At 47.9% G+C, this 62,029-nt stretch overlaps 7 protein-coding genes across 8 annotated transcripts in view; 4 read left to right on the top strand and 3 right to left on the bottom strand.

Moving 5' to 3' along the window:
• Positions 1-2,520: 2,520 nt before the first annotated feature.
• Positions 2,521-6,090, top strand: LOC129601700 (uncharacterized). Its single transcript, XM_055500565.1, has 4 exons — positions 2,521-2,946; positions 3,154-3,535; positions 4,582-5,370; positions 5,546-6,090. The coding sequence occupies exons 1-4, from the start codon at positions 2,636-2,638 to the stop codon at positions 5,750-5,752; spliced, it is 1,689 nt and encodes a 562-aa protein (XP_055356540.1). The 5' UTR covers positions 2,521-2,635; the 3' UTR covers positions 5,753-6,090.
• A 1,828-nt stretch (positions 6,091-7,918) lies between these two features.
• On the top strand, positions 7,919-10,732 carry LOC129601698 (uncharacterized). Its single transcript, XM_055500563.1, has 3 exons — positions 7,919-8,911; positions 9,172-9,987; positions 10,059-10,732. Exons 1-3 carry the CDS (start codon positions 8,585-8,587, stop codon positions 10,293-10,295), a joined length of 1,380 nt encoding a protein of 459 aa, XP_055356538.1. The 5' UTR covers positions 7,919-8,584; the 3' UTR covers positions 10,296-10,732.
• Positions 10,733-17,655: 6,923 nt separating this feature from the next.
• LOC129601696 (uncharacterized) lies at positions 17,656-19,250 on the bottom strand. Its single transcript, XM_055500560.1, has 3 exons — positions 19,239-19,250; positions 18,529-18,715; positions 17,656-18,440 (listed from the first exon to the last, which is right to left on the bottom strand). The coding sequence occupies exons 1-3, from the start codon at positions 19,248-19,250 to the stop codon at positions 17,785-17,787; spliced, it is 855 nt and encodes a 284-aa protein (XP_055356535.1). The 3' UTR covers positions 17,656-17,784.
• Positions 19,251-19,343: 93 nt separating this feature from the next.
• LOC129601695 (TATA box-binding protein-like 1) lies at positions 19,344-22,020 on the top strand. The gene is made up of 3 exons (XM_055500559.1): positions 19,344-19,615; positions 21,757-21,851; positions 21,917-22,020. The coding sequence occupies exons 1-3, from the start codon at positions 19,344-19,346 to the stop codon at positions 22,018-22,020; spliced, it is 471 nt and encodes a 156-aa protein (XP_055356534.1).
• On the bottom strand, positions 22,014-24,778 carry LOC129601699 (uncharacterized). The gene is made up of 9 exons (XM_055500564.1): positions 24,417-24,778; positions 23,665-23,787; positions 23,303-23,611; positions 23,124-23,246; positions 22,891-23,061; positions 22,716-22,820; positions 22,531-22,650; positions 22,376-22,468; positions 22,014-22,307 (listed from the first exon to the last, which is right to left on the bottom strand). The coding sequence occupies exons 1-9, from the start codon at positions 24,621-24,623 to the stop codon at positions 22,302-22,304; spliced, it is 1,257 nt and encodes a 418-aa protein (XP_055356539.1). The 5' UTR covers positions 24,624-24,778; the 3' UTR covers positions 22,014-22,301.
• A 31,814-nt stretch (positions 24,779-56,592) lies between these two features.
• Positions 56,593-61,552, top strand: LOC129601697 (uncharacterized). 2 transcript variants are annotated; one of them, XM_055500561.1, is made up of 9 exons: positions 56,593-57,001; positions 57,606-57,728; positions 59,573-59,881; positions 60,089-60,211; positions 60,275-60,439; positions 60,518-60,622; positions 60,799-60,918; positions 60,993-61,103; positions 61,173-61,552. In XM_055500561.1, the coding sequence occupies exons 1-9, from the start codon at positions 56,786-56,788 to the stop codon at positions 61,173-61,175; spliced, it is 1,275 nt and encodes a 424-aa protein (XP_055356536.1). In that variant the 5' UTR covers positions 56,593-56,785; the 3' UTR covers positions 61,176-61,552. The 2 variants fall into 2 exon arrangements, with proteins under 2 accessions (XP_055356536.1, XP_055356537.1); XM_055500562.1 differs by having other exon boundaries at positions 56,593-56,992; positions 61,173-61,549.
• LOC129601694 (uncharacterized) overlaps positions 61,416-62,029 on the bottom strand; it is a 2,202-nt gene continuing 1,588 nt past the window's right edge. Inside the window, exons 4-5 of the mRNA XM_055500557.1 lie at positions 61,916-62,029; positions 61,416-61,475 (exon numbers count right to left, since the gene is read on the bottom strand). The exon at positions 61,916-62,029 is cut by the window's right edge and continues 321 nt beyond it. Coding sequence (XP_055356532.1) covers positions 61,416-61,475; positions 61,916-62,029 — 174 coding nt within the window. The remainder of the gene's footprint in view (positions 61,476-61,915) is intronic.

The following is a 62,029-nucleotide window of genomic DNA, read 5'->3' as shown; positions in this document are numbered from 1 at the left end:
CGTGGGCCGTCTTTCTCCCGATATCCTATCGACAACACCATACCAATCGCGTTGCATATTTATCGTGTCTGATAGTAACGGTGCATATCCACGCGGTTATCTTACCGGCAATTATTCTGGATGCACTGTAATACCGTTTGCCTCACGGCTGCGTTGTGAATGTCGCACAGCAAATGGCGTGGAACGTGTCCACTTTAATTATAGTTTATCGTATCCCGAAGTACACCGTGCCGCTATCCTATCCGCAGCTGCTGTGGAGAATTATACGGACGCGACGCCAATTAGCCCGCGCAAGGCCGGCACGTAATACCGTACAGATAGAAGAACAGACGAGAGCGGTCAGCGGACGAACTCGGCTGTGCATCTACACTTTATTTACGCTGTCGACGCTGCTGTGCTGGATCCCCGCGTCGGTGTACTACGAGCTGTTGCCGTACGGCGTCGCTCAGACGAAGTTACTCAGGGAAATCAGCAGTGCGCTCTTTGACGCGCAGGTTTTCCTCGATCCGTTGTTCGTGCTGTTCAGCCTGACGAAAACCAGCAGCTATCTGCGACAGCGCTGCAACTGGCTGCGCAGCGCTGTTGGAAATAAGAAGACCGGTGACGCTGTTATAACTGAGGATACTGGCCAGAAGAACCAATCGCCGCCACAGCGGTGCGTGAAATCGGAGTAAAATGTATTAGGCTTTCCCGGATCCGCGTGTGTTAACACAAAAGAATCTTCTTTAAAGCGCGCCAATATCTTGTGGCTTTTGTCATGCTGCTGCTGCAAAGTTTATAATATGTGAGCAAATGATAAGCGTTATTTTACCAATAATTTGTCATCTTTGACAACGGCACTGTTTCATAGATTCAACGAGTTGTTCCACTTCTTTATTGGTTACGTATCGGACAATTTTAAATACGTAGATTATCATAGAGGACCGTACTATTTTTTTTTGTCAACCTGTCCATAATGTCCATGTTCGTGCGTATGATGCAGGACTTGTTCTTCGTGACCTTTGTATACTAACGGAAAATAGCAGCGTGTGGCAGCGCAGATCCAGAACAAGCATGTGCGTCGTGTTTCCTGTTTGGACTTATCCAGCGGCTGATCAGAAACAGGGAGCAGAGGCAACTGCGTGAGCGGGTGCATTCGACCCTTTTGGCTCTACTATTCTATATCTGTGCAGTAATCATTTTCAGCGTCGATAGGTTTCTTGTTCTTAATCGCAATAACGTCAGGATGGAAGAAATCAGGTGCATTCAGCGAAGAAAACTTGCGAAACAAGAGCAATACATTGCATAGCTGTTCTCGCAGCAGGAAGGTTGCTTAAATTAAAGCCTTAAGGATTGCAAGTTATTGCCGTCAGGTGGCAGCAGACACGTACGCCCGCTTGGTAGGCATAGCGCTCTTATATTAGAACAGCGAATGTGGAGCAGTTATCTCATCTCAGCATCGAAGACTTTTCGCCCTTTCTTGGTTTGCCAATTGCCATGCGATGAGTACAGCGGGGAAAAAGGTCACGCTCGCTTCTTCGACAATCTTGGCTGCAGACTGTGAAAACCAATAGGTCAAGTGCATGGTCAGACTACAAGTCTTTATGCGCAAGCTAACACACAGACTACAGACTGTAATCTGTAGTCTGTACAAAAGGATGCAGGCAACAGGAATAGCTGCGTCCAGCGATCAACTAGCTTGACGCTGGATCGGACGCAGCTAGTCCCCAGCGCTAGCCAGATCTCTCCGACAAGACCGTAACCGCATGCTTTGCTGAATATGTGTATCGCGCCGACTATGAAAGTAATTGTGTAGGTTTAATAAATGCTGATTTTGCCGATGTGTTGATATTTTCCAAACCAAAACATACTCTTTCATGGCTACCACACTCTCCACGACCCCAAGTCCCCAACGACCACTGAAAATGCTTAGAAGTATACCGGCTATGCTGTTAAAATAATAAACGTAAAATGAACCTATTTATTACTCAACTTGCGATGCGGAAAGAAGCTGCGCCGACATGGCATCATGCCGATCATCTATCTCTAGTCTCCACGCTAAACGAATACGTGGTCGAGCGATTTTCAGCGGCAAACTCATTTGATATCCTCAAAACTTGCAAAGTGCAGTACATGTAGGATGTAGATGTAGCAACCATAACTCATCCATAATTCATAAGGACTCGTAAATACAATACACTTATATAAAGCCGTTATAGTTCTGGATTTTATGTTGGCAGTTTTCTTCTCCTGTCTTTAGTGCTTGGTAGATTTACAAATGTTACATCTTACACGCCTCTGTCATGCTGACGCTGTCATATTAAATTCTTGTTTATCGAAAAAAGATTAGTTGTAGGGTGTCCTGAAAAAAAATAGAGCCGTTACATTATACGGCGCCAGAGTTTTGTATGATTTGCCGCAAATGCAATGATGCAATCACCAGGCACTGTAAATTTTGCAATCTGCCACCGCCGCCTGGGGGGCACTTACACAGGTACTCTGGCTGGTGCTCGGCGCTCGCACAGTTGACTGTGACTTTAACAAGTTTGTAATTCTGGAGCGCTTTCTTATGGTTTTGATTTAGTTTTATGGTTGATCGTTGATGATTGGAGATTTCTTCATGACTTTGAACACTATGGAAGGATAATCCGCCACCATGTCCCACATCTACAACCGTCCCGACGACATTTACGCGTGGAACGCAGTGGACGTGCAGGACGAGCGCACGGGTCTGCTGCAGCACGGCCGCGTCGTCAACGCCGTCAGCAACGGCCTCATCGTCGACCTGGACTGCGAAGGCCGTCGCGCCGAACTACTGCCGCACAGCGCCGTCTTCCACTGTCATCGTCGCGTCAACACAACATTCTACGAGGACAGCCCCTGGGGGTTTCATCGCGACATTAGCGAAATACGGCGGCAGCGTGTGGAGGTGTTGGCCCGCGAACAGGCCAACCGCCCCTGGACGTGGTACGTAACGGGGCTTTTCGTAGGCTTTATTATGAACGCATGTTAACGCGGATGTATCGTAGTTAGAACGATAGATATTAGATGATGTAGCGAATGCAACAGCGCAGTATACTTTGTGTATGTGAGAACGACATGTAAAGTAGCACAGTGATCAGACAGACAAGTCCACGAACGTAGAATATATTATGATGAACGGCTGCATTACAGGTACCCCGCGGAAATCATCTACCCACGCCTCTTCTGGCAGCGCTACGTCTTCCTGGCCATCCAGCTGGGCGAGAGCCGCGTCATCAGGCAGATGATGCGGGCGCATCCTGTGCGCTTGCGCGACAGGCACACTTCATCCTTCGAAAGGGAGATACGCGCCATCGTGCCTGCTTCCTTCGTCGCGCAGGGCCAACCGCTGCCTGCTGACTATTGGGGCGTAAGGGACGAACCCGTAGCCGCCCCCCTATGGGAGGCCTGGAAGGAGGCCGTCTCTGCGTCGCAGCACGGCATTTGGCCCGTGTGTGTTCTGGGGAAAATGGTGGTGTTTCTCCAGGGAACGAAAGAGAAAGACTCTTCGCTGCCGCTGCAGCCCGAGCAAATGGTTAGTACCGCACATGAGTACATGCATTAGCACTTCGGGTAACAAGTTTTAATTTCCGAGTGGAAATAAATATGGAAAATTTGCAGCTGGTGAAAGTAAGGATTATCATTTAATCAAAGCAGCAGTATTTAATACCGGCAGAATTCATATACACTACAATAATTAGGACTGTCAAATATCAGCAGCGGTGAGCAGCCCGCTTGTATCTGCGGCACGACTGCTGCGCACGTATCGGTTACTCATCTTTCCGCTATGACTAAGAAAATTTGAAACATGTTCCCACCACTGATGACGGATACACTCGTAGAAATAAGTCTAATACTGTAACCACCAAATCTGACAGCACCGTGAATTCTGCAATAAATCTGCCTTCAGTGCCATTCACTACCATGGATGACGCAACACAACAAGCGCAAACTTATTAAGAAACATAATTTCACATAGCTTAATGACATGTAATATTAATTTTTTCTTCATGTGTAATAAATTTACTAATCAGGTGCTAAAAAAACCAGGTGCGAAATTACTAATTAGGGGCAGATTCGCTAATTAATTAGCTGCTAAATGTGCTAATTAGGCGTGGATGACTCTAGTTAGATCATCAAATTTTCGGTCAATTACTAATTAATATTTAATTAAACCTTTTTATCTGAAAACTTAATGACGAACTACAGTAAGACTGAGTAAGTACAGCGTAATCACATATAGTTTACTGTAGCCTGGATCATTACGAACGTTTACTAGTATTAGCAGCGCAGAATAATTTTAACGAGTTGACAAGCGGTCATGAATGTGAGCGCGAATTATAAAACCGAGCTCAACAGCTCGGTTTTCTTATTCTGCAACTGATTCTTAATCTGACCAATGCGCGCGGCGTTATCAGTGAATCTGTCTGACTCACAAATCAGTGCGTGAGTTGTTGCGCACTCGAGAGTTTTGACCTAGATACAATTCGCATCAGAGTCCCAATACGTGCTAAATTTGACAGCAACGAATGCTAGTACGAGTAGTTGTATACAAGTAATTAAGCATTTGAATTCTGTCAGGAGGAACTAATGTCGGCAGCCAAACAGCGTCTGGCGCAGCGCTCTGTCGCCGCCCCGACACCATCCCCGTCAGTGCAGCGACCCTGCAGTCCGCCCGAACACGAAGCCCTGCCTGGACTGCCCGCGGAAATTTGGGAGGAGATCTTGCATCTGCTGGACAGCGCGCAGCGGGCCCAGTGCCGGCGCGTGTGTCCGCTGTGGAACGAGCTGCTGCAGCAGCCCGGCCAGGACGTCCTCGTGTCCTTTGCGCATCAGCGCGGCCTGGACAAGAGCGGCAGGGTCAACACTCCCCACGAAACGGAGTGGCGGCGCTCCGCGTACATGGTAGGGCTGAGTTTGTGGCAGTGCGTCGGCGCCGGCACGCAGCGGATCATCATCCGAAACGCGTCGCACCGGGCCTATTGCAACCAAGCCTTGCCGGACTGTCTGCGGCTAATCGAATGCATCCACGAGGGACTCCAGCCTCCTACCGGGAAGGCCCTGACGCTCATCCTGCACAAATGCCATTGGGACGTGGGCAATTTGCGGGAGAATCGTCTGGAGTGTTCGGTGCCGGGGGTGAAAGTCATCTGGAAGGACTGCAGCTTCTCCGGCCCCAGCCGGCACTTCTGCCGGCAACCCATCGCCTACGGCGTCAGTGCCGCGCACGCGCAGGGCACGGCAGCGTTCCGGGTGCTGGCGGCCTCTCTGCCGGATCCAGGAGAGGCGGAGCTGGCGCGGTTGTCGCGTTGGTTGGCCGATGCGGCCAGTGAAGGTGCCGATCCTGATCTGCGGCAGCGGATCGATCGGGTGGGTAGTGGGCATTGGGTACAGACCTGTTACTGCTCAATCTCGCGCGAATAAACGCCGTTTGTCCCTCTAAGAAGCTTTTGTAGCAACCATCGCTGTCGATCAGTTTTCAGCATTCTGTTGCATGCTTATGTGCGCTTGATACTTGATACATACCGGAATGTGCTGTTAACAGGTTCTATCCAGCTGTCAAACTTGGTACAATGATGCGGATTGCTATCTTGAGGATTCCATCGACGAATTTGACGTCGAGCACACGTTTGTGACGTTGGAGGAAGTGCAGCAACAGGGTTTGGCCGGCTTGAGCAAACTGACGCTGTGTGCCCTACAGCGCGAAATGGATATGGGCGACCAACCTCAACCGGATTCCACTGATGGATGAATTGGCTGCTGGCGCGCAACGATCCCCTGCGGGTGAATCCTCTTTTTAACGTTACTGGATTTTAGCCTATTTAACTTGCTCTCATGTATGAATACCTACAAGTTAGCATAAAAAACACTTGGGATCATTTCCTGCCTGAAACAGTCCCGTCAGATGTGTGTAATTAAAAAGTACAATTTTTTGCGATAAACCGGAAAAAAGGAAATACCGCGAAAAGGATAGCACTTGATCGAGTAGCCTTCCAGTTTTCCACGAGGCATGGTGCCCGTAAAGAGGCATGCGGCAGTTTTTGTGTGAGGCAACTGTGCATCACTGTTTTTGGAAATGTTTTATTAGCACAAGCCAGCTATGTTAAGCAAATTTTGTAACAAAATAGAGCGAATTATAACAGCAAAATCTCTTTGAAATTGTCCGTTGCGTTCACGGTCCCGAGGACGGAAACCGCGTTGCCTCGTATGGCAGTCCTTGCCCGGTAAAGTGTACAGCATCTGTACGTGCCTAAGTCGTAACGTTAACGGCATGTTACGCGTACGCGAAGCTGGAAAAAATTCCCAATGCCGTAGATAATTGTTGTTTGTCTGAAACATGAAGTTATATGAACTCAACTTATCCTGATAGTATCTGATCAAGTAACGCAACCAGAAGCCGGCATCTGGTTGAATGCCCTGCCTTCTGCACCCAGCGAGGCCAGCTACGAAAATATTTTAACATGTAGAAATGAGGACAGTTTTCAAGCTTTCCGGTCAAATTCGACCAGTGGTATAAAAACTGTGAAAGCCTCCGCAGTTTTTCTTTTTGTTTGCATTTTTCACGGTTCTTATTCACGTTTTTAATAGTTTTTAATATTGAAAATTCCATTGAAAAAATGGGCGTAAATCAAATTAATGGCGCATTTTGTATTTTGTCACGAGCGGCAGATTGTCATCGCACGCACTCTAATGTAACTTTGTATTGCCGATCTAACGAACTGAAAACTTGAATTTTTTTGCACGACCGATAATAATTATTTAAACGGTGATTAAATGAATGGAGTGGGATCATTTACACGATGCCCACAAAAACCATTCAACCGATATTTTAGCGCAGAATAACGGTTGCCCAAGGTGACCTGGGAGGCTGCATCTTCAGCTGCTAATTGTAAGATTTTCAGCCATTCAGTCAAGCTCTGGAGTATTTATAAAAATAAAATAAATACATATTTATTAAATTTTGAGGTTAGTGAATACCCAAGCTACCGCCAGTATTACAGAGCAACGTAGGACTTAGTGAATACCCAAGCTACAATACCAGTATCACAGAGCCGCTATGTGAGTGAATACGGTGAACGGGCCGCAGGCTGGCTTTTAGATATTTAGAAATTACATATAAATCAGACAATTTAGACCGTGAGATATTGAGGTACTTAGATTTCTAGATAATTTTAAATTTCGAAACTTTGGAGGCTCAAAATTCGAGGTAACGGCCCGCTGCGCGGCAGTCGAAATATTTAGAAATATTTAGAAATTCTTGAAATGTAAAAGCTTTGGAGCCGACTTTCAAAACATTTATAGTTATTTTGAGGTATTCAAACAGATTTAAAAACATCTTAAAGGTTTCAAGAATTTAAAAAAATTATAAGTTTGATAGGATTGTCAATTTCAAATAACTATAGTTTAGGTTGCTAAGTTGCGAAACTTGTATTTGCTCATTCGAGACGTTTGTAGAATTTACTGGAAATTTCTATGAACTTTAAACGCTAAGTACGGAAAGTTTGAAAGGGTTTTTGAAAACGTTCCGGAAACCAAAATTTTTTTCGAAGCAGCAGATAGGAAGCTTTAGAAGATGCTGGGTTTTATAAAATAATCAAAAGCTTCACCAATGGAATCTCGAATTAGTAGATAATTTCCAAAACTAACAACCTTTAAGTACTAACAACCTTTAAGTACTACAGCTTCTAAAAATTTTGTTAGACCTTCTCCAAAACTTGAGATTTTTTTAAATATAAAGGTAGGAACGTTTGCGCGATGCTCTATTTTACAAAATTATCACCTTATTAAAAAAATCAATCTTGATTTAGAAGATAATTTCCAAAAAACAAGGACGTAAGGATATATGAATCTATTGATAATAAAAAGTCGCTGCTGTTAGCCTGTTAGCCTGTTTGCACTTGCACTCAGTGTACGGCGACTGTACGCAGTTAAGTTTTACTTTTTAGCATCGACTATCAAGGATTCCAGTGTTCATTTTAGTTTTCGAACCGAATCTGGCGAATTGTCAACCGTGGTCGCTTCGGATTAGGGATTCGCTTGAGCAGATTGCCAGTTCGTAGATGAAACTGTATGGTTGTTTTGCAATCCTGTCTGTTTCTTGTAAACAGTAAATTAGTAAATAATCTGTGATTGGTATTTGACGCTGCTTTGACTGGCCTCTGAGTCCGGGCACTCCGGGGTCGACCGCCAAGGGCCAAGGGATTTCATTTGGATAGATAGCCGAGTATGTTCAGACAGTTCAGTATCTACAACCGTCCCGGCGATATCTACGCGTGGAACGCCGTGGACGTGCGGGCCAGCGACGGCTCTTGGGAGTACGGCCGCGTCATCAACGTCCTGCACAACGGCCTGGTCGTCGACTTTGACTGCCCCGGACGGCGCGCCGAGCTGGTCGACCCGGAGGCGGTCGTCGTGCGCCGCAGTCGTCGGCCCCGGGCACACCTTCTCGGGCAGCGCCGAGTCGGCGCAGGATCTGGATGAAAGCCTCTTCCCCCAGGGGGTGGGGCAGCGGGTGGAGGTGTTGGGGCGGAGCAGTGCCGACCGCCCCTGGACGTGGCAGCCGGGCACCCCCTTTCTTTGCCAGATGTACTGGCAGCGCTATGTCTTCGTGGCGATGGAGGGCCCCGAGGGGGCGGGACTGAAGCGGCTGATGCGGGCGCATCCTGTGCGATTATTCACCCCGGAAGCAGCGGAACCCGCGGGCGCTGCCGGAACGCTGGATTTTGTGACGCGCGCCCGCACCCTCCCGGCGGCCTACTGGGGCGGGGGTCCCGTGAGCGCGGCGCGGTGGGAAGCCTGGAAGGAGGCCGTGCAGGCCTCTGAACACGCTTTCTGGCCGGTGTGCCTCATGGGCGCGACGCTGGTCTACCTGCAAGAACTGCGGGGGACGCCGCTGCTCGACCAGCATCTGGTACATTCCTCGTCGATCACATTAATTTTCAATAGTTCAATAGTTTTATAAGTATTTATGTTTTAATATTTATTTTATCGCAGTTTTTATTGATATATGTATTGTTTCTCTTACCGTGTGCGGATTAACAAACGTTTTCGTTATTTTTAATTTTTTTTCTTATACTGATATTTTTTTGTCCGTTTTATATTTTTCACGGTTTAGGTTTTCCTACAGTCTTCTTGTTTTTTTTGTTCATTGCATGAATTTTCCGTTGGCAGGAAGAATTGCGGATGCAAGCCAACAGCAAACTGCAGGCGTCGCCTTGTCCGCTGTTGTTCGTGTCGGTGCCGGCGTCCGCTGCCCTCGCGGATGACGACGGCCAGGGAAGTGCGTTGCCCTGTCTCCCGGCGGAAGTGCAGCGGGCTGTGCTGGACATGCTGGACAGTGTGCAGCGCGCGCAGTGTCGGCGGGTGTGTCCGCTGTGGGACGCCCTGATCGGGACGGAATGGCGGGTCATCTGGGTGTCGTTCGCCCACCAGCGCCTCGTCGACGCCGACGGGAAGGCCACGACACCCGACGAAGCCGGCTGGCAGCGGTCCGCCTACCTCGTGGGCATGTGCTTATGGAAATGCCTGAGGGAAACCACCCAAACCATCGTCATCAGCAACGCCGTGCAGCAGTGGCAGAATAACGGGCTGGGCGACTGCCTGGACCTCCTCGACTGGCTGCTGCGGGAGCAGGAGTGGGACGACGATGTGAGGGTGGTGATGCAGCGCTTCCACTGGGAGCTGGACGGCCCGCTGACCGACGAGCTGCACGCGGCGGCGGCGGCGGTGGAGCGGGTGGTGTGGCTGAAGGGGACGTTCAGCGGGCCGGTGGAGCACTTCCGCCGGGTGCCGGTGCCGCTGTGCTACAGTCACGTGGATGACGAGGACGACGACGAGGAGGAGCTGCCCGTCCACGCGGACCTCAGTCATCTGTTGGAAGCGTATCTGGCGGAGCCGGAGGGCGAGGAGCGGGCGCGGCTGCTACAGTGGCTGCGAGATGCCGCCGAGCAGCCGGCGGACTCTGCGGACCGCCAACGCATCGACAAGGTCAGCGTTTGTAATGAATATTACGTTCAGGAAATCAAATCCTTTCCTAATATGTCAACTTTCCTGTGCAGATTCTGCATTACTGTCAGGAGCAAGACCCGCGTGTGCTGGCCAAGTACGGCGACGTGGCGTGGACTGTGGACGCGCTGCAGGCTGACCAGCTGGGCAGGTTGACCAAACTGACCCTCTGCGCTCTGCAACGCGAAATGCGCGCTCCGTCGGCTGATCGTCCAGCTGCCGGCAGCCCTGCCTATTCCTACGGGGATTCGCCCGCCTATTCGCCTTCCAGTCCGCCCCCTTCGCCCTGACCTGACCTGACCCCGGGCTCATTGGCTGGCTAACCGCTGCTTCACATGTCCGATCTCCTTCCAAAAGCATCCCCTTTTGCGTAACCAGCCAACGGGTTCCCAGCCTTGCAGTCGTGATGTTGTACGCGCAGTGATTACGATGATTGGCCCTATTCTCCACCGTTACTTTGTTCATTCTTGTGATCGGGTTCACTGGAAAAGAAGCGTAGTTGCTTATTGTGCTCAAAATCATTGTCATTTCCGATGCAGTATCTGACAATAAATTATTCTGTTATGGCTACGCCGGAATCCGCTGACAAAATATGACTGCCAGTATTATTCGCTGTTCACAGTCCACTGGCCGTGCACAACTGACAACGAGAGTAATCTTGTGTACATGTACGAGTTCGTTATATTCTGTACAAGTCCGTCCGGATGATGAGAACGAATAAATACAGCGAGAGAAATAACTGCAGGGGTTACGCCCACGGTTAAACTACCGAATACAGACGCAGCGGAGTAGTGCATGACCTTTGCACCATGCTGACCGCAAGCGATATTAAGCAGAAGATTTATGTGTACTGTGCCATAGCAGGAATGAAGGTCTGTGATATACAATACAGACCAGGAGAGGTACATCCACTTGAGTGAATTCCAGTGTCTCAGACAGAAACCATCTTCGCGACAAGATCTCGGATTTAACATGGCCTACTGGACTTTGACCGACCTACTCGTTGTTTACTTAGTCTGTGCAGTTCAGACTATTCACTATTACCATCGGCGCGTAGACGTATAGCGGTAGCAGACATTGTACCGGTAACAGTAGAAAGCGAAGATGGTTTCCCCATTCACACGGGGCTACTTAGATAATCTCGAGGCTTATAACGGTACCTTTGTTACGGTGGCAGACAGGTACATTATCGGTACCAAAAGAGAATGCGCCATGGTTTCCCCATTTCGCATTTGACCAATTGACTAGAGAGTCCCTATAATGTGAGACTCATAAGGAGTAATTGCAAGAAAAGCGGTGAAACCTGAATACCATGCACCAAGCCACATTATTCGCCAATAAGCGAAGCAGTAAGACAACAATGGTAACTAATGATGCACGAAATGTGCGTCAACGGGAGATGCGCATTTCGCTGTAATAGCGCGGTAACCGTGTAGGCTATAACTATAAGCCTATACACTCTGCGCTTGATGGACAACCGTTTCGCATATCGGCCGAAACGGTGGTCAGACGCGCTGTGTGATGCCTTATAAAAGGCGATACGGTCGCAGGTGGTCACCGGCTTAGGATTGGCCAGCTGATGTTTACACAAGCGCGCGCTTTCAACGCGTTCGACGCCGCCTGTCGCGAAGATAGATAATTGTTTTATGACCTGTGAGCGTACCTAAAGCGCAATCTTAATATGCGCCTTCATTCCTGCTATGACTGTGCCCGGTCTTCCGATACTCGTACTAAGAAGTAGTTTTCATATCTCGCAAACCAGAAAGCAGCGAGAGCGGGCTAGTAGAAACAATACAGAGCCTACTACGGAGAAAGGACACCGATCGACGAGCAGAAAACGTTATTTTTTTGCTCAGGCCGTTTTTAAAAACCGGATTTTGATAGATGGCCGTACAGTCAGTCCTGTAGCGGGGAAATGTTGCCTCCAGGCACCGAAATACCACCGTGCAGTGCACACGGTGCACTGCACAGAGCCACTGGGTGAGAGAGTGACCAAAATACTGCCTGCCTACCTACGAACGCACTCTCGCAGATTATCCAGTGTTCTAATTAAGCTGCACCTGACCTGCGCCCCGATTAATCCACAGCGCGTATTGACAACCACCGCATGTCCCTTAACTTGCCAGTGAACTGAGTGAAGGGAACTGGGAGAGTTACTACGTAAACAGAATTTGAAAACCCTGTAACTGTTGCTCTCTTATTAACGCTATCCAGTGAACAGATATTGTAAGAACGAGAAGTACGCCCACCCATTGAAAACTTGACCTCTCAGCGGCGTTCAGAGTTCTTGTACATCCTGACCCACACTCAGGTCGCTCAGGCTAGTGTCTACTGTTCAGGGCACAAAAACGCCTGCTGCTCATCGACACGCTGTACGCTCTGCTGTTTATCCGCAGAAACTGCTGGTCGTAGCCCGTGATTAATACATCTGGCCGTTCCGCTGCACATTTCCTCTGTACCTCATGTCCGTCTTCCCGCGCTTATCGTACACATGCACTTGTTAATCGTCATCAAATGGGCGTGGGCCGCGTGGGACGTTTGCCTCCCCGTACCCTTTAAGGCACCATACAAACTGCGCTGCCTATGCGTCGTACCTGATGATAACGGTATGGTGTATACCCACGCGGTCATTACCGGCGATTAAATATTGTGGACGGACTGCACAGAGTACTATCGTTTGTCCCACACACACTGTCACTGCATCCCCGGCAGTGTCGCACAACAAACGATATGGAGCGTGTCAGCCCTAATTATAGTCTTTCGTATCCCCAGATTCTGTACACCGTGCCGCTGTCCTATCCGTTGCTGCTGTGGAGAAACATCCGGACGAGACGCCGATCAATATTCGGAAGCAGCCGCAGACGACGGAGCGTGACCGTGCGCGGACCAACGCAGCCGATTTGCATCTATAGTAACTTTATTTACCCTGTCGGCGCTGCTCTGCTGGATGCCGCGTCGGCGTACAGATACAACGAGCTGCTGAAGTATGACGTCGGTATGGCGGGCCACACCAATTACTGCGCGAAATCACCAGTGCCTTGTTTGAAGCGCAGATCTTACTCTTGCTCGATGCGTTGTTTGTATTGGTCAGTCTGAGAAAAAGCACCGGCTATCTGCAACAGCGCTGCAACTGGTTGCGCTGCGCTGCCGGACATAGAAAAGTCCGGGGTGGCTGTGATAGCGGCCAAAAAGGCCAATCATTTGCGCAGGGCATGCGCAATCGGGGGGCGTACCGATAAAATTGTACTAGTTCAGTATAGATAACGCACAACCGCACGGAGACCGAAGGAATGCCGGCGGCGTGGCTGGCCGAACCGGTCTGCAGTCTGCACCGTGTCGCGCAGCAAAAGGCCGGTTAGCAGATATTAAAACACAGGGTTAGCCGGGGTGGTGGACACCTGGGAACCTGAATATGGAATCCGTTGTACGGGATGGTCAGTGCCGGCGTCGTCAGCTTCAGAAACCCTGAAGTCACAGAAACGGAGAAACCATAACAATAATGCTGTAAAAGCAAGCAGTCTAGCGCAACCCGGCTGCCATGTCCTATGCGAGCTCTCAACTCTACATTGAATACAGTACAAATATTTTAAGTCCAGTAGTCAGTTACTCAGTTGTACCTTTTGCACTGATCACGGCAAATGACAACACATCCACTGGCGTTAAAGTAAACGGGAATATTTTCTAAAACAGACTTTTCAACGTTGCATCTTGTTAAACTTAACTGGCTTCGGTTCGCGCTTGGTTTGGTGACAATTGGTGTGATCCATTGTTGATCTCGTGCAGCCACAATGTCATCGTAGCATCTAGAGTAGAAGCTGCTTGAATCTGTTTGGAAGTTTACCGCACTTTTAACGATCCACACAAGCATGCGGTAGTTCAGTCTAATCGACCGACAATCCATGAACTTACTTGTGTAAAGATCTGTTTGCTGAGGTAAGACAACTGAAAATGCACTGGTGTAAACGTTCAACGTATTTAATTCGAACTGATAGTATACTCGTACCGTTTCTGTACGCAGCTCTACTGGCATATCATCAACATAGGCACTGATTACTTGATACTTCTTTTATTTCAATAGCTCGATAACAATATCAAGGTCTAGTTACGATTAAACAACTGATTACTTGATTGATGCATGACCTTTATTGTGTTACGAACAAACATGCACCACTGCTTTCCGTAAAATAATAATAGGTGCTATGATTATAACAGTAGTGGTAATACTTGTAAAAGCTAGCAACCATTCAGTCACCTTAACTGTGTTTAGAGTTGTCGAAAGACTGATGTAGTCTATGCTTTTGCGTATCCCTTTTTACCTCATTCCTGGGTTTGTAATTATTTTGAGGTTCGTTTCTAAAAACGGGAAGGATTATTCTTGATAATCAAACTTCCGTAATTTGGAAACGGCACTAGGTTCACTCCGGTCTGTCGAGAACCGATCGGACCACTGCATTTTCATGGTTGTCACACATAGTGCTCGTAGCAGCACGGTCGCCGACAGACGCCTGTAAGCTGAATGCTGAAATCAGTTTTTGTGTCTTCCTAACGAAATTTGGCATTTCACGGACATTTTTGTACTGAACCTGATAAACATGCAACCGCCAGACGTTATCAGTCCGCGCCGGAAGAAATGTGCGTGAACACACAATCACTCGTGTGTATCATACGGTGTTTTCTGGGAACCACTCGGGCGAAACATGCAAATCTATCGTCCCACAAAAATGCTGTTAACCGGGAGCTTACTAGTACTATGAACTGCCGTCTGCAAGTGGCAAGTTGCTGGACTACAGTAGCGAACTCGTTTGAAAATAAGCATTAATAGGGAGTAATCAACCAGCCATCTAAAATACAGTGATAAACGAAGTTGGCACAACCGTCAGATCCAGCCGCTGCCGGGCATCGCACCGTTACGAAGAGCACTTGGCAGAGAGTGCGACTTTCCCTACCCCAGACCCTGTGGTGCAGTGTCTGTACCGTCGATCGAATATCTGCAGGGCTATGAAGAGCGAAATCTTGGTTCATCAAGCAATTCCCAAGAAAACTGTCAAAAACCGTTGCATAAGCTGTGAACGACAGGTCAACAAGTGAACAATAATAACAGTGACAGACATCACGCTTGTGCATTTGCAGTAATAGTATATGGAAAGCTGGAAAATTTATTTAGCGGTTATTGGTTACTCGTTACCACGGTAATATTTGTGGTAACAACGAGGTAACGCTGGTAACGAAGTAAATAGGGGATCATTTTGTTCGGTTAGCCCAGTTCGATAAAAGCCAATGTTTGTGATCAAGTACTAGCCAAGGTCAAGCTGCAGCATTCCAATTACCACCATGAATATGACGGCATATTACTTATAACTGTGTAGTTACAATACAGCTGGCCGTTACGCGCAGTTACCGGCAACGTTGAAACATCATGGATGACAGTTTCACATTTTCCTAGTTCTGGAAACTCCGCCATTAGAAAAATCGTTATGAGATGAAAAAACATTTCTTAGTTCGTGATTTAAAAAAAAACACTTAACGCTAGCGCTTATCCAAAGCTAGAACAACATGAAAATTAATAAGGGTCTGAGCACGGCTGCCGCCGTGTGCACACTGCACACCGTGTCATGGACCGACAAGCACAGCACCCACACATACTGGTACGTACTTACATAAAGATGAACACCGTTTGTAGTTCCTTTTATTTAGTCGACGAAGAATGTTTTTCCCAGGTGCCGACAAGATTGGCCAATTTCGCGGTTTATTTTTTGTCACTGCTATTGCGCTGGGCTTGTTGGAGAACATGTTTGTTTTCCATCTTCCGATGTCGTCGGTTCTAGTTAAAGCTGATCCAGATGAGCTTAAAGTTATTGTAACTAAGCGATTTCTGATATTTTTCGCAGTTCAGACTCAAAGCATCGTTCCCAGAATTTCTTCTTTCACTCTAAGTCATCCGTGCAGTTTATGTAAGTATAACCTAAAGCAAGCCGTGACCTTTGCGCAGTTATTAGAGTGCTGCGCCGCTGCCTTTGCTTCAAAACTACAAAGCGCTTCATTCTTTGTCGCTACCGGGTCACCAGCCTTTCTCGCAGCCGTTGCCGTCGAGTGCGATAGACATACACAGTTCAACTACTGTAGCGTTATGGCCCGTCGACTTCCCGTTGCACCGAGCTAGCGGCCTGTAGGTACACGGCAGCTATCGAAACTAGACCCTTTAATTTCTGTATTCCGTATTGCCGATATTTTATATTGGTGACCTTTTATAACGCTGCAGCGGTAATTCTCGACTGCATGCACTGTACAGTGTAATGTACAATACAACGAAATGTAACGCACGCAGTAAGACAGTTCTTAACATCGCGCATTTACCATTATTAGGCATTGCTGCTTGCTACACAGGACGCCGGTGTGCACACTCTGACTCGTAGCATTGCTGTGTTTGGTTTTGTAACTTTTGTTCAAATGCGAAAAAGATGGACGCCGCGCTTCTCGCTGACGCGGCGGTCGTGCCCAGCCTGGCCCTGTCTTATATGGTGTGGACGTCTTCGCGATCGCGGCCCGCAAGGAAGAAGCGCAGCATCCAATACGAAGTAGCACCTGCAAATAACGGTCACCTTGTTAAGCGTGCCAGGCCGACGAGTGTCGATACGGAATAATTGATGTGTGGCCCGTCGTGACCTTTGTAGATACGTACTGCGCGCGTTGAGGCTGACTGTGCCAGACAACTCTGCCGTTGCCTATACCGTACAGACTGCTGAGGAAGAGCGTCGGGCCCTAGTCGGGATTGATGAGCAGTGCGCCACCGGTGCCCTGGCAGGTGACGGCCGCGTTGGCCCCGCTGGTGGCCGTGAAGCGCACCGTCTGGAAGCGCTGGCGTTTGTAATCCGCACACTTCCGGACTCACCGGCATTTCTGCTCAGTTATAACAGCGAACGCGCGCGAGGGAGCCTCAGTGAGGTGTTTACGGACTTGCACTGGTACATTTATACTTTCTAGTACATAAATTCTCCGTAATTTCCTCGATTTGCTGGACGCGGACTCTTGCAGATTGACCATTCCTTCACCTGTTCGTTTCCACCGCAGTGACCAGCGTGGCGCAATTCGGGCTGGTCAAGCGTCGTCCTTGTTTAGATGGCAAGACTACAACGCCGCAAATGACGGTGGTGGTGGACGGCGGCCGCTCCGCCACCGAGGTCATCTACGCGCAGCCCAAGAAGCCCGGCGGCGCGGGCGTGCCGGAGAACCACTACGAGTACCTGGAGACGGCGCGGGTGCACGGCGGCTACGGGAACCCGCTGGACGCCGGGCTAACCGGGGAATACGCGCTGAAGGACTACCTCCCGGAGGAGCTCTACGACGACGTCTCCGCCGCCATCCACAAGTGACCCCGCCGCAACACCCCGCGCCCATTCCGCGCCGCTGCCTTGCTGACCCGGCCTTTCCCGCTCACGTAGTTTACTGCAGCATAGTCTTTTTTTGTAGTGTTTAAATTGATACTAACATCTGCAGCTTTTTTATCGGTGTACAGAATTTTATGCACGATGCCGCTAATGTGTTTTTTTCGTCAACTTTTACTTCAAATTGAAACGTACAATAGACCAAACCGGTGTTCAGCGGCGCAACGGTTTAACAAAATAAGGTACGAGCCTCAACGTACAAACGAAGCAAGAACAGAACCGTACAGGGGACTGCCCGGCTTCTCCCGAAAAAGTAAGCAAAAATAATAAAAATCCTGACTCATTCGAACACGGGAGCAGTGACTGGTTCCAGATGCAGACCGCTTGTTGAACGAGACTACATGTCCGATGAAGATGGTGAGGATGGGGTGTAAGTTGAATCACTTCCGGACTCGTCATCGGATTCATCCACCTCCATCACCTCGAATTCTTCATCGGCGACATTTTGCAGCGGAACGTTCAGGCGCAGCTTCAGTTCGTCAGTCAAGTCCCCCAGCTTGTTCGTAGCCGCGACGATTTCGCCCCGGCCGTATCCCACGATCCCCTCCAGCAGTTCCTGATCGACTTCCAGCTGCATGTTCCAAAATTCAGCAAGAAACTGGATCGGATCAGGATCATCCAGCTCCTGCAGTAGTTCCTTTTCGGGCTCAGCCGCGTTGAACGAAATCATGCGGTAGATCTCGCCTGTGGTTAGATCGCGCTGCCAAACTGTGCAGTGCGGGCCGACAGCGGAGGAGCCCCAGAGCTCCGTCCAGCTGTAATCATGCATCTGGGCCACCATATCCGGATTGCACAAACGGCCCAGCAGCTGCGCACCGATGCTCTGACGCTTGCTCTCGTAAAACAGCATATCCTGCATTCTGTAGCCAGTAAGGGCTGTACTGTCCTTCACTCGAACTTTTCCGGCCTTGGATTCATGAATCCAAGCCTGAATCATTGGTGCAACCTGCAGGGCGCGGTGGGGCGACACCACTACACAAGCGTCGCGTGTTTCTATGCGATTAAAAATCATATTCAAGCTATTTATGCAGTGTAACAGAAGGTGATGCAATCGGTTGCGTGTCGAGAGTTCTTCACTTACGGCGCTCCGGGCCAAAGTGGTGTTGGGTCGAAAGCGAAAGGAGCGGGTGGGGACCGGGATTATCACCCTTTTGGACGAAGGCCGTAAACCAGTTCAGAAAGTATCCGTTCGTGTATTGTTCGCGGGATTCCGTTTTCAGGTTGGGCAGATACGCCTCCGTGTTCTCAGGAGCTCGCAGAGGCTCAGACTACAGAGAAAAGTGCCTTAAAAACACCGTACTTAACCGCGCACTTTGTCTGCTTTACCATTTTTTTCGGGATGGATAGCTTGAATCTAGAATAGTCGATCTGTTAAGATCGGTTAAGAAGGTTTAGCACAAAATTAACAAGTATCAACAATTCTTTGCAAAGAAGCGTGTGATAGTAAGTTATTAGTTAATCACAGAAGAACGTTGCAACCTCAAATCTCAGTTGGCTTTGGCTATTACAAAAACAGTCATAAGAACGTCAGTCGCCCTGACGTGCGGTGAGGGCACCGAACGCTTCCTTCCTGCGCCCACCCAGGAGCATTGGTTACCAACTGTGCAACAGAGCAAGCAATACGGCGAGTCGGCGACGCTACCGTAAATTAGTGATCATAGTAATAATTGTTAGAAATTGCCATCAATTTCGTTACCTCTCCCTTTCCGGAACACCAATTTGGTTGTCCGAGACTCGCCAATGATCATGATATCAAGTCGGATTTCGATTCATGAGCAGAATTTTGTGTACTTGCGTTTCCATTTTTCCACTGTTGACTGTGATGAGTTTCAGTGCAACTCTGTAGTCTGTACGAGTACAACAGAAGCATTAATTTGTCGAAAGATTAACCGAAATATGTTTTCGATGCCAACTTCTTTGAGTCATCACCATTCATATAACGTACACATACTATTGCTGTTAGCAGCGGTACTTCTGCCCACGTTTTACAATCAGGGCCATTTCAGCGGATTTGGTGCGCCGCGGCGGCTTGTGGCCCGCAAGATTCAGAAGTGCGGCTTCGGCGCCAAGTTCGTGGAATTCAAGATCATCAACTGCCTGGCGGTGGCCCGTTTACCCTTCGGCGTCCGCATCGACCTCCTCAAGGACGTCTATCCGCACGAAGTCCAGTGATTATATTCTTTAATTTTCAGTAGCACGCTAACAGTATCAAGAGTTAGTTTCACTTAAACAAAACAACATCATGGAATTGCCCTCATAAACAGTGTAAAGAGCGGACTGCCGCTGCCCCAACGGGTTGGACTTTATCACGCATTCGTCCAGTCCCACCTGGACCATTGCTCCACTGTGTGGAGCGGTGCGCCTGTGTCCACGCTGGAGCCGCTGGCTGTCGCGCAAAGAAAAGCTATTCGAGCAATCGCCAACTATGCCGAAGTATCCGCCACCGACCTGATGAAGCAATTCGAGACTGTTTGAGCGATGGAAAAACCAGCAAGTAACGTGGCTTTACAAAATTCTGCACCCGGACAAGTTCCAGGTGCCCCGCTACCTCAGTGAAATGATCGTCGTGAGCAGGATGACAAACCGTACGGCCTCCGAAGCGGAAACCGGACCTTCATCGAAGGACAGGGAAGGACAAGGACGGGAAAGTCCACGTTGGCCTCGAGGCTGAACAGTATCATGAGCCAATTAAACCAAGCCGGAAATGATATCCTTAACAGCCCTTCTCTGTCTGTTTTTCGCAATGCGATGAAATATGTTAAAATTGCTGGTTAGCTTTCACTATTTTCACTTGTCAATGATGTAGGGCTACTGCCGTCTAAAATTTCTTATGTTAGCCAGTTTAAATTCCCACGCTTGATGACGATCCTAGCTTTTAATGGGTTACCTGCCTACTTTGCAATAAACAATAAACAATAAACAATGATCAACTGCTACAGTACCCATAACAGAAGCGGCATTGCCCCTTTGAATTGCTAAAGAAATATTCTGCCTCAAAAACTCGTGGCTGCGAATCTCGCCTGTTTGTAGCTCGATCCTCTTTCCGACCTCTTTAAGCAGCTTCTTGGCTGATGTACCAAAACTTCCGAAAGTTTCGAATCCGACGGCAGCAAACTCATACCGTGCTGACAGGAAGTTGTTTTTCTCACTTTTTCGGCTTCGGCCTGGTCGGCTGCCGCTCCGGCTTTTACGCTGGTGTGATCCAAGTAAGACCGGGCAACGGTGTCGACAACGGTTACATCCCACGCCAAACACAGCCCTCTGGCCCAGGGAAAAGTGGTGATACCATCTGGACGTGTGTCGTTAGCGTGGTGCATGCTTCTAGGTTCCTTTCGCGCCGGGATGCCTGCTGAAACCAGAGCCCGTCGCAGAATATCATTAATGCAATCGTGTCTGGGAAGTCTTCCAGCAGAAAATTTGCAACTCAATCCATGGTGGCTGTCAGCAGCGACTTCAGCACCACACCTGCACTGGTGCTCGGAAGATGCAGGTGCGCCTAGTCGGATAGCAACGGCAATGCGGAAAGATTCGTCGTCCAGTAAGTTTCCGATTGACGATGAGGGGAGAGCTTGCGTCCACACTCCTGACTCTGGTGTAGAAGTCCCCAATAGTCGTGCCTTGTTTGCGGTATCTGAAGCCTCGTACAGCAAGGTTGCCTGCTCTGCTAGGCAGTATGGCGTATCCCATGCGCGTTGCAGGTGTTTGCGTTCGGCGAGAGGCGGTGATGCGTCGTCGGAGAGATAGCTCCAAAGCGTAATGTGGTCTGTTGCATCGACTCCCGTTGAGTGCGGCATTAGTTTAGACGCAAGGCTCTGGATAGCGTGAATCGAGGCTAGATAAGCCGACAATGATAATTCTTCTACCCGTCGAATGCTTAATCCACCACAACGCACTGGCAAGGAAGCTTGACGCCACGCGGCAGGGTTCATGCGGACATTACAAATGGACTGTAGCGATTCCCTAAGTACTTCGTCGAACTCGCAAAGGCTGTCGCGTACTTCGAACGTTGGACAACACCGCAGCAGATGAATGACTTTAGTTGCACTGAGACTGCATTTGACCGCAGGAAGTAGGCCTGGTGTTGGGGTAAAAGCTCGAGACGGCTGGCTATAAGGCGCATCACATCCGTCTTCTGTTGCATCGCAGTCTTGATTAAAGTCCAGTGAGTCCACGTCCGCCCTGTCTTTTTATTGTATAATTTTATTTTTTTATTTTTACAACACCGGAAGTGAGTAATATTTAGGTATTAAATTGTGGTCGAATTTTAGGTAATTCGATTTTTATTTCATGGCGCTGTTGTCTGCTGCAGGTATGAGCCGGAACTGCATCCGGCGGCCTCGTGGAAGCTGCCGGAAGTGGGCGGCCCGGTCCAGGTCTTTCAGACGGGCAACACCACCATCACCGGTAAACTGCCTGACAGCCTGTCGCTGCATCGACGCTAAATAAGCGTCTGTTTATGTCTAATACAGCGCCGAACGCTTTGAGTGCGCGCAAGACCTTAGCCAGCATCTACGCCAAGCTGTACGAGTTCCGCAAGCCCAAGGACAGCGCGGAGCGGAGCGTTGACCATTAGTACAACAGCATTTATTGACCAGCGCGAGTATGTCACAGGAAACGAGCACTCCGACAATAAGCAACCGCAACGGCTGCACGGACGAAGAACAGTATGGGCAAATAAGAAAAAGAAACGCAAAAATTCAGCCAAATAATGAAATGAAGGGCAATCTAAGCCGTAGGAAAGTATTAGAGTACTGTCAGCATGTGAGCGACAAATTGAGAATCGATAAACTAAGAACTAGTCTGCCTCGGCAAGGAGCACTGCACTAATTACGATCCTGCTCCACGGACACGACGTTACTCCTGCAAACATGGGACCGTTAACTACACGCAATGCGCACGCTAGCAGCGGAAAAGAGTTGTGTGACTACCTGTTGATCACTGGGCTTTTCCCAGTCATCCCGGTGATGGACGCCAATGTGCCAGAGCACGTAGTCGCGGTTGGAATAGTGCACCGCACACTTCTGCAACAAGTGCAGCCATTAGGCTGGCTCGAACGAGAGCCAGTGTCTGATTACGCGCCTACCTGGACGGGGCAGGTGAAGTTGTAGAGGAAGCGACCGGGCCGGGCCGCGCTGTCCACGCTGCGGCTCAGCGCCTCCCCGATGCACTGCGCCTTCACGCCCGCTTCCAGGTGGGCCCGCGCCTGATGAAATCAAAGCTTCAGCCACACCGCACCACACAAATCCGCCAGTGCTTCTCACGACCAACCTGCAGGGCCGAATCCGTGTACACCACGCGGAACAGATGCGGATGCGCGGCCTTGATATGGAGATCCATCATGTGGTGCAGCGAGAACACCCGGACCGGGCACTCCTGCCGACAAACAAAGCAAAACAGACCGGCTCAACCAATCGCTGAGGCTCCAGCTCAAACTGACGCGTACCGGGTCGGCGCAGGCGTGGTACACTTGGGTGGGGATGGCGCAACGCTGTCGGTGCTGCAGTATCAAATGCGCGTGCATCCGCTGCGACGAGTCCAGCAGCCGGCCGCGGCCTTCTTCACTGCTTACCAGGGCACACGCGTCGATCTGGCACACGTACTTCACTTGCCCATTCTGCACAACAGTGGCTCAAAAACTCACTGCGTAAAACGCAACACGCTGCAACGGCCACTAACCACAACACGCGTGGGGATGACGATCTTGTCGGCCGTGATCTGGCTCGGCCACAGCCGGCTCACATCGCTTGTCCCCTCCGGCAACGTCTTCGTCCTGGCCGAGCGGAGCAACTCCCGATGTTTCTGCAACAACGCACAGTTAATGCATCTGTTCCTTCCTGTTCTCGGCCCGCCCTCACCTGGCCACTCTTCTTCTTCCGCTGCTTGTACAGCGCCTCCATCACGCGCTCCTTGTACTGCGCATGGTGTTCATCCATGTGATGACTCAGCAAGTAGCCCAACGGATCGAACTGCACGTACTGACAGTCGGCGCCATCGTTGAAGGCGGCCGGACACGGACAGGCGAAATTCAGCTGCACGTTGTGCAGGCCGTGGACGGCCTCCAAGTGCGCCTTCAGTCCCGCCGGCATGCCCGCGCGCAACTTGACGCAGGCCTCCAGGGCGCCCTTTCCCACACCGAACGGACAGCGCAGGGGCTCGATCATGGACTAGGGCGGAAGACAGTCAGATCGTGAGAACGGAGAAGGCAGTCAGTACTCACCTGAATTGTTCCCCGCATCAGCACATGGCTGGCATGTTTGGACACCCGCACCAGCAGCTCGTTTTTAACGCCACTGCCAACGACAACCTCGCTGTCCGGCCGTCCCACCGCCGCACAGAACGCCTGTATAATCAAGTCATTTAATCCAAACAGACTACTGGTAATACAGTCAACATGGGCACGCATTTTTCTTGCATTCGTTTAGGCTTCCTGTACGGTGTGAAACGGTCTGCCTGCATGCCTGATTACCCGCCTTGTGTACTGTGCAACCGCACCGGGCTACGCTGCTAGCTCTAGCCTAAACGACAAACCTCAACGCTACAGTCAACTTCCACGTCGTGTTCTATTAAATTCGATAAATTAAAATTCTTCGTAGTAATAGTTACAAATTACAAAACGTCTGTACCTATTAACATGTTAATTTTAATCCATGATTAATATTTAATAATACAGGATCACAGACATAACTGGAGATGATAAAACTATCAAAGCCATTTTAGTTAAAGAGCTAAGCAGCTGTATAAAAGAGTCGAGGAGCCAGACTGCCAGCGAACAAAGATCGTTGCGCTTGGTACTGGAAGTTCGAAACAGGTTGAATGCGGAAAAACAGCATTCACGACTAGAGATAGCTGCGCATATTGTTATTCATTAATAGTTAATTGATCAGTACGGGTCGAGAGAAAAGAGAGACACAGTGAGAAAAGACAGCAAAGCTCCAGAGAAGAACGAGTTCTTCACTGAAATGCGCTTACCAGTTCGTCAGGCTGGCTGGTCTTGGGGGGCTGCGGGCGGTCCCGTTTGGGGCTGGTGTCCTCGGAGGAGATGCTGGCTGTGGAGCTGTAGTCGCTGTGGTGCGATGAACGACGAATTCTGCCTGGCAGAGGCAGCGAGACGTCGGTAGCGTCTTCCTGCGGGTCCCACGCATCGCCGCCGTCTTCTTCGATGGCCCGCAGCGCCATTATTTCCACAGTGCTGTTGGGATTCGCGGATTCTGATGTTAAAACAATTATTTCTAACACTGCAGTATAAAGTATTGGAGTACTTGCTGTCACTACCGTGGATCCTCAGAAAACCTTCACGCTGAATTGCTATTACAGACTACAGTTGACTGTTCTGAGATCAGTAAAATGTCAAAATGAGCTTGTACTTAACTTCGAGCGAACTTTCCAGTACGGCGCGTACTCGTGAGTCTGGTGGCTGGCGACGGTGAGTGGTGAAGCGATAGCAGACATCAGCACTCAGCATTAACAGTTCGTATGTTGCAATTTTACCTTAGCAAAACACCGAGGCGGTAAGCATGGCGACGGAGTGCCTTGTTTATGTTTATGTTGTGACTGCTACCATTTTATAGATTTTTAACTGCTGTGCAGCCTGTGCTCATGTTAATATTCACAAATTACAGTAATGTCGAACTTCGTGTATTCTTAAGCAAAAATTCTATCCATACTCTTATCACCGTGGACTGTGAAAGAGTCCAGGACGGTAGCCCAGACTGACAGGACTCCGTGGAGTGTAATACGTGACGTTTAAGGAAGAAATGCACAACGCACGATATCCAGTCTACGTAGTACACTTTATTAACGTTCTCTATCGTGAAAACCAACACACTGACGTTCAGTCAACTCAGAGAGCCAAATTCCACCTGCTCTCGACAACTCTAAAGCACTGCGCAGCAGTGAACATAATGAACGGCAGTAGCCGACCAATCAGAGAAGCGCTGCGTCACAGACGGCAATTCCCCACGGAGTAGTGCAACGAAGCACTCCCGTAGCGCCAGTAGCGACACGCAGGTGGACGCAAGGGAGCCATCGCCTCACATGCCTCTGGGTGGGAGGCTGAGCTCCGTCGAAGCTTGATCCATTCCCTTCCGCTCCGAAGGTGGTCTGTGCACGCTTTCGTAAAAAAAAACATCAAATTCGCTTATTCCTTCTTATCACATGATTCCAAATGCACAATGTGAATTAAAGAGATCTGTAGAAAAATACTATTCCATATAAACAGATCAACAGTTATAACAGATCAACAGAAGCAGTTAAATGAAACATGTAGACTAGGATCCTCTATTGACTCGCGTAGGTCACTGGTCCTGTCCACCGTTTTCCACATCTCTTTGGCCCATTCCGCTCCATCTTGAGCATGTTGCGCAGCTTCGTGCGACTTTCATCACATCCGCTTGTAGGAATAAGGTGCGTATCGAATGTACGTCTTAGGAATACTGTTTCAGCTTTGGAATAGTTGCGTATCAATTGTACGACTTTATAATGAGATCCGGTTTAAGTCATGGAGGGACATCATATAGATAAGCGAAGTTAGTTCGCTTCCTCCCTGATAAGATCATCTTTCTGATCGTGGATGTGCGACGTTGTCTGGTACGGTTCATTCAGCATAGGTCATGGAGGAACTTAGCCATTTTTCATCGGCTTTCAAGCTCATCTCAGCTTGCCTCCCTGGTGAAAGTCATTTCGTCGCACAATCCATCTCTTCTGCCTTATTTAGAGAGCCGGCCAAATGTACCGTAGCTACTCTGAACTAAGATGAGTCGACATATAGGGATGCCGACATAAGCCGTAACAACTCCCATTAATCAGCTTTACTGATCCCTCATCTCATTCGACCCATCTCCATCGTCGTTGTCTCGCGGTGGACGTTTTCGCGTTGAACCCGGCTGGTTTCTGTCGGAAGTCCGATCAACTGGTGCAGTTGATCCAGCCGGTGCGTCCTCATCCGCTTGAACACGTAAGACGATGTGACGCGGACCACGACCTTTTCCTTGTCGTGAACGTTTGATCGCATCCAAAAGATGTCGTGCATCGTTCTCTTCACGTTGCAAGTTCCGATTCTGAGGATCTTCCGCCAATCGTTGTCTGGCATCCTCGTACTGATTCCGGATATTCTGGTTTCGAGCAGCTCGTCTACCCGGTGTATTCGGAACATGGGAAGTTGTCGATTGTTTCGGTCCCTTCCATACCAGGTGATCTTCAATGTATTCATGGACTCGATCTTTCGGCTCGATATACGGCGTGTCCATGGTATCTCGGATACGATTGAGTCGCTCCTGGTACTGTGCTTCATGTATCTCATGGAGATTACAATCATCAAATCGCTTTTTGCAGATCGCCAATTCGTCGTTTGCTTTACGTGCGATCGCCTGATGTCTCGCTGGCATCCCTAGTTTAGCAACCTTTTCCCGGTACACAGGCGGAACTTCCCCCTTCGTAAAGTTCGAAAACAACTGATTCTGTGTAGGAAAATGGCCCAATCTCGCAGCAAAGACCTTCTGACCGAAAACTCGCGATTTGTAGTCGGTAGGGTCAACCGTCAATCCAATGGCTGCTCGTGCCGCAAGTACTTTGAATGCCGGATTCACGTTGCGTAGCACAAATTGTGCCACATAGATACTTCTCTCTTTGATCTCTTGGTAATGGAACTGTGTAAATCCCGTATTGTCGATCGTATCCAATGGGACTTCCCATAAGCTCAGGTCGAGGAGACTCGGTAAACCACATTGTCGGATTGGTGTATAACACACCATCGCAGATTCGGTGGTGATCTCCAAGCGACCGAGGTTGCTCTCTCTGAGGTCCGTTTCATAATTAGAATCCCGTAAAAACTGACGAAGGTTATGGAGCTGGGCATGTATCATCACTGACTGCTCCGATTCAATTTCCAGTCCAAAGTAGCGACAGATTTCCGCTCTTTGGGTTTCAATATCATCCATATCATACATTTTACTGATCAACCTGCGTCGCGAATTATCAAAGCGAGAATGATCTCTCCGGTGACCATCTTCGCGTCGTCGTTCTGGTCGTTCCTGTTGACGTTCCGGTTGATATCGATTCTGCGGTTCCTGACGGCGGTTCTGCGATTCGTGAGGGCCTTCCTGCTCACGTCGCGCCGTACTGGCTGATGTCGATGGTTCGAGATCGCGATCTAATACTACGTTTCGTTTATGAATGGTGTTGTCAACCGACGATGTCTCCATCGGTTCATCTTCATCCATCGTCACGATCAATGGTTCTACCATGTGAACCACGGATTTCACTTTCGGCTGTTTCGGCGGAGTATCGTCGCGTTCTCCACTCGAGGTTCGTTTATGGTTGATTGGGAAACTGGCAAAGTAATTCATATCATCCTGTCATCCCTTATGATATGGGCTGCGGCTTCGGGCAGGTCCCGCTAAAGTTCCTTCTCGTCGTTCAGGTGTGAACCCTCTGACTTTCGGGTGACAGAAACCAACTCCCATCGGTATCTGTTGACGTGGTTCATCCCTGCGCGTTTCATCTTGACGAGGTTCATCTCGTCGTCGGTTATCTGGTACATGGCGACGATGGGCACTGGTATCAATCACTTGATCTCCGTGTCGGACCCATGATCTGCCGCCTCGGTAATCGTAATCGCGCGAGCGTGATCTATCATCTCTTTCGTTATGATAGTCACGGGTCCTTTCGCGGGAGCGTTCCCTTGACCTTTCCTTTCGAGAGTCGTAATTTCGTTCATGTGAATACTCTCGTGATCTCTGATGTTCCCTTCTCACTGGTTATCGAGGTCTTTGGAAACCTTCATCGCGCCGAAAACTTTGAAACGCTTTCATCACGTCCCGTTCCATCTCGTGTGTCTTTCGAGCTTCTTCGGTCATCTTTTCAATCAACATTTTGGCATCAGGTTTAGGTGCTTCACCTCTCTCCACCTGTTCATGCCTGAGACCACGTACGGGAGGTACTTGTTAAATTTCCGTTCGTTTCCCGCTTTCATATACTGTGCAAGACCATCTCCGATGATCTGCATCTGCCGTTCCACTTGGCCTTGACCTTCAGGGTGGTATGCCGTTCCGAACGTGTGTTTGATTTTGAACACGTTGGTGACTTTCGATAAGACTTCCGCTGTGAAGTGCCTTCCGCGATCCGTATGTAAAATATGCGGTGCTCCATGTACCAATATCACGTGTTTTACAAAGACTTTGGCAAATTCCTTCGCTGTTGCCGTTTTCATCGGTACTGCTATCACATATTTTGTCAGCTGATCAATGAACACCGCTATATACTTATATCCTCGTTTCTTTGTCGGTAATAAAGGTCCTTTCAGATCGGCATATACTCGGAAGAAAGGATGTCCCACTTTGATCTCTTGCAGCTTTCCAGGTGGGCATTTCCTTGGTGTCTTGGTGAACTGACATCCTTGACATGCGAGTATATAATTCTTAACGTCCGTACTCATTCTGTCCCAATAGTATCGCAGTCTTATTGCTGCTAGCGTCTTTTCATATCCAAGATGACCTGCTGCTTTCTCATCGTGCAGCGCATGGATGATCGCTCGTCTCATGGACAGTGGTACGACATATGACCTTTCTAATCTCCCTTTGTTATCTTTTATTCGGTACAAGATTCCATTCCACAACTGGTAATGAACTTCGAACTTCGATCTCGTTTGGGCGTCTGCTAAATGTTCGAGTTCATCGATGATCATTGCAAGGTGAGGATCTTTCAGCTGCTTATTTCGAAGCTGCAAGTTCGAGTCATCTTCTTCTTCCTCATCTCCTTGCAGGTTGACGATGCGAACAGTTGCGGTGCTGAGATCGTTCCAGTCCGTGATGACTTTGCATCGCGGTAACGGTTTATGTCGGTTATCCTTCTTTTTAGGAAATCTCAGCAGCTTAAAGAAGAAAGGATGTCCCACTTTGATCTCTTGCAGCTTTCCAGGTGGGCATTTCCTTGGTGTCTTGGTGAACTGACATCCTTGACATGCGAGTATATAATTCTTAACGTCCGTACTCATTCTGTCCCAATAGTATCGCAGTCTTATTGCTGCTAGCGTCTTTTCATATCCAAGATGACCTGCTGCTTTCTCATCGTGCAGCGCATGGATGATCGCTCGTCTCATGGACAGTGGTACGACATATGACCTTTCTAATCTCCCTTTGTTATCTTTTATTCGGTACAAGATTCCATTCCACAACTGGTAATGAACTTCGAACTTCGATCTCGTTTGGGCGTCTGCTAAATGTTCGAGTTCATCGATGATCATTGCAAGGTGAGGATCTTTCAGCTGCTTATTTCGAAGCTGCAAGTTCGAGTCATCTTCTTCTTCCTCATCTCCTTGCAGGTTGACGATGCGAACAGTTGCGGTGCTGAGATCGTTCCAGTCCGTGATGACTTTGCATCGCGGTAACGGTTTATGTCGGTTATCCTTCTTTTTAAGAAATCTCAGCAGCTTAATCGGGCATTCATTTAAAGCCCGTACACGGTTAACATTGATCATTGATTCCGCCGGCTCATTCGCCGTAGCCGGATCATCTTTTACTCGCTTCTCTCGCTCTTCGGCCATCTGTACGAACAGCTGCCACACTTCAACTGCCGGTTCTTTTATGTCATACTCTTTCTTTATATCTTCGAAGTTCGGAATCTCATCGAATTCTTCATCGTGGCATGTCGGACCTTCGATTGGTGCCCTCGACAGTGCATCCGCGTTGTCGCAGTACTTTCCCGGTTTGTACTCGATTTTGAACTGATGACCTTGTAACGCCATCGCCCATCTCGTGAGTCGCGGATTCATGCCAACTTTATTCGTTTCTGATCTCAGCAAATTCGTTAATGCCTGATGATCCGTTCGTACGGTGAACTCGGAGTAATCGATGTACGATTTGAACTTCCTGACGGCGAACACGACCGCTAGGCACTCCCATTCGGTTACACCGTAGTTCCGTTCAGCTCCATGTAGGACGCGGCTCGCATAGGCAATTGGATGACCTTCTTGTGATAATACTGCTCCAATCCCTTCTTTGCTCGCGTCACATTCAATTACCGTTGGCTTAGCTGGATCGAACTTCGCTAAGACTGGACCTTCGCATAGCAACTTTTTCAAATTTTCAAACTCCTTCGTATGAACTTCGGTCCAGTCTTTTCGTACATGCTTGTCGTTTCGCAGCAGCTCATACAAGTGACAGGTCTGCTGTGCATATCCAGCTATGAACTTCCGATAGTAGTTTGCTAATCCGAGGAATGATCTCAGCTGTCGTTCAGTCTGGGGTCGCTTAAATTCTGATACTGCGGTGATCTTTTCGGGATCCATGCGAACTCCATCTTCACTGAGTATGTGACCCAGGAATCCCATCTGCCGCATTCCAAATTCGCATTTCGTCGGTTTGATGGTAAAACCTGCTTCAACCAAGCTTTGAAGGAGGAAATGCAGGCTTTCGTTGTGTCATCCACTTAGGGATCAAAAAGCACGTTCTTTACTGTGCCACTATTGATCTGGACGTTCTCCATATGATCGTATGGCTCAACATAACCGAGGAACTGACCCTTCTTAACAACTTGCCGTTTAATGCTGTGGTTAGCGATGACCAGATCAAAGTGCCTTCCTCTATGATCGGTCACTCCCGCTAACGGTTGAACATCAGTTTCCACTTGGAAGACGGGTGTGAACATCAGCTTCTCTTTAGCTGGTACGAATTTCCCCATTCTAACTTTTACACGGGTACAAACAGATGGTTTTAAAAGGATCCGTTGGTCACTGTAGACTCTTATCGTCTCTCTGTTCAGTTTCATCCTTTGCACCTTCGTTCTTCTCACTTTAATATCCTGTTCCTTTGCTTCATCCACTTCATCATCTTCGTCGAGATCGAGGAGATCCTCTTGTTCTGAGAGATCGTTTACACCTGAGTCTTCTGAAGTTGTTGAGTTGTCACTCGAGCTTGTCCAATCTGAATCTGAGTCACTGCTCTCATCGTCAGTTGCTGCGCTCTTATCAAGTGGCCGCTCATCAACTCCATCTCCCTCAGATGAAAGGTCACCTTCGTCGCCCTGAAAATCGCTAAGTTTTTTCGTTTTCAGATTTTTAAGCAGGGGTTTGCTCGTTTCTTTTGCCTTGATTCCATGTTTCGCTGCGATTCTCGGATGACTGCGCGTTACTCGCACTTTCGGTGATGACCTTTGTTTATCGGAATTCGATCTCCGATCATCTGGGACTGTTCCTTCGAGCTGATCGATCTCTTCCAAGCTCATCAATCTGTTATTCTCGACCGGTGGACCTTCCTCACCAGTATCGAGTATATTTCCATCTTCTTTTGCTTCTGTTACTGGGTTTTGTTGCCCTGCTGAGATCCTTTCGAGCTCCTCTTGGAACTTTTTCCACATCGTTCCCTTTTCTGAGATCATCTGCGAGATCTCGAATGCTGTTGGTGATCTCTTTTCATCTGTTACGATCATCTCCTCATCTGTATCCTCCTCGTATCCGATGGGTCTCTTATTCCCGATGAAGACACAGTTCGCATTTAAGTTTTCGGCGAGGAGTTCATTTTTAGGGTTCATCTCATATATGCACCATTTATCATTTCCTCGTTGAGGGTATTCAGCTCCATCTGGAACTGGTGCGAAGGTCACCTTTTTCTTGACCGGGTAACCAGCTGGTTCAACTTCTCTTCGTTTTCGGTATACTTTTAGTTCAGGTATATCGGTATCCGGCAGTGGAGGGAATTCCGCTTCCAACTTTTTCCAATATTTTTCAAAGGATTTTTCATTTCCTCTCTCCAGCGCCTTATAGAACATTTCGAACAGCTCATATACTGGTTTACCGAGTCCGGTTGGGAAGATGATCGTTGTTCCTTCTCCCTTATAGAGGTGATTAACACGAAAGTCCCAGAAAAGATCGGTTCTTGCATTTTCCCACATGATTCCTTCATCAAATACTTCATTTATTTCTCGATCGAGTTTCGATCGGAGTTGCTTGACGTTCGGGTCCGATCTCCCTAAGTTCGCAATCAAGCTATCGACGCTGTTATCCAAATGAAGCAATGATCTCCCCCTTGTTATGATGAAGTTCCGAACGCAGGATAGCCATTCCTTATATCGCTGCCAATGGTAGCGTTCGATGTGCTGATTCCACATTGAGTTTGTCCTGCTAATACTTTTAACTTCCTTTTGGACATGGTTTTTCATCTCTTCGATTGCCGCATTGCAGCTTGGCCAATCCCTGAGATCATCCTGACAGGCATCTCGACGACATTCCTCACATCTCCCTTGAGGTTGCACTCGACATGGGTTCTCATTGTAACCGTGATGACAACTGCTAATACGTTCTTCCAGTGTCATTTTATCGAGGCAAGCGAACGGGTTACTGGTATCGTCGATTTCCGTATTCCAAAAACCGTGATCCGGTGTCCCCTTATCCTTGTCGGATGAGATTTCGATGATCTCCGGTTGTTTTTCGGTTCGATGATCTCTCAGCTGTTCAATCGCTCCATCTCGTATCTCGCTTAAGAGTATCTGCTCATCTTGTGTCATCTTTTTCGGAGCGTCTAGTTCCTTTTCGAACTTCTTATCGTCCCATACTTTGGCAACTTTTATTCCCAGTGCCTCTGGTACTGGGATAGACTTTGCCCACTCCATTCCCGGTACAAGAGATCGTTTCGATTCAGCAGCTGCTTCCTTTTGTATGGCTGCGATCTGCTCCATTGTTAACGGAGTTTCATCGTTCATTCCCAGTGCCTCTGGTACTGGGATAACATCTTTATCGGTTCCATTTTGATCATCTTTCGTCGTTCCCTGTGCCTCTGGTACTGGGAGAACGACGTTTGCCCGTTCTTTCGGTTTCACTGATGATCTCCCCAGTCGGGTGGAGATCTCCTTTTGGATGGCTGCCATCTTTTCGATCGTCGACAGCTGAGCAGGTGAACCTCCCCTTCGTTGGTTCATCATCTGCTTTCCCAGTGCCTCTGGTACTGGGATAACCTTTTGATCCGTTTTAGCTGCTTTTACAAGTCCGGTAACCTTTCCGGCTTGAACTTTGACAGCTGATTTCGGCTCATCTTCAACTTCCTCCTCCCCATGATTATCGATCAGGACGAACTTTGTCGCCAGAAAATCATATCCCAGTAGAACTTGTACATCATCCGTTTTAGGTCGTACATAGAAGGAGTGTTGACTGGTCCGTTTCCGCAATGTCACTGGTGCTACGCAATAATGCGTCACGTTGAAGCCTGATGTTCCGCTGATTCCATTAATTCGCACCAATCGATCTGGTGGCAGCGGTAAGACGTGAAGTCCGTTCTTTTCGCAAAACGGTCGGCTGATTAACGATGTTTCTGCACCAGTATCCAACATCGCTAAGACCTTTATGTCGCCGATTTTTACCTCATGTGTATATGCTTCGATCCGTTTCGGCAAGTTATGTTTCGATCCATTCTGCACTTTAAGCGTACGAACAGTACACTTGACTGGGATGAGCGATACAGATCCCGGATCCATATCAACTGCTGAAGAAGACACCTGCCCCTTCGCTAAGGTGTTGTTCTTCCTCAGTATCGAACTCAGATGATCGATCCTATGTGGGACATCAGTTCGAATGTCATAAAATTGTCTCTTCTTTCCATCTTTTGAGCTTTTTCCCACCTCACACCCCTTTTTCTTTGTAGCTTTTTCATCGTTGATGATCTTTTCGGTTTCGTTTAGTTGCCCCTTCGCAACTTCTGAATGATCTTTGATCACCTCAGAGATGGTCTGATGCAATGTGACATCATCTGATTTGTCACGCAGATGCTCAACGATCTCATCTGTGATCTGGTCAACTCGTTTTAGCTCATCTTCTTCGCTGTCCGGTTGATCTGGTGATCTTTCATATGTGACCATCTCATATCCGTTTTGGGTCATCCCGTCGATCACTTTCGTCGATACCTCATTGTTCGTTTTCGTCGGATCGGTTTGTGAAGACATCCCATCTGTTCGGATTGGTGATTTGTCATTCGGATCTTTTTGTAGCGCTTCGGTTAAGTCCCGTGACCTTTCAGCTCGTTTTATTGCAAATCCACCATTTGGCAGTTTCTGTAACGGAACTTTTTCTCCGTAATTTGACGGTTTATCAGCTAGGGGAGCATTTCGATTCTGATCAGCGAGTGTCGTTTTATATTCGATCTCGTTGAACACTGGGACAGGGTTCATTAATCCTTGAGCTGGTTTCCCGGTAACCAACTCATTAAGACGTTTTCTCTGAAATTCAGTTCGCAGCTGCTGCATGTCCCAGTATTCTGCACTCGACATCCTCGCTTTCTGAGATCCTTTCGGCGATACAGGTATCCACCTGCCGCGATCTTCATTAGGTTGATGTACCGCTTTTTGCCAAATCTGTTTCCGCTGCAGCGTAAGTGCATCATCCAGTGAGTCATCGGAGATCTGTTGTGCTCGTTCGCTCTCTTTAAGCTGCACCTTTCGCAGCGTCAGTTCCTTTTCCTGACCATTTGCGACGATCTTTTTATCATCGCTTTTAGCGTTAGCACTTGCTCCACGATCTCCCACTGGTGCTTTCCTTATAGGAAGTAGTTTTTCATCTTTGCTGCCCACTGTGGCGTTCTGTTCTAACCACTTTTGTTTTAGTGCCGTATCATCTTCGTCTTCCGGACAATTCCCAAACTTCGTTTTCATCTCCTTCTCTGCGTTTTGATTACGTAGAAACTCTCGGAATCTGGAGTGCTGATCATTCGTCTCTTTTTCTTCCAGTTTCTTCTTCAAGTTCGCCTTTCGAATGATCTCGTTACGTTGAGCGCGCCGTTCTTTTAGCTTTTCGGCACTACATTTTCCTTTATTTGTCAGCTGATCATCAGCAGTACTATTCTGTGCAGGTGGTCCTTTCTTCACCTGTGATGGCATCTTTTGAGCCATCTCACTCACAGTACCATTCTGTGGTGACTTCGCAGTACCATTCTGTGGAAGTGGCCTTTTGTCCACTTGTGATGGCATCTTATGAACCATCTCTTTCAGCCGATATGACGGCATCTTATTAGCCGTCTCGCCTACAGTCCGATTCTGTGGCTGTGGTACTTTGCCCACTGATGATGGCATCTTATTAGCCATCTCTTTCGCAGTCCGATTCTGCGTTCCTCCTTTATCCGGTGGTTTCGGTTGCGGAGGATCAGTAGGCTCACCGGCACCTACTGATCTTGGCCGTTTCCCTGATCCAGCACCTGCTGCCGCTGCTGGACTTGTTCATTTCTCTGGCCAGCGCCGTTCGCGCCGCCGCCGTCGTTATTATCGGCGCGTCCGTTGCCGCCGCCGTTCCGGTTGCCCTATCCACCGCGTCCATTGCCGCGACCTCGCCCGCGGAAACCACCTCTTCCGCCGCCGTTATATCCGCCGCCGCCACCATTTCCATTTCCCTGGCCGGCGCCGCCGCCGTTGCCCTGTTTGAACGCGGCCCATCTCGCGACCAGGTCGTAGCCGTTCGCTACTGCTTGTCTCCAGCCGCCTTGGGCTCGCAACCGTTCCCATTCTCTGGTGGCGAACAGGTTCGGGTTCCGGTTTGGTGGCATGCCAGCGAACATGCAGTTCTGTGCATCGTGGTTCCCGAATCCACAATTTTAACACAGCTGCACGCCCTGGGCGATCCATCCATCAATTTGACCGAATTTCCATTCTGTTCGAGATCCCTGCGGCTGCTGATAGTTACCGCGGTTCTGTTGATAATTTCCTTGTCGGTTCTTGGGCTGATAGTTGCCCTGCCCCTGATTTCGGTTAAAGTTGCCGTTTCGTTGGCCACCGTTCCAGTTTCCATTTCCATTTCCATTTCCGTTTCCATAATTGGACCTTCCTTGCATTTGGGGCACCCCTCCCTTCAGGGGACTCGGCATAACATTTGCCGGGGCCATTGGCCTAGCCTGCGCCTGCGCTTGTATCGCGGCGACCATGGCATACGAGATCGGTTGTCCTGTTTGGCTGTCGATGAAAGTCATCTCCTTGTGAGTTGGAGTTGGTGATCTTATCTGGTATTCCCCTTGGGAAGGTGAGGCCGCGTATTGTCTCTGTGCCATGTCAACTTGGCCCGAGCGGATGGTCACGTAATCCTGTTGATTACGTTGACCTTCGACCACCTTGTATTTATCCTCGCCAGCTGCCCAAGATCGGAAGAAGTCCTTGATCTCTGTTGGCGTTCTGAACCCCTTCGTTTTCAGCGCCTTATAGAGATCGTTATCAACTCTGCATCCGTCGATAAGGAATGCAACCGCTTGCAATTCGGTGATAGCTTTCTTAGCTTTGAACTTCATGATCGCTTGGTAAAACTGTTCCAGCGTCTCTTTTCCAGGTTTGAATTTCCTGTTCATGGCTTCACGTAAGCCAAGGACTTCCTCGTTTCGATCTCCGAACTCATCTGTGAACTTGTTCAGCCATTCTGTAACTGTGTATACTTCTTCTTCGGCTTCTTCAATGTCCCTTTCGCTATCGAACCAGATCTTCGCTGGTCTTCTAACGGCGCTGGCGATATCGATGAGTATCTGATCGTCAGTTAAATCATATGTCCGCTGTGTTTCTTTAACCAGCCGGATCCATCCGCCTACCGCATCTCGGTTGCCATCAAAGGTCGTAAGATCGGTTTTACGGCCCATGTTCCTGATGGATCTGTTAAATTCCCGTTGTCCTCGATTTTCATTCCGATCTTCTCGTTGGTTGCGTTCGTTACGATATTCCTGGAAGAATCTTCCGTCGTGTTCGTGCCGTGGAGAGCGTGCATCTTGATTTGCGCCGTCCTTAACCGCTGTTTCGATGGGCCGTTGGAACTGTGAAGGGTCACCCGAGCTCATATGTGGTTGGTGACTACCTGACGGGTTCCTATTATCCGAAGTTTCCCCATCCTTTTCCGCTTTAAAGCCTCCTGTGCCGCCGCCCGTTCGTAGCGGCATCTCAAAGTGGAAGCTCCCGCCCGCTTCATGTGCCTTACTGTAGCTGGGCGGGGGCGTATCAGCCGTATCCCTTTTTGCGCTTCCTCTTTGCAGGAGTAACTCTTCCCTGTGCTTGTTTGTTACCTGCAGACCTTTATTCTCATCTTCGAGGCGTTTAACTCGAAGACTGAGCTGCTCGTTCTCCTTTTTCAATTGATCTCGCTCCTGCTTGAGCGTGTGGGCGAAGTTCTGCCGCTGAATCGTTTCGTCGTTCAACTCTTTTTCATCTGTTTTCCTCTGTTGGATCTGCTCAATCAGCTGGTTCATTTGCTGCTCCAGTTGCGCATATGCATCAGCTGCCGATTTCAGATGAGTCCTCGATTGAGTAACTTCATCTTGGTGTGTCATCACTGTTTGTGTCATATCGACCAACTCCGTGTTGAGTTTTATGTTCTCGTCTGTCAACTCACGGATCTTTTTCTGATGTTCTTTGCTTTCCACTTCGACTTTTGTCACCTTCGTATCTAGTCGTCGTGCTTCATCTTCCCATCTTTGGCCCCATTCGGCCGCTTTCTGACCAGCTTCTTTGAGCTGCGCGTTCTCCTCAGTGACCTGCCTGATTTCATCTTTAAGTCGTCCCCCTTCGGTAGCTAGGAGCTCTCTCAGGTCTTGTGCCACTTTAAGAGCATCATCGGCTCGTTTCTGGTGATCTTCCGATTCCCTTTGGAGAGTTTGAATATTCCCATCTTTCAGCTTCAGGTCCTCTCTGAGCTTGAATATATCCTTATTCACCGCTGTTAATCGTTTGGTTGCTTCCGCTAATTTGGTTGCGTATTCATCTCGCTTCGCTTCAGCTTCATCTGCCTTTTTGCGAAGTTCATCGCACTGATCCTTCAATTCGGCTATGTGCCGTGACCTTTCAGCTGTCTCTTCGGACATGCTCTCGTTAAGTTCATTTACGGCTATATAGCCTTCCATCTCCCTATCATCGGCTACTTTCAGATTGTCTTCCGCAATCTCCTTCTGGCGTTCATATCTGACTTTCCATTCTGTTGCTGTATTTTCCCATACACCCTGTTGTTGCTCCAGCTCGTAGATACGAGTTTCAAGAGATCCTATCCGTTTCTGATATTCCTGTTTCTTCTGAAGGGCTTGACCTTCCTTTTCCTCCAGTGAAATTTCCAACTCTTTGACCCGTCTTCTCAGATTGGAAGTGGGACTGTTCGGAGATGGAGATCGTACATTGACGATCTTTCCCGTCTGATTCCTTTCGATCAGACTCTCGGGGATGTCCTCAAAAGGTGTCAATCCCTGAGCTCGATCAGCTTCCTTCATTGCGGTTTTAAATGACATATTCAATGTCATCTCATCCTCAGTGAAGTACGATTCTTCATTTCCGCGATTAGACATCATCTCATCAGATGCCATCGGACTCTCGAAGATGTCTTCAGTTGTTGTTTCATCTCCAAGTGTGAGATCATCTAACCTAAGTTCATTGAGATCATCTGATGTGATCTTTGGCTGCTCGGTGGGTTCGTTTTTGGCCAGGTTCTCCTTCTTATCCTGGTCTGACATATCCTTTTGCGATGTCAGATCCGTCTCCGCGGCTTCTTCTGGGTTCGTTCCTTCTTTGGTGACCTCCTGGTTCACCTCACTGTTTCCCGCCGCAGGCGCGGGAGATCGTTTCAAATCATCGCTGGAGCTCTCCTGAGCTGACACTGCTTCGAGTGCCTTCTGGTACGTTGCGTCCGACCCACGTGAATCCTTCTTCACGGGGACTTTTGGTGCTCGAGTGTTTCGCCCGTGTTCAACTGGGCGTGAGAACGGGTATAAGTCTTTCTTATACGGGTTATGTGCACTTTGCTGTGACCCGTGAGAGCTACGGCTCCCCTGACTACTATTCGATGTCGGTTCGATGATCTCTTTGTCCATGGTGATCGGATAACTGAGACGCACCTGTTGGTTTTGCTCAGACACACGTTATATGAGATCGTTTTAATTCCCTGAGATCACTTTTTAGCTGATCTGACTCGATTCAAGTTCGTTTTTAAAGGTCACTTTTTTGATGAAAAGATCGAGAGGTTTGCCTCAGAAATGATCTCGTTCTGCTGCTAATATCAATAAGACTGCTAAAAAGATCGTTTGAAGTTCGAATCTAGTTAAAATAGATGATCTCAGGTCATCTATAAAGGTCACTCTCTGATCTGATCTGATCTCAAAAGGTCACTGATGATCTCGATCTGATCGATCTCGAGATGGTCACTTTTCGGTCAACTCAATTCGATTAAAAACAGCTTCCTTTAACTGATTTTAGATCGTTTACGATGAAGAAAGATCGTTTTAACTGATGAAAGATCGTTGCGAGATCGTTTTAGATCGATCTGATCTGATGTCAAGATCACTGACGATCTCGAGATGATCGATCTCCGAGATGGTCACTTTTTGGTCACTTCAATTCAATTAAAATCAACTTCCTTTAGTTAAATATAAATCGTTTCCGATGAAGAAAGATCGTTTTCACTGTTGGGAGATCGTTATAAGATCGTTTTAGATCGTTTTTTCCGTTAAAATTTTCGACCAATCAGAGTTCGTTTAACTGACCAATCACGTGTACCCGTTAAAATTTTTTGACCGGCCTGACGTCACAGATCGACGGCCAGACTTGCGCGCCGCGTGCAAAAACTACGCCTACGTCTACCTCAGCTCAGTACCGACCAATAAGATTTGCGCGTTTTACGCTTTAACCAATCCGATAATTAATAACGGGTTTTTACCTGTTTACCATTCCGATCCCGCAAAAAAAATAATCCAGATGATCCAGATAAATGGGATGATCTTCTCCACAGTCCGATCCCGCGCAGCCGTATTCCGCACGGTTGTGGCGCCTTCCTGTCCGACCTATTCTGCCTTCTGCTGCGCTTGTCAGGCCAAACAGCAGGTCGCTCTACAGCCAATTTGGTGGAGCGCGTTTACTGATCTCTTGGCACCTCCTTCGGTGCTGCCAACTCGTGGCTTCTCGGCTCTTGTGCCCGACAGCCTTGACCCCAACAAGAGGTGCTCGCTGCCTAGCAGAGGAAACAGTACAAGTTCTCCGACAGGAGAGGTCTTGCACCGCAGCCATCTGCCGTCTGAATTGATGTGCACGACGAGTTCTCCTACAGGAGACTCTCTAGTCAGTGCTGTCTTTAGAGCTGATAATCCGATGAGTGCACCTTGCTTCAGATGAGGAAAACCAGTGCCTTACTGGTACACTAAGATCAATATGATCCAGATCAATGTGCCAAACAAATGATGGTGGCCGTTCGCCAAACAGATGAAAATGGCCGTTCGCCAAACAGATTACTCAGAAACCGTCTGTTCACGGCTCTGCTACCATATCACCGTGGACTGTGAAAGAGTCCAGGACGGTAGCCCAGACTGACAGGACTCCGTGGAGTGTAATACGTGACGTTTAAGGGAAGAAATGCACAACGCACGATATCCAGTCTACGTAGTACACTTTATTAACGTTCTCTATCGTGAAAACCAACACACTGACGTTCAGTCAACTCAGAGAGCCAAATTCCACCTGCTCTCGACAACTCTAAAGCACTGCGCAGCAGTGAACATAATGAACGGCAGTAGCCGACCAATCAGAGAAGCGCTGCGTCACAGACGGCAATTCCCCACGGAGTAGTGCAACGAAGCACTCCCGTAGCGCCAGTAGCGACACGCAGGTGGACGCAAGGGAGCCATCGCCTCACACTCTGTAGTCATATCATTGCTTGCATTAAAAAAACTGCTTTCATACTGCCAGACGGTATAATATAATATTATCATTATGTACTTATTTTCAAGCCTGTGGATAGAATTTTCGTTTAAGACTATGCAGAGTTAAACATTTTTGATTATACATATTTAAAATTCGTACGTAATTTTGGCAGTCTTGTAATATTGCTTTCGATTGGTTTTTATCGATTGTATTTTCTTCCCTGTTTCGGCTATATTGGTCGTTCTTGTCAAACAAGTTTCATGCCTGCCTTCTGTTCTTAGGTAATTAATTTTTTTTCTTCTCGCAATTGAGGCCTAATTCTGTTTTACATTTGTACTGTTCGAATTTTCTGTTTGGCCAGGCCATGGTGGGCGTCATCTTGCGCTGCACAGCGCAGCAGGTCAACCGCGTCAGTCTGCGCAGACCAGCCTCGCCCTGCGCCATCTCCACCGTCCAGGCCCCAGGGCACACTGCCGTAGCGGACCACCAGCCGCGGATCCGCTCCCGGCAACTCCCGAATCCTCTCGACCCGCGGCCGGTCCGCCGGCCAGTCGGTCGGGCGCGGCTCGCCGGGCCTCCACGTCCAGGTCATCGGCGAGCGGCGGGCCGGTGTCTAGCACCGCCGTCAGCGGTCAGCAGCATCGTCCAGCTCCAGCTTCCCAATGCAGGCTCTTTTCGCTCCGATAGCTGTCCGTGTACTCGACCGCTTCCCGGTGGAAACACTCCACACAACCCGCCGCACCGCCGGCACCGCCGGCGCCGCCGCCACGTTCTGGACGCGCACATCCTCGTTCCAGAACGTCGCCCAGGTCCCAGTGGAAGTGCTGCAGGATCATCGTCAGCTGTCCTTGTCCATCTGACGTCATATACGTACAGCCAATTCGCAGTACTGCAGCAGTCTCGTCGGAGTTCAGTTTATGGCTTTACTCGAAAGTACCTATATTTGTTTTCTAATATTAAGGCACAATGGGAGTCGGATCCAAATTCAGAAAAATGTCATTTTTTTTAGAAACTTGGAGTACTACAGATACGCCACTACTACCCTAGTATACTTACAACGTGCAGCGGATAAACACAGTTTTGTTTGGGAATGGCCAGATATCGAAATTCTTGAATGTGAGAAGCTGTCGCTGTTGGGTGCACCGGAAACAATATTTGCCGTCCCATCATTCCTCCGGTCAAAAATCGATGAAATTAACCGGCTAGTGGAAAAGCTGAAAATGTTGCCGTCCCAGCAGGCACTTTATTTGCTCCGTAACTGTCTGAGTGTCCCAAAGTTACTGTATATACTACCGACAAGTCAAGCCTACGAAAGTCCGGATCTGCTGAGGGAATTTGACGAACTTATGCGCAGCACTGTCGTTTCGATCGTTAACGTAGCGGTAACTGATACGCAGTGGCTGCAGATGTGCCTTCCGGTTGGTCGCGGAAGAGTGGGCATACGGCGTGCAGAGGAGCTAGCATTGTCGGCGTTTATCGCTTCGGCTACCTCGGTATCGCAGGTGTGTTCGGAAATAATCCCAGGCTACCGAATGTCAGGTCTGCAGGAAGCTACGGAGACATGGTCAGATCGGTATTTATGTGAATTGTCTCTGCAGAGGGAATCAGGAAATACCAGAAGAGTTGGGACTGGGCCGTAGTGGAGATGAACTACTCACGCGTACGCATGCAAGCCATTAAAAGCAGAAACGACAAAGAAATGGCCCTACTACTGGCAGCATCGGAAAGAGAATCTGCAGCCTGGGTGCACGCTTTACCGGCGGCTTGCCTGGGAACCGTCCTTAACGATGACCAAGTGAGAATTGCCATCGGCCTGCGTTTTGGTTTGCCAGTAGTAGCTGCCCATGAATGCCGAGGGTGTGGTTTCAAAGTAACTCCGGATGGCCATCATGGTTTAGCATGCCTCTACAACCAAGGAAGATGGAGTCAGCATGTGGAACTTATCTCCATCCTTGAACGTGGCTGTTTCGCGGCAGGAATTCCCTGTGAACTGGAGCCTAAAGGAATGCGGAGAGATAACGGCAAGAGGCCCGATGGTGAAACGTTGGTTCCCGTTCGGGAGGGAAAGCAACTGGTATGGGACGCCACGTGCGCAGACACTTTAGCTCAGTCGTACCTGAAAGGATCGGCCAAAGCGACTGGAACAGCAGCTCGTCAAGCGGAAAATCGAAAACGACATAATTACCGCTCGCTGGGAGATCAGTATTGGTTTTATCCGTTTGCTGTGGAGACGATGGGAGTCCTAGGGAAGCTGCTAAGGAAGTGGTCAGTTTCTTTGGACGTCTGATTAGGGAAAAGACAGGCGAGATCAGATCCACGGCCTTTCTTAAACAGCGCATTAGTTTGGCTATCATGAAGGGAAATGCCGCAGCAGTTTTGGGCACTTTGCCAGGAAGGAATAAAATTGTTAATGGAGAGTTTGGTTGTTTTTTCAATCTTAATACAACAGTGTGTACGTAGTGTTGTTGACCTACTGTGAATGTATGACGCTGTAAAACCAAATAAATATCAATGATCTTCCAAAATACTTCATTTGCAGTTTGTAAAGGTCAATAGGGCGTGCCATGCAGTCATGTAATTCTTGTGTGGCCATGCCTATTGACCAGTACGTTAACTGAACGATAGAACCATGCAGCTACCAACATATGCCAACAGAATTAAAATGCAAACAAAATAAGAATAAAAAAAATAATGAAACAGTCCATTAAAAACGATTAATTGCCACTTGCTAATAACACAACAACAAAAAGCACTGGCCGCTTGCCGCCCGGGTTGTGGCCGTGCACGAGTGCGACACTGGACAGGACACAGCGTCTACAATGCGCCGCGCAAGGACCGCAACCTACCCGTAGAAAAAAATGCTCTTAACCGAATACAGACGAGAACGAAGTGTTTTGCCGGTTTAAACGCACGCATATGGCTGTGCCGCCTGCCGAGGCACTGTACAGCGACTGTGCCTGCGCTGCTTGCCCAAAGGTCACATCTTGTTGTAGTATTACTGCATTTCCACTTCCAACGCAAATTAATACAGCCGGTATTGGGGCGACTGACAATACCACGATAACGCTAACTTCATTTTTAACTATAGCTGCATACTGTATCTATCTAAACATATCCCAGCACTACGCAATGAATTGAACATACATTCCAGTCGACTTGCGGTCAGTATTACAGTCAGCGAAACTTTCGCTGCGAAAGTACCCTCTTTATTGCTTGTTTTGCCTACAGTTTGTGAAACAGGTGTGGGATCCGATTCTGGGTCAGTTTGTGCTTCATTGTGGACGCTGTAGGAAATTCTGCCACGTCCGTAACTGGCGCATACGGATTGGACGTTCACAGGATTATGTCAGCGTACTACGTCTCCTGCGAGGTTCCGTTCTATTCCGAGGAAGGCCAGTTAATAGGATACTGCAGATTAAACAGACCGCTATCACGCGTGCAGCCGCATTGATGCAGTAACTACAGACCGTCACGAAGGATTCTTGCGAAAACTGTGTCGCACTTTCCGACTGTGACTTAGTTTGCACGGCGACAACAGTACGTCAAAGGACAAGCTGAACAATTTGAGTTGTTGACAAAGTTGACAAGCAGGGAAAGCGAAGGGAAACGAGCAAGCTCTGTAAGCGGGTAGCAAAGGTAGAGTTATCTGGTACAGTCAGCTTCGACGCGCCCTACGTAACTACAAAGGTCACGGCGGGCCACACATCATGTTATTACGTATCAACACTCGACGCGCCCTGGCATGATCCGCAAGGTGAACGTTCGTTATTTGCGGTGCTGGATGTCGCGCTTCTTCCGCGTGGACGGCGAACGCAAAGACGTCCGCACCATGCAAGACTCGGCGCCAGGCCGGCCAGCGAGTACGCACATGGGCTTTTTGTGATGCAGTGCCTCATACGCCCGTTGTAAATGCGCGATGGTGCGAGCTGTGATACTGCGTTACGTTTCCTTGTAAGGTATAATATTATCTTCATAGTGCATGCAGTGCTGAATTACCGCTGCACTGCTGCAGCATTATGTGGGTACGAGTAGTGCAAATATAAAGTCGTCAATAAGAAATAAGGCAGGCCAACAAGTGAACAATGATAGCAGACATCGTGCTGTTTCAGTAACAAGAAGCAGTGCTGGAAAATGTGACGGTTATTCGTTAGCCTCCACCTCGCTGATTTGTGGTAAGAACGAAATTACGCTGGTAACGAATCAACTGCGCGATTATTGTGTTCAGCTTGCCAAGCTCATTTCGAAAATGAAATGTTTCTGATCAAGTCACGCTGCGGCATTCCTGGCCGCCGTGATGGCATTACTGTGTTATTAGCTGGTCGTTACGCGCAGTTACCGACAACGTCGAAACATGTTCTGGACACTCCGCCGTTAGAACAATGTTATTGAGGAGAAAAAGTTGAAAACCATCTCTCGCGATTCGGAAAAAGTACTTGAACCACACCCAAAGCCAGACATACAAAATGGAACAAGGGGCAGAACTGATCAGCCTGGCGCCTGAGCTCACCGTACATCTCATGGATCGCCAACCACATCCCCCACACATGCAGATACGTAAGTACCTAAATTTCAATACCGTGTGTATAGGGTAGCTGCTTTTAATTAGTCGACAAAGAATGTTTTTCCCGGTTACCACCAAGATTGGCCAATTTCGGAACTCATGTTTCTCTCGGCTGTTGCCCTTGGCTTGGTGGAGAACAAGTTTGTTTTCGATGTCTTCAGTTCAATAATTAGAGCACGCTGATCGTCAAGGGATGTTAATGCAGCGATATATGATATTTTGCGCATTTCAGTTCGGAGCACCCTTCCAGAATACCTTCTTACACTGTAAATAACCGGCGCACGATGTGCAAAAATAACCTAAAGCAAGGCGTGACCTTTTGGCAGTTATTACCGTGATGCGGCAGCATCTTTGATTCACAACCACCAAGCGCTTCCTTCTGTGTCTGCCCCGGGTCAGCAGCCCTTTCCACAGCCGTTACCGACGAGTGCGATCGGCAGACGAGGTTCAAATGTGCCGTTCTGGCACCTCGACTTCGTATCGTCGGATCGAGCTAGCGGCGTGCTGTAAACAGCACCCGGCAATCGCCAAAATGCCGTAGGCCAGCACTGTGAGCTGTACGAAACTTGGCTGGTTTTTCTTCTTGGTTCGTCTTATGGCTGAAAAATCGTATTAGGAGCAGGTTGCAGGTTTCTTGAGACGTATTTGTGCTCGAAGTGCACGGAACAGCAGAAGATATTTGAATTTCTTTGGGAAGTATAGCTGGTGCTCAAGATGCCTCCACTTCGTTCGTCGTCAACGTTTGCTGGACATGATTGGCGGCTGATCGGAGAACGCTGCATCAAGACTCTGGTACGCCTTCACCGGCGTGCTTGACGCGGTGGTACCTGTCAACAACCCAGAAGTTATCGTCCCTGTTTATATGAGGGGCCTCTTAATGCAGTGCGAAAAAACATGGTGGGCTGCGTCCAGTCGCAGACACCTGGCAAGTTATGTATTGAAATGCTGGCTACGGACTTCCACTTTAAAGGAAATCGTAGATATGGAAGTCTGTGTGCGAACGTTGCTGGAATGCTTGCTGAACCTTGAAATTTCTTTCTGTATCCATTTGTCAGACCAGCGCAGTTACGCAGAGTTATAAGTGGAGCTGCTATTTTAGCAACTAAACAAAGATAGATGAGAAATTCCTGGTTCTTTTAAAAGAGACCGCCTGCTTCCGGATAAAAGGAGATAAGTTTATGATTTTAACTACTTCCACAATCCAAGGGATGGAAAATTGTTCACACAGAATAATCTTTAACCGGTAACTGACAACTCTCACTCTTGGATTCATAATCTCGACCAGTTTTTAATTAATATTTGGAGTAAATATTATTCGTATTTTACACTTCGCTCACACAACTTTGGTCGTGATTTTTGCTTTCCCACTTTGTACCTACAGTGTGGTTTCTGCATCGCATTGTACATACCAGCACTGAAGAAGCGGTATTTCCATTAGTAGATGTGGCTTGCTACCGCCCTGGGGAACCAGTGATAGGCGGTAGGCGGATCGTTGCCTTTACGCGTAGATGAATCATGAGTCCTAGAGGAGCTTGCCAGCGATTTCTTAAATTTACTACTATATTGACATATTTCGCGCAAATTGCGCGAGGTTTGCTAGTTTTGAGTGAAGAAACGTTGACGTTTCTTTTCAGTTTAGCATCGCAACTAGCTTGTACAACAAAGCTTTACTAACCGATACGGCAAACAGGAAAGTTAGCAGAAGCAAGTAAAATTTTTTGTACAAGAATTCTTGATTTTCAAAGAATCAAAATAAATTTTCGCGAAACGGTCCAGGTCGCGATATGGAAGGAAAGATCTGAAGAGTTATGGCTGTAAAGAAATTCTAAAAAGTTTAAACGTATTCAAGTGTATCAAAAGTTTATCTATGAGCCGATCTTCTTTAAATTTGCAAATAAATGCATGTAAAGCAGAGTTTCCATATGTTTTTCCAACTGTAAAACGAGTTTTAAAAATTTCGTTTAAGAAATTCATTTAAAAATTGGAAGAAATGCCAGAACAGCGGTTCGATGTAAAACAATCTTCGTGCACATGGGCGTTGATTTACGCAAATACAAAGACCATCGGCCCATAAGGTGACACTAGAACACTTTTTATTCGGCAATGGCCTCCTCTTAGACACAAAGTAAAATGATAGAAATTTAAACGTTAAAAAAACGACCATGATCATTGTTGTACGAGAATTTATCCCGCGCATTCAGTGTTCCCAATACCGCTGCCGCATTTCCTCTAACAACTGCCAGACTTAAACGCTGTTTCAAAAAGGCTGTAGAACGTGGCTCGCCGGTAGCATTACGATTCACGGATTTTCCTCCCAACAAATCGACCCAGTGCTTATGTTTAAAACTGAAAATTGAGTGCCGTAAAACTGTCGCATCTTTTGAAAGTTTTTCACTCGTTTATTTTCGACCACACTAAAATGTCAGATAAAGAAAGTGACCGCAGTGACCTGGACGATTCTATTCAGCCAGTTAACAGTTCCATGTGCAACCCGGCCACAGAAGCAGATGTGGAAGACTCGGACTGCGAGGTCGTAGTGACCGATCACAAACGGTGAGCAAGCCGAAACATGCCGTTTACTTGCTTCGCTAAACCGGAAATGTTTTACTAAAATTAAAACTTTCATTGATAGGCCAGAAAAAACTAAGGAAGCCGAAGAGCCGACCAGCACAGTGAACGGCTATCGAGCGCTTAGTATCGGCGACGAGGAGCCATGGCACACTAACACTGCGGCTCTTTTGATGTTCCAAGCAAGTCAGGAGGAATCGCCTGCGACTATTCGACGTGTTCTTATCAAATTCAACGAAATGCAACATTCCTTGTGGACACATCAGGCTTGAGCGACTCGACTAATGTTAGGATGGACGGCAACGGAGTCTGGAATTCAACGCGAGGCTCCAGGAAATTTCGGTTCCTGTACGACGAAGACTTAGCAGAAGTTACGGAACCGGTAATTCACAGTTTTGTGGGAGTCATACAAGCACGGTTTGCAGAACTTACGTAGCTTACACAGTTCAAAGCTTACGCTCACGTTTTAACGAATCTACTACTCGCACGGTACAAATACAGGTTGGTGCTAAAGGGATTCTGTTCCGGCGAAGTATATACATTAACGGTGCCATGCTTGCTTTCCACCGGGTCCTGATTGAATGCCCGCAACTAAAACTGGCGCTTATACAGTATTACTTCAAGAACGGCCCGGAACAAGACTTCGAACCGGGAACGTACAGACGGACGTACAATTCTACAAGAGCGGAAATAAAGACACTCGCAGGTACCGATTTACATAATTTTCATACTAACCGTACATCTACAGAATTGGTTTATGTAGGTAAAGGTCTTAAGCCCCGCGAAATCCACGATCAGATATGCAGCGAACTGGGAGATGTCAGTTCACTGGACTCACCGGACCAGCTTCTCTCCCACAAGCAGATTTATAACGAAATTGCGCGTGCAAAACCATCCAAAGAAGAAGATTACAACAAGTTTACGTTGGAGTGCATAGAAAAATATGGTCAAAAGGACGCTTTTGTTAGGGAGATTGTCACTGCCCCTTCTTTTCTTGCTCTGCTGGCAACCGACCAGCAGCTGGATGATTTAGTGCGGTTCGGTAACGTGGATACCATTTCTTTTGATACCACGTTCCAAATTGGGGATTACTACGTCACCTTAGGAATTTGTCGGCATCTTCTCCTTACCAATCTGGAGACTGGTTTGAACCCACTTATTTTGGGCGCGGCCTCCATCCACAAGCAAAAAGATACGCTTACATATCGCCGCATAATGGCACAGCTGCTGTCCTTACGTCCAGATTTACGAAAGACAAAAGTGTTCGGGACTGATTCAGATCCGGTATGGATAACATTTTCGTTTATAATTTATTAACTAAAAAAGCTCAAGGGGTTAGAATGTGCAAACGCATCATGCCATTTTATTAATTTCGTTTCTTGTAGAAAATACGATAAATTTATCCTAAAACACATAATTATGGTATTATAATACAAATTCAAATTCGACGAAACAAATAAGTTTAAATTTGAATAGAAACATGATAAATTTATTGTTTTCCAGTAAACGTTGCAGCTCATCATTGCAAAACGGATTTGAGACAACTTTTTGCGTTTTATTCACTGCACTGTTCTTGTAGGCATTGTATGGCGGGATTCAGGATTTAATTCCTGAATCAAAGCATATTACCTGCATCATTCATTTTGCGCAAAACCTGAAGCGAAAGCTGACAGAGCTGGGAATGGAGGAGTGTTACGGCGTTGTGTTGGATTTCGTTATCGGCAAAATTGGCGGCAAACGGATGCGAGGCTATGTCCACTGTGAAACGGACGAAGAATATATACAGACTGAAGTTCTGCTGCGGGAAAGATTTTCTCAGTTGCACGGAAATGGGACTCAGTTTGCCGAGTATTTTTTTAAAGAGAAAGCACCAATGCTGCGTCAACACTACTCAGTAAGGCTTCCAACGCAACAGTAATCAAAAGAAAATAATCTCAAGTTTAAACATTTTTCCTACGTGTTTTGCAGGTGGAGACGCAAAAGGCAGCAGGGTTGGTTGCGGACCATTACAACACAAACGCCGTCGAAACAGCTAATGGAATACTTACAAGTCCATCACCTGTTTCTCCTATGCCGGGCGGAATCAAAACAAGACATTTTGTTGCGGGTGCTAATCCAGACAGCTTGTACAAGGTCACCATCGACCCGATTGTCCCTATTGTGCAGTGCGAAGGACTGCATGGGCCATGCAAACTGTACTTAGCTTTCGGTATATGCGCCGAAGTCCATGCGGCGGGAATGCACTTAAAACATATCGGCACACTAGTTCGCTGGACAATGTCTGCAACGTTTTCTTCGGGTAAATTTGGACTTCACCGGCTCGTTAATGGAAATGCAGCAGCTAATGCCGGGAAGAAACCTAAAGGAACTGCAATTCGTCGATGACCACCAGAAAGAGCGCCACCTGCATCTCACCTAGATTCAACAAGTTAGGCCGAAACACTGAGTCAGGCTGGAACGAGCGGGTCTTCTAACAGAAAGCGCCCCGCTGAATCGGATATGGCGTCACCAGCAAAACGAAGCACAAAGGAGCGATATGACCGACAAAAGCACAGGAAAGAATTGTGGGAAACGGTTCAAACCGCTACGCTCGGCCCTAAGCCGCATCCTCATCACGCTGAGTTTGAGATTTGGTTTTTAAAAGATTGCCCGAAAAAAACCACGAAATGCAGCGGTTGCGGCTGGGATTTCCGAAAGTTGGGTGGACAAGCTCCAGAGCCGCCGAACGATTTTGTAGCAGTGGCAGTTGGAAATCGGCGATATTCAGGCGAAAACGGCCAGGCGCGGGTTCAGGAAAAGGCAGGAAATAGATATTTTCATGTGCAAAAAAAATGCATTGAAGAAGGTATCAAACGCTTCGAGTTTGTTGATTTGGTTGACTGCAAGATTGTCCTGAGCAGTAACACTAAAGTTCAGTTAACAGAAATCCACGAAGCGCGCCTGTGGAATTTGATCCATTAGGAAATCACAGTGTGCTATTTGTAAAATTTTTGAAAAATTGATTAGCATGGGACGTGTTTTTGGGCTGTATCGTTGTAGCACAAGGTTGTTTCGACTTGAAAATGTTATTGCTTTCTTAATGGGTGTAAGTAATAAATTTTTTTGATTTCGATGCTGTTGTCTAAACAAACCGATGATGACAGGCTAGTACTTTTTATAAGCAAAAGTGTTCGGACTTTGGAGAACGCAGTTTGTTTTTATTTAAACGAAGTGTACGAGTTATAAATGTATAAATGTTAGTTTTTACAGAGTACTTGTTCTTTACGTGAGTATATCTACTTTCTATTTATACGATACAAGCATGTACTCTACAACACTGAGTCATATTGTTATTATAAACATTTATATACTCGTATAATATTGTTATGCAATACATGATGTGTTTTCACGATCAAATTTATCGTGGCCAAGAGACTGCCGTCCACTGTCCTGCCGAGCGCCGCTTGTGTCCTGCCACAGGTCTGCCAGTGGCCTGCCGGTTTCCTGCCGGTTGCCTGCCTGCCGTGTCCAGGTTTTAGTAATACCCTAAGACATATACAGAATACTCACTACAAACTCTTTTATAGCACTGCTGATTACGAGCTCGGTAAGCAGGATCTTGCCCCTAGTTTTTCGATTAGCACACAACTTACGGAGAATACTGAAGCTGATGTTGGTGATCTGCGCTAACTGGTCAAAATTCTGGACGTCCGGCACTGCGGCCTGCGCCACGGGTTCCCAACGGCACAAGGCACGGAAGAAATCTCTCCAACCTGGACCGTCCCGCTGATTCTGTATATCGGCACGCAAGTGCTCCAGTCACAGCACGCCTCGTGTCTGGAAAACTTTTTCTGGAACGCTCTTCGAGGTCCCGATGGAGACCATCTGCATAGTTCTATCAGCGGAGAATATAGCAGTAAGATGATGGAGCGGTGCTGCAGGAATCCTGACCGGCAGCGGCTGCAACGGGCTTGCGTCTTCGGGCTCTTTTTGCGGGCTGCAGAGAGAGTTGGTTTCATTTCTGTCAGCACTTCAGTTTCAATAAATCTCCCCTATCCACAAAATCTTCGACGTCCTTGTTAGCGGCATACGCAAGAGCATGCAGGAATAATGCTGACTGCGGGAACTCGTAATCCGGTCCGGTAGAGGATCACTGCCAGCAAATAACGGCATCAATAGCGCGCAGTTGCTGATGTGCTGTTATCGAGAACCGCACAAAGATAGCGTGCCGGCAAGGCAGGCCGAAGCTGCAACTGAAAAAGCAGGAACACACGAGGCGAGCTGCGCCGCTAGATGTCTCGCCTGGCTCCATCTGCAACGCATAAACGACACCGGTTAACCAGTTTGTCACGGTCCAGTGCTCGTTTCCCACAGCCACCAAATGGTACTGCATCTGCTCTCTTTCCAGCTTCTGCAACTGCTTCAAAATCAGTCGCACTGCGCTTTCCGTCAGCAGCTTTCCCGCTTCCTCCAGGGCAAACCCGAATACTCCCCTGCCGACATACCTGTAGCCTGTAGGTGATCTTGACAGCACTGCGCAAGTTAGAGCATAACGGAGACGTGTCTGCCTTTAGAAGAAATCGGACCAGCGTGGCGCGGAACCGCAATTCTGGCACTCTGTTCCAATTTATTAATAAATTCTACAATTGGTGAAACTCCTTAAATTGGTGAAAAATTTAAGAAGCATGAGGGAAATTTGGTTACGTCTACATGTATGTGTAGTTGCAAGCAGTTTCATGCATGATTGGTCAGGACTCAGTAATTAGACTTTTGGTACCGTACAACTGATTGCATTAAAACGTTTTGGAGTTTCTTGCAGGCACTACTTCCCTGCCCGATGTTGCGTGCACAAATGCTTTTCGTGCCAACATACAGATAGAAATTACGTCGCTACGCAATGTTGTACTTACCACACTGTAAAAAAGGGCGTGTGCGAGCAATGAGCATATGTGAAAGTTTTCGTGCATGTACCACGAGCTTGGTTCCAATCGGGCCACTAGTCCTAATATAAAAATAGAGACAGCTACAGTACAGCTGTATGTGTCGGTATAATACGGATTTACTCGTATTTCAGGTGGATTGTCGGTATCAGTGATTATTTCAGCGGAATTCCGTCCTAGGCTCCTAGCAAACCAACTATACCAGCCAGAATTTCATAAACTGACTGTCATTTAAGTTGGCGAGCAAGTTGATACGATAATTACCAACTTATACTGGAACTATGGAAGCATACTTTCCGATAGTATTGTAACAGTAGCCTATCTGGCTGCTGTTCTAGTGGGTTGGCGTGCTGACCGTACCACGATGTTGTGTGGGCTGTTGGGATGAAAGGTGGCACGGCCGGCAACGATGCTGGCCGAGGACGCTCTTACCGATATAACACAATTACACAGGTGGCTCCGATTGGGATGACACAGGTTCATCCCAAGCAGCCAAAGGCAACAACGTAACTCAAGGCATGTTTAATGACAAGGGCGTTCAAGAAACGGAACAAGTTTCAGGGCAAGGGATTAGGACAAGGTTGATCAAGTAGATGGTGCAAGCTGTAGCAAGCTAAGTACAAGACTGAATTCTAAATATTCATGAGAAGGAAAAGTAGCCGGTAAAGTGGACAGAATTAATAACGCGATGAAATGAATTAAAGGATGAATCATAACGGGGTGGTCTTTGTCGGTAGTACGAATACAACTGCGGTATTGTATAGCTGCTGCGGCTTCGCCTCCGCACTTGTGATCCACGGCCGGTTGGAACGAAGAATTTCGTTTCCTTTATCAGCTAATGCAGTATTTAACTGCATGGGAAGTTATTGTAAAACTTGTTAATCAAGAACTTGAAGATGTCTCGGACTGTCTCCTGCATGAAAAATACTAACTGCACACACGCATGCACTGGACATAGTCACTCCTAACCCTACTCTAGCGATAGTTTTGCAGTTGACAATATGGCCAGGGTAGCTGGGTAGCGATTGGGTGCACCGGACAGTGATGACAGCTCGGTGAACGCGATTACTCTCTCGCCTAGCTGGCGTTTTTCTGCACTGGACAGTATGTACATGTGCCTTAAAAGCGACCACAATCTGCTTCTGGATCGGATTATACTCTTCCAGTTTTCAGTGGGACGTAAGTGAAGTTGTGAAAACATCCTTTAACTGATCGCTGGATAGCGCGAATACTGAGCAACAGTTACAGGATGCTCAGATAGTGGTTTCGTAGTGACTTTCCTTCACTGGATCATGGATGAGGGACATGCCGTGGTTATAACTTCGCTCTGCCCATTAATCAGGCCGCAGTTTAAGTTCCGCATAATTATAATACTTGATTTGGGATAATTAGATTTATGGGATTCAAGAATTAGTCTATACTCGTCTCTCAAATGCATACGTGCCGACCGCTGCTTTTATTGTGATTTTAGCCGCTCGTAATTAAATTACTGTACTCGTATTAGTAAATGAAATACTTGAGTACGAGGCAAGCGGCAACTCTTTCCCATCGCTTTACATCGTAAATTACATCACTTTCCCTGCTGCATCTTACCCGTGTGCATGCGCTCACGTGATATCGTATCCATTGTGATCACTGATCAGCGCTTACTGAGCCGGCGATAAAATCTCGCCTGCCGTGCTCTTCTCTATATTTGTTATCAGTTTGCGTAATCAACTATAGCCGCAAACCGGTTTAGACGTGAAACGGCTGAAGCAAAGTATCACGTGAGCGCTTACACACGGTGAAGATGCAGCAGGGAAAGTGATGTAATTTACTAAAGCGTTGTCGCTTGCCTCGTACTAGTAATCGTCCAGCAACGCCAGCGTCTTGCTATGGTATTGCACGCAGAAACATGCTGACTGGTGAAAAAAGAAAAACAGATCTAGTTCTTATGAATAAACAGCTGCAGAATGGACGATCAGGGCGAATAGGGGCGTGAATAGGTGTACAGGACTGGCAGGAAGAGGAGAATGCGCCGTTGGACTTGGACCATGAGATGATGAGCGGCACGCCGGGCCGTGTGGCCGTCAGCTCGCGTTGCCGAGCGCAGCGGTCGATCGCGCCAGTGTGCGCCGACCAAAGACGCCCTGCACCCTCTCCACCGTCCAGGGCACGTGCAGCCGTAGCGGGCCACCACCCGGGGATCCGATCCCACTCCCGGGAGCACCAGCTCCAGGATCCTCTCCACCTGCTGCCGGTCCGCCGGGTCCGGGGAAGCGGCCGCCTAGCTCCGCCAGCCAGTCGGTCAGGCGCGGCGCGCCCTAAGCCTCAGCGTCCAGGTGATCGGCGAACGCCAGGCCGGTCTTCAGCTGTAGCCTGCAGGTGCACATAGGTACACGTACGTGCAGCATCTCCTCGCTACTGCCATTCCCCACGACCGCATGCGACGTACGTCGGCGGCGTCAGCCGTTCGCACGGCTGCTGCGCAGTGCAGCTTCCTTGTAGCTTGGGTCAACAGCTGTTCCTGGAGATTCTGGATGGGTGGATTAATGAATGCATGAGTGCTATGGGTTGCCAGTACAGTAACTGAAAAATAGTAAAAAAATGCAGAATAACATTCCAGTACAGTCAAAATCCAAACTAAATAAGGACAAAACATTAATGAAACACGACAACAAAATACGGGTGTCATGGGGTATTTCTATCTCCATTAAAAACCAATGGAAACAAAGCAAAACGAAGGCACTGGCCGGAAAACATAATATAACAACAATAAACATAAAAAATAATTAAACAAACAATTCGAGCCGTAAAAAATGTAAAACAGAATGACGCCTCAACTGCCTGAGTGAAACACAGTAATAACAAGAGAACAAAAACGCAAGCAGCAAACTTAATTGATAAACGACCAATAACTGAAACACGAAATAATTAATACAATCGATAAAAACTATTCGGAAGCAATATTATAAAAATATATGACTGCCAAAATTACGTACGAATTTTAAGTAATCAAAAACGTTCAACTTCGCATATTCTTAAGCGAAAATTCTATCCATAAGTTTGAGAAAACATAATAATATATACTTTTTGGCAGTATGAATACAGTTTTTTATTTTGATGGCGAAGTAATGATATGGCTCTCCGCAGTTTAACATAGTCTCCTATGAGAAAACGTAAAAGTCAGCACCAGGTTTGCCATAGACTAATATGCTAAATGCTTGCGGTCATGTCTTTGCTTTGCCAGGAAAATAAATAAAAAAATTCTTATATCCAAAACGTAAATATTTTTATGTATTTTTCAAGTCTATGAGTATGGATAGAATTTTCGTTTAAGAATATGCGAAATTAAAGAGTTTTGAATAATCAAAATTTGCACGCACAGTAATTTAGCAGCAGTCACAATAAGCGAAGCACTGCGTCGCCATGCTTACCGCCTCCGTGTTTTGCTCCGGTGCTGCAGGCTGCAGCTCACAAGCCTCAGTGCTCCCGTAAATTCACAGTTCGCACTTCGCACGCAGACAGACTCACGAAGTTACAAATTTGATTTTACTGTTTACAACTGTATTTGTAATAGCAAATGAAGGGTTTTTAAGGAGCCACAGTTGTGACAGCAAGTACTTGTACACTGGAAGGTGAGAAACTTTGAAATAATTATTTTAAACGTGAGGATTTGGCATCCGTACAGCGCTGTGGAAATAATGGCACTGCGCGCCATCGAAGAAGACGGCGGCGATGCGTGGGACGCGCAGGAGGACGCTACCGACGTCGCGCTGCCGCTGCCAGGCAGGATTCGCCGTTCATCGCACCACAGTGACTACAGCTCCACAGCCAGCATCTCCTCCGAGGACACCAGCCCCAAACGGGACCGCCCGCAGCCTCCCAACACCAGCCAGCCCGACGAACTGGTAAGTACCGTAAGTGCCTTTCAGTGAGGAACTATTTATTCTCTGACAGCTTTGCTGTCTTTTCTCGCTGTTTCTCTCTTTTTTTCTCGGGCCGTGCTGAACAGTTAACTATGAATGAATAACAAAATGCGCAGCTGTCTCTAGTCGAGAGTTCTATTTTTCCGCATTCAGCCTGTTTCCAACTCCATCCTCCACGAATACGATATTTTGTTCCCTATCGGTCTGGCTCCTCGAGTCTTTTATGCAGCTGCTTAGCTATGTAACTGGAATGTTTTCAATTGTTTTGTCATCTCCAGTTTTGTCCGTGATCTTGTATTATCAGTTATGTATCTTATCATGTTAAAAGTACTGCTGTTTTGTATTTACTTATTAAATTAAAACTGTTAAAAGGAGCACGACGTGAAAGTTGACTGAAGCCAGTGTAGCGTTGAGGTTTGTGGCTCAGGCTGGCAGCAGATAGCAGCGTAGCCTGGTGCGGTTGTACTGTCGACAAGTCGTTTTCCTTAGGAAAAGTGGGCGATTCAGGGCATTTCACGTATTCACGCTGTGCAGAAAAGCCTAACGATTGGCACTTATGTCAGTAGTCTGTTGGATTATGTTGCTTTTTATACAGGCGTTTTGCGCGGCTGTGGGACGCCCGGACCGGGAGGTTGTCCTTGGCAGTGGCGTGGACAACGAGTTGATGACACGGGTCTCCAAAAACGTCACCCACGTGTTGGTGAGGGGAACGATTCAGGTGGGTCACTTATCCGTACTCAATCAAATCCTCCCTTGTCGTTGTGGGATATCTCCCACATACAGGCTGTATGCATGTGCACGCGCTGTACGCATGATCAGAGTATGACTGACGTGCGTTCTGGAAGTATCCAGAACGATCTGGAGATGTGATGTCAGACTATTGATTTTTGCGCAGCTGCGCTGCGCAGTGGCAGTATATATGGTGTCGGTTGTGCTAGCGCAGAGGGAGCTCTCCTCTGATCAGTGGAATAAAATGCCGGCGCCGAGTCCCGTTGATTAGAGCGTATATACATACGTAGATTTATATGGGGCGAGCCGCCCGCAAATTGGTAGCAGATCGTGGTTGAGATCTATGTTAACATCAGTTTTCCTCTGACCTTTCATATTTTCATCTGAATTTTTTGTGTGGTGGCTCGCCCCAGTACGAGCCCATTACGAATCTATACCATCTTTTCCCAATTTTGCCAACACAAGATTATTACCGCCTGAATACGTTCTGCGGTGTTTAGTTATTCTACCTAACGCGATATTTCATCGGGATTTCACCAACGCATGATTCTAATTCCATCGCCTGCATATGCTGATCAGAAATTCCATCGTTTTTTCTTGACCTTTTACTAAATGTACTGAACGTATTTTAGTGAACTGTTATTTAACATTATTACCTTAAAATCAATTGAGAAATTTATACGAATAAATGTGACCTTTCATAACATTTGACCATCAACATGGATGCCAAATCTTTGTCACCGGAGCAATACGTACAAGCAATCCACTGCTACTTAAAATCAACCACACCCAATCCAACGTTTCAAGATTTATTATCTCTTCTCTTCGACTATCTGCCAGAACAGCTGAAACCAACATTTTGCCAATTTGCCTGACTCCATCAACACCTTTGTTCAACAGCTGACTTTTGAGCTGAAGTCAATCCCACCTAATTCACGACCAAGATTATTCTTTCCTGTTCAACAAATCCATGCTGTAAGCCCAACCCCATATAATTTTAATGCGATCAAACTACATGTTCTACCAGACCAAGAATCGCACGTCAACACGTCCCAGAAAACTCCGAAGAAACACCATCGCTTTCACGCACGTTCATGTTACAATTGCCGCAAGCCAGGACATGAAGCAGCCACATGTAGGAAGCCTATGAATTTGCCCGTATACAGACATTGACGAAGTATGGAAGCCATTGATCTGATTTAGCCTGTGTAGCCCGAGTTGCTTTCGTAGCCTGATAGCTTATGTAGCCAGTTCGGCCAGTGGGGAAATGGAATAATAACGGTTGCAATGCTTCTACTGCTAAGAAAATGCCTGCCTGTTATTGAGCGGATTCCCATGTGACGATAAACTGCTTTCCAAGACCTACTTCCACTCCAAAAAATCAATAAACCTCTACGTTTCCTGGATGTGCGAGCAATCGTAATCGCAATTTCCTTAACATGTAATGTTTTACTGTCATCGATTTTTTCTAATGTGTGACTACTGTTATACGTGTCGGTTTAGAAGGGGAAGTATGGGATATCTCCCACATACAGGCTGTATGCATGTGCACGCGCTGTACGCATGATCAGAGTATGACTGACGTGCGTTCTGGAAGTATCCAGAACGATCTGGAGATGTGATGTCAGACTATTGATTTTTGCGCAGCTGCGCTGCGCAGTGGCAGTATATATGGTGTCGGTTGTGCTAGCGCAGAGGGAGCTCCTCTGATCAGTGGAATAAAATGCCGGCGCCGAGTCCCGTTGATTAGAGCGTATATACATACGTAGATTTATATGGGGCGAGCCGCCCGCATCGTGCTCCTAATTAGTACTGAACGGCCTGACGCCCTAGTCCATGATCGACCCCCTGCGCTGTCCCTTCGGTCTGGGAGAGAAGCCCGTGGAGGCCTGCGTCGCGTTCCGCGCGGGCATGCCGCAGGGGCTGAAGATCCACTTGGAGGGCGCCCACGGAATGCACAATGTGCAGCTGAATCTGGCTTGTCCGTGTCCGGCCCAGTTCAACCGCGGTGTTGATTGCGATTACGTGCAGTTCGACCCAATCGGCTCCTTCCTCACGACCCATATGAACGAGCGCCACCCGGACTACGTCGAACGCATGATGCAGGCGTTGGTCAAGCAGCGGAAGAAGAAGAACGGCGAGGTCAGTGAATAAGGCAGGGAAATATTTAATGCACATATTTAATGCCGCTGCAAAGAGTTTGTAGACAAAACTGTCTTCACGGATTTCTAAACAAACATTTTTACAAATCGATTTCCTGTCTTAGCCGAATCGCAGCATTTGACGGTGTCTGTAGAATCTTCGTTCTCGTAGCTGATCATCTGCAGCTGGAAATTTGTGTTGTTGTAGAAGCATCGGCAGTTCCTCCGCACGGCGCGCAGCCAGAAGTTCCCGGAGGGGACGAGCGATCTGCGTGTCCTGTGGCCGAGTCAGATCACTGCCGAGAAGATCGTCATTCCCACGCGTGTTGTGGTCAGTGCGGCGTGGGGCTTAGTCTGTTGAGAGTCTGTGCTGCAATGGGACGCTGTGTTGCAGGGTGGTCTAGTGAAGTACGTCTGCAAGATCGACGCGTGCGCCGCCGTTGAAAACGGCCAGGGCCGGCTGTTGGATTCGTCCCAACGCCTGTTCACGCATGTGAAGACGCAGCACGGCGGGCGTTGCGCGCTGCCCACCAAACTGTACCACGCCTGCGCCGACCTGGTACTTGTTTGCATTTTTATTCACGCAGGTAGTGACTTGTATTGTGGGTGCGACCGGTTGAGTGTGTTTGTTGTGCAGAAGTGTCCTGTGCAAGTGTTCGGGCCGTTCCACCTGATGGATGCGCACATCCAGGCCGTGCATCCGCACCTGTTGGGCCTGGCGTACTCGGAGACAGCCCTGCAGGTTGGCAGTTAAAATCTTGTTACGGCCGTTTATTTTCTCGAAATTAAGCTGTCCGGTCGTCTTCCAAACCGCCTTGCGACGACCTCAGGGACCGGTCTGAGACCTCACTAAATCATTCAATCCATAGCGCTGCCGGATTATTCCGTTGTTGTGTGACTAATCAGTCTGTTTGGCAGGCACGGGCTCGCCTGGAGGCCCAGGTGACGGGGCAGCGCATCGGGGAGGCGCTGAGCAGCAGCGTGGACACCGAGCCGACGCCGGGTCGTTTTCTTGTCGGCTATGACTGCCCCGTCGCGGTAACTGTCAGCTTAATCAGCAACGTGCGCTCACCATAATTCAGTTGCAGCGTAATTGCTCCTCCACTTTGCAGAAGTGTCTGGTGTGCTATACCAACCGCGACTACATGCTGTGGCACATCGGCGCGGATCACCAGGATGAATGGAACGAGCCCAACGATCGAAAGGGGCAGCCCGCCTTCAAGGTAATCCTTGTGTGCTTTCTCGCCGCATGCATGCAGTTGTGTCTGGCTCTGATCAGTACGATGTTGCAGTGATCATGTCCGTTGCGCTGCCGCGCACAGTCGGCGCCAACCTGGTCTCCCACCTGTTGATTCTCAGTTTCCCGCTGACAAACGAACGAGTCCTGGCATCCGCATTGCCTTTTTTTTGAATGGTTCTCTTCGTAGTTTCTTCCTTTTCACCAGTTTGTTTTTGTCTCCTTAATCGTTGGCTATTTTGTCTGAGTCGGGGTACTCATTTCTTGTGACATGCTCACAACAGTCCTACACTGGAAATTAGAAATAGTTCTTAGCAGTTATCGTATGAGGATCAAAAAGCGTATAGAGGACTTTTTTCTGTACAAAACGATAAGACAGTATATGTAAAGCCCAGCACGGATGAATAATGCCTTAGGATTTCGAGCATGTAAAAAGGTTAACTGTACGAGGACGAGCTTAGTACATGTGATAGACAAAAAAACTAGCGAGAGAATCTGATAACCATGCCCGGCCCGTGCAACACGGGCAACCACCCAGGTTTGTCAGTGCTGGTAAACACATCACATTTAATACAAATAATCACCCCAGTAATACCGCACACTCTATTTCTTACAGCAAAACTTTGACTTTGTAGAACCACATGTGAAATTTCAGAGGACTCACTTTTTACCCATTCTGAAAGATTTTTTAATTTTAGTCGGAGTATTTGTCACATCGCTAAGTCCGCTACGAGTGTTTCTTTTTTCTTATTTTCTGCAGCAGTTTTTCTGCTTCCGTTGCTCGAGCGCTGCGATTACTTTACTGTCCGTCGCAATAAGTCCTGCTTCGGCGCGCAGACGAGAATCTTTAAGTTTTCTCTTTTTCTGAGGATGAGCGCTCATGAAATTATGGTGCCAATCTGCAGCCACTTT

The sequence above is a fragment of the Paramacrobiotus metropolitanus genome, unplaced genomic scaffold, assembly GCF_019649055.1.
Source record: "Paramacrobiotus metropolitanus isolate TYO unplaced genomic scaffold, Prichtersi_v1.0 Parri_scaffold0000265, whole genome shotgun sequence".
Taxonomy (NCBI): Eukaryota; Metazoa; Tardigrada; class Eutardigrada; order Parachela; family Macrobiotidae; genus Paramacrobiotus; species Paramacrobiotus metropolitanus.
The sequence above is the reverse complement of the archived record's forward strand: the minus strand, read 5'-3'. Positions and strand labels throughout refer to the sequence as shown.

Bases quoted from the DNA above. Each gene is read 5' to 3' on its own strand.
- LOC129601695 (XM_055500559.1), top strand. From the start codon at position 19,344: ATGTTTTCGATGCCAACTTCTTTGAGTCATCACCATTCATATAACGTA. The intron at 19,616-21,756 runs GTGATTATATTC...TGTCTGCTGCAG, and splicing joins GTCTATCCGCACGAAGTCCA to GTATGAGCCGGAACTGCATC. The intron at 21,852-21,916 runs GTAAACTGCCTG...TGTCTAATACAG, and splicing joins GGGCAACACCACCATCACCG to CGCCGAACGCTTTGAGTGCG.
- LOC129601699 (XM_055500564.1), bottom strand. From the start codon at position 24,623: ATGGCGCTGCGGGCCATCGAAGAAGACGGCGGCGATGCGTGGGACCCG. The intron at 23,788-24,416 runs GTAAGCGCATTT...TTGATTATACAG, and splicing joins CCAGCCAGCCTGACGAACTG to GCGTTCTGTGCGGCGGTGGG. The intron at 22,469-22,530 runs GTAGGCGCGTAA...CACTTGTTGCAG, and splicing joins ACTTCACCTGCCCCGTCCAG to AAGTGTGCGGTGCACTATTC.
- LOC129601698 (XM_055500563.1), top strand. From the start codon at position 8,585: ATGTACTGGCAGCGCTATGTCTTCGTGGCGATGGAGGGCCCCGAGGGG. The intron at 8,912-9,171 runs GTACATTCCTCG...TTCCGTTGGCAG, and splicing joins CGCTGCTCGACCAGCATCTG to GAAGAATTGCGGATGCAAGC. The intron at 9,988-10,058 runs GTCAGCGTTTGT...TTTCCTGTGCAG, and splicing joins ACCGCCAACGCATCGACAAG to ATTCTGCATTACTGTCAGGA.
- LOC129601696 (XM_055500560.1), bottom strand. The intron at 18,441-18,528 runs GTAAGTGAAGAA...TTAATCGCATAG, and splicing joins CCACTTTGGCCCGGAGCGCC to AAACACGCGACGCTTGTGTA.
- LOC129601697 (XM_055500561.1), top strand. From the start codon at position 56,786: ATGGCACTGCGCGCCATCGAAGAAGACGGCGGCGATGCGTGGGACGCG. The intron at 57,729-59,572 runs GTGGGTCACTTA...CTGACGCCCTAG, and splicing joins TGGTGAGGGGAACGATTCAG to TCCATGATCGACCCCCTGCG. The intron at 60,212-60,274 runs GTCAGTGCGGCG...GCTGTGTTGCAG, and splicing joins TCATTCCCACGCGTGTTGTG to GGTGGTCTAGTGAAGTACGT.
- LOC129601700 (XM_055500565.1), top strand. From the start codon at position 2,636: ATGTCCCACATCTACAACCGTCCCGACGACATTTACGCGTGGAACGCA. The intron at 3,536-4,581 runs GTTAGTACCGCA...GAATTCTGTCAG, and splicing joins CGCTGCAGCCCGAGCAAATG to GAGGAACTAATGTCGGCAGC. The intron at 5,371-5,545 runs GTGGGTAGTGGG...TGCTGTTAACAG, and splicing joins TGCGGCAGCGGATCGATCGG to GTTCTATCCAGCTGTCAAAC.